The sequence below is a fragment of the Staurois parvus genome, unplaced genomic scaffold (genome assembly GCF_062004578.1).
Source record: "Staurois parvus isolate SC_StPar_1 unplaced genomic scaffold, SC_StPar_1.0 ptg000417l, whole genome shotgun sequence".
Lineage (NCBI taxonomy): Eukaryota > Metazoa > Chordata > Amphibia > Anura > Ranidae > Staurois > Staurois parvus.
In genome coordinates, this window is record NW_028318213.1 from 1,897,207 (window position 1) to 1,969,295 (window position 72,089).

General features: G+C 44.1%; 3 protein-coding genes across 3 annotated transcripts; all 3 read left to right on the top strand.

The window, feature by feature from the left end:
* Positions 1-135: 135 nt before the first annotated feature.
* Positions 136-2,052, top strand: LOC149454777 (serine/threonine-protein kinase SBK1-like). Its single transcript, XM_089687099.1, has 3 exons — positions 136-310; positions 880-1,082; positions 1,471-2,052. Exons 1-3 carry the CDS (start codon positions 136-138, stop codon positions 2,050-2,052), a joined length of 960 nt encoding a protein of 319 aa, XP_089543225.1.
* A 34,400-nt stretch (positions 2,053-36,452) lies between these two features.
* Positions 36,453-45,024, top strand: LOC149454778 (serine/threonine-protein kinase SBK1-like). The gene is made up of 4 exons (XM_089687100.1): positions 36,453-36,521; positions 43,891-44,059; positions 44,182-44,384; positions 44,473-45,024. Exons 1-4 carry the CDS (start codon positions 36,453-36,455, stop codon positions 45,022-45,024), a joined length of 993 nt encoding a protein of 330 aa, XP_089543226.1.
* A 15,504-nt stretch (positions 45,025-60,528) lies between these two features.
* Positions 60,529-61,659, top strand: LOC149454779 (serine/threonine-protein kinase SBK1-like). The gene is made up of 3 exons (XM_089687101.1): positions 60,529-60,691; positions 60,814-61,016; positions 61,105-61,659. The coding sequence occupies exons 1-3, from the start codon at positions 60,529-60,531 to the stop codon at positions 61,657-61,659; spliced, it is 921 nt and encodes a 306-aa protein (XP_089543227.1).
* Positions 61,660-72,089: the final 10,430 nt, after the last annotated feature.

The following is a 72,089-nucleotide window of genomic DNA, read 5'->3' on the forward strand; positions in this document are numbered from 1 at the left end:
CCCTCCCCCCACCTCTAATGAAGGTGACAATTAATAACAGTAACTGGGTGATATCCAGAGAGATGATTAATGCCGCTTACTAATGATTAGTGCCAAATGAAACTAATTTGTATGTTTTGATGTTGTGATTCCAGAATGGCTTCTAGCATTGTAGAAGTAACCAAGAACACTGCAAGGAAACTTCTTGAGCTCATCGCCGAAACCTCAGAAAACCTGACGATGATGGAAGTCACAGACCACTTCCACCCCATCAAAGAGCTCGGGACAGGATCGTACGGAAAGGTTCTCTTGGCCAAACATCGGGGTTCAGGTAAATTTGTAGCCTAATTCATGTACAGAGAATGATTTATAGAATCAGTTGTGCTTCTGAATGAGTGGAAATAAACTAAGGAAAAGAGTAACTAGCAGGTAAAGGTTCTTCGGTTGCATGGTGCAACAAGGGGGATCATACTGTAGATATTGCATCACCAGAGGAGGGGAGACTATAATGAGCAAGTCTGCCATAATATACAAGTCTGATATTTACATATTCTAGTTAATGCTCTGGGTTCCCTCTGCAGATTTAGTTCTATTTAAAGCTCAGATGTCTAAAGGATCTTTAATTCTAAACTGAGATATGAGTGTGACATCCAAGATCTAAGAATCAACAGAATGCTTCGGCTGCAGAACATTTCCAAAGCTTTGAACAGCATTTAAGTTTCTAAGTTTTCCAAGCCCCCCTTCCAGTTTTTGAGTGATGGTTATGGATCTTAATAAGTCAGAGCTTTTAGATTTACATAAACTTTTAACTAACTTTAGTAGGTTTTTAGCAAGCTTCATCATTTCTCTAATGTTAGGTTTATGATACTCATTGTCTTTTTTTGTCTCTCTTTTCAACAGATGAGTTGGTGGCTATGAAACTGATGAGTAAAGAGACAACTCCAATGGACAACTTCCTAGTGGAATACGGAATGTCTCTTAGTCTCAGTGGCCATCCAAATATCATCGCAACCCATGAAATCGCTTTCCAAACCAGCAACGACTATGTCTTCGTCCAGAAGGTGGCACCAGCTGGAAATCTTCAGTCAATAGTAAAGTCAAATGTAAGTTTGTATCAAAACTTTATTGATCTTTTTAAATCACGATTTCTAGTTTTAGTTACTTTAAAGCATTTCTGAGTTTTAAAGGTTCCTTTCCCAGGGCAGTGAGTTGGTAGGATGTATAGTTGGCATACGCTTGTTGTTTAAGGTATGTGTATCACTCAAGTTATGAAGCAAGGTTTAAAATGGAGTAAGATGGGTTAAGATGGATCTTGCACCATTAATGGCACCATTTTGTATGCTGACAGGTTTCCTTTAATCATACTCCTTGTGTATTCAGCTAATGTATGTTTGTTTCCCTGTACAAGAGGTAAGGTGGGTTCAGTATGTTGGGTAACATTGTGCTATATTTGTGTCTGGTGAATAATTTTCTCTTTTTTTTTTTCTACAGGTTGGTTTAAATGGAGATGTTGTAAAGGGTTTTGTTCCACAGGTAGCGAGTGCCTTAGACTTTATGCACAGCAGAGGAATGGTCCATCGGGACATTAAACTGGACAACATTTTGCTCATGGACATTGAATGTAAGGAAGTCAAATTAGCAGATTTTGGACTGACGAGGCTCCGGGGCACTCAAGCACCATGTATGGCCTGGTCCATCCCATATACTGCTCCGGAATTGTGCAGCTTAAAAGAAGGGGATCGATTGCTGCTGCACCCGAGCATTGACGTGTGGGCGTTTGGAGTCCTGTTGTACACAGCTATGACCGGCTCATTTCCTTGGTTAGAAACAGGGGGTCATGACCCCATGTATCGGGAGTTTGCTTGGTGGCAAACAAATAAAGATCTAACCTTGGCACCAGGAAAGTGGCAACAATTCTCCATTGAAGCCAGGCAGATGTTCTGGGACTTGTTGTCCCTCAATGCTTCTGAGAGGTGTTCTGCTATGGACATTTTAAAATATGTCCACCTGCCATGGAAAGTAAAAATGCCTCCAGAGAATCTAACCAGGAAAACAGTCATACATGTGATATAACAGAGTGCTGCTGTCCATTGTGGAGCTTCATCAAGTTCTGCCTCATACAAGACTCATGTCCTAGGGGAAGGTAAGTCTAAATTTTAGGACTGCTGGCTTTTTCTGTAGCTGGTCACATGTTTGCTTATCTACTGTAATTGCCGATTTCATAAATACTAGCTCTTAGCGTAGGAAAACCGTATATAATGAGCCACAGCAGCACAGATCTAATTGGACCACATGTCCACTTCTTTCCACCACAGTTCTCAAAAACAATTTCACTATTCAAACATATACCATTCTAAAGCTATAACACCGATGTATGCTTACATGGTACCTACACTAATTACACATTCATTCTGTTTGGCTTTAGTCTCCCAATGCTTCCCCTGCCTAAGAAAATATTATATGGTCAAATTACGGGACCCTCTGCTCCAGGGCCACAGAGCAGCTAATGGCATGGTTATACTACATAGAAATTACATTGCACTTCTTCTCACCATTGATTTTATTGTTCTCCTTAAATAGCCTTAAAACTCATTTCCAGTTTTATTCTTTCATGTGGTAGGAGGGGGGCCTGTTTACAAAAACAAGCAATGTTCACCCTCCCCAAGCTCTAGTGCTGCCCCATATTGTCTTTGCTCCAGATTCGGTCTTTTCCAGGATTTGACACCCAATGTTATGCAACATCTTCTGTGAGCTGACAGGAAAATGATTCAAGGAGCCAAGCTCACCGCATCACATGAGCCCAGTTCTCTGCAGCAGCATTCAGGACCTGTTCCCTGCTGGAGGATAGATGAGGATGGGAAACACATGTGAATCATATGTCCAGCCTGGCCAGCAAGAAAAAGACAGATTTAAATAAAGCTCCTAAACATGTGTACTATATTAGAACAAATTGATGGTTTTTAAATTTTGTTGGTTTTCTTTTCCCTTTTTTTGTTCATTGTCAAGTGTATTGGAATGTGTGTTCTGCAATCCTTCTGTACAAGGCATATATGGGAAGTATAATATTGTCATAATAAATGAAGACTTTAAAGACTCTATTGCAGTATGGACTGCGGAATTAGACCAATTTGAGTCTAAAATTAAAATTTCCAAAGCATATAAAGTGATATTTGAAGTAGAAAATCAGGAAGACTGCTATGATTATAGCTTTTGTAAAGAAATGTAAGTACCTTGACCCAACATTAGCCATAGCACAGGAATGACAAAATCTGAACCAGATAGCAAGTTTCATTGATAAAATTAGGAGACAGTTGAAACAATCTCATTTATGAGGTAACCATGATTCAATGTGACAAAACAAAAAAAAGGCAGCAGTTATGTCAGGAACTACAGGTCCCAGTAAGAATGACAACAGGTGCTGGTGAGTCAAAGCGTCTACCACATGTTTTTACCATCATGGACCAAGCCATGTAAGAAGACAGTGCTGGAAATTAAAAAAAAAAAAAAAACACTATGGAAATCGGAAATGAAAAAGCAGCTTTTGTACAACCTGCTCTGTCATGATAAAAAAAAAGTTTGACTGAATTGCTGTACGCCTCAGATTAGTAATTTGATTAGCAACTAGTCAGACAATATGGTGAAAAGGAAAGAACAAAGGGGAAACAGGTGTAGCACATTACCATAAAAAAAGTGTGAAATAAAATAGGTGTTGTACTCACAAAGGAGAATAAAGTCAAGGCACATCATAAAATAACAGCTGGGTCAACACCGCACTGAGTAAGTCTGCAATGGGGAGTGTAGACATCCAATAGGGTGACACGTTTCAAGGACTTGCCTCTTCCTCAGAGCCTGGCTCTTTGTTCTTTCCTCATTCAGTATATTTGGATTCCCCCGGTCCATTTGAGGGCAGCAAGGTGTGCATGTTCCAGGACATTCTTAATGTGGTTGTAGCCTGCATAGAGTCCATCCCCAAGCGCAGGAGCATTTGTGTTTGCTGGTTCAAGGTGGTGAAAAGGGCTGTCACTAACCGATAGTTTATTACCATTGCCAAAATTAGAAACGCACTGAGATTCATCCCCAATACCATTGGACTATGTTGCTCCAATTGTATTGGATGACATTGGAAGACCATATGTACAAGGTTTACTAAATGGTAAAAAGATGACATTTTTGGTTGATAGTGGATCTGAGATCAGTCTAACCAGAGAAATCATACCTGTGAAACCTAACTCACCCATGTGTAATATAAAGGGTTTATTACAGGTCATTCCACTGCTAGACGGGTGTCTAATGTAACATTAGAAGTACCTGGGCTAGTGACAACACTGACATCTGGTTTTGTCACGGTGCAGAGAATATTCTTGGCATTGATGTAATCAATAATAGTGTTAATTGATCCCTCTGTATACAGTAATGTTTCCATGACTAATAAGTCTACAACGCAAAAATGACCTGATACTGATGGTAATTGTGCTTTAAAAAGGAAGTGGTACAAAGTTTTCCAAGTTTGTGCTCAAAGTTTACAAATGACATAGGAACTTTCAAAATACAGAATTGAATATTGGAGGGAAAAGCACCAATACCTCTTAGTCAGTATGAGTTACCACTAGAATCAACTGGACCGCTTTCTGCCATTATTCAAGAGTTCGTACAACTTGGCATTTTAAAGAAAGCACAGTGAGCAGCAAATAACTGTATTTGGCCTATCAAAAAAGCTGACAATTCATATTGTCCATTGACTTCAGGACACTGAATATATATTACAAATAAAAAGCAGTTGTTCCCGATCATTCTAATATGAAGTTACATTTGGATGCCGAGGCCAAAGTGTTCTCAGTACTGGAAGTTGCTAACAGCCATTCTTCCATCCCCTTAGCTAACAGTTGTCAGTACAAGCTAGCTTTCAAGTTCCAGAAAGACCTATACATTCACTCGATTAATAGCTGGCCTAGATATCAGAGATGGTGTAGTCCATGAGTCTATAGCGAAAATACTATCAAAGTCAATGTATTTTTCAGCATGTAGATAGGATTATGCTGAGTATGCAGAACATTGATGAACATATTGCTCTTTTGTCTGCGTTGTTTAAGGCCCAAAAGTAAACACAGAAAGTTCAACTGTTGAAAAACCTTCACATGCAGATTAGTCAAGGAAAGAGACAATTGTAATAAACAGTCAGCTCCATCACTTCCATTCCAACAACTCAAAGCATTGCAGCAATTTTTGAATAAAAAAAGAGTGCAAAGAGTTAATACATGAGTTTTGCTAAGAAAGTTAAACCATTTAATCTTTTGAGGAGTAAAGATAATATAGTTGACCAAAATTGTCCAAATAAGGTTTTAGAACTCTTGAGGGGAAAAAAAAAAAAAAGATTTGCAGTAGGCTCCAGCATTAGATACAATAGGTTTGTTCTGAAGCCTCTTTTTTTGAAAACTCATGCATCTGAATGCAATTTCAGTAACTGTCTCAGTTAAAAAGGTAATGAAAAAATAATTTGCTACTTCTCCAGAGTGATCATTGGAAAAACCTTGTGTCAAATGTACAACAACTGCTAAGTGTTTATTATGCAATCAAAGCATCAGAGCTTAGTGAAGTCAAACAGGATTATATTGCAGACTGACTGCTCATCAAGGAGGAATTTGTGAGAAATACAATTTCAGAAAATGTCATGAAAGGTACTCTATGTCAGCCAAACACATTGAGAGATAACAGGAAGACATTTTCAGGAAAAACAAAAAACCACAACCCACATGTTTGTGTGGCTGTATCAGAAAAGTCTTTACCTCATTTTTAGCACAAGAACTGAAGGTGGTGTGGAACCAGTCAGTATTACTGCAGAACAGTCCAACACCAGAATGACATCAGCACAGAAAACAGTTACGCATATTTCTAATTTTTATAGAGAAGACATAGTCCATTGTCATCTCTGGGGTGATACAAAACCTGTTTGCAAAAACAGTTTTGAGTCATGTCCAAAAAGATGTTGCGTCCCGTCATACCTAGATTTCACACTTTTGTAGTTTAGGTCATCTTAGACAGGACAAGGACAGTACTTTGATATATAGAAGTTTTCTGTGAAAAGAAATGTTGCTTCACATAGTGTTCCAAATTCATAAAACTATTGTCCCATAATTAACATTTGTTAAAAAAAAAAATAATAATATACCAGGATAATGTAAACTGTTTTGTTTTAGATGCCATTTCTGGCAAAGAAATGCAGTATCATTACTTTGGCACAAACATGGAGAAACATCAAACGCAAAGAAGAAATATTGATAACATCAGAACAGAAAGAAAGTATAAACAATTAAAAAAAAAGGGAGAACATTTGTGATCACAGGACGCTCTCATTGACATTATTTATAAAAATGTATGACTTTTTCCAGCCCAGCAGAGAAGTCTAAGACCCTACAAAAGACTTGCTTTTATCCAGAAATTTTCCAAGATAGTGACACTGACAGCAGTAGACTTGTATAGGTTATGGAGCTACTTGTATGCAACTATTTTTTTCATAGTAACTATTGGAATACAAGCTCGTATAGAATCCAAAACATTTACAAAAATGTCAAGAATATTTAATATGGAATTGGGTATGGATAAATGGTTTGGAACCAATATTAAAAAACAGGAATAAGTGAGGTATCGTAGAAGGAATTCTAGGAGGAGTTAGTACTATTGGAAGTATTACCAATAGTATGGATTTTAATACATTGATAGACGACATTGATCAGGAAACAGCAGGCTTAGTAGGAAGTAAAAATAAAGTTCAAAGAAATTTAAATCAAATATTAGAAAATTTTAAGAAAGCTACGGTTGTAGGACCATCTGTGTTCCATTTACAAGATGTTACTTTAAATTTAATGGACAGAACATTCCCACATAGCCAGGACATGTCTAGAGAGTATTCTACCAATTTTAAAATAATTGCACAAGCATTCCAAAGTGGAACGCCCAAGTGTTTTGCAACGTTTACCCAATTAATATGTATTTGCAAAAAAAAAACCCCATACAGATTTATGGGTAATAACCTGGGAATCAACAAATATTAGTTCCAATTACAGTCTTAGGACTGCCAGTTAGTAATACTCAGTTATAGGATCAGCTACAGTTTGCAGACTTTGCTTTGGATACCAATAGATCTGATCTAGAACTAGATGTGTTTACATTTCCTATCCAAAAGTAATTTGTTTGCCTAAACAGGACAAAAAGGTATTTTTCATTCTTGGTTCCATCATTCATTATGTACAGCAAGAATAGAAAAAGTGACTTCATTTGACTTAGTCACTCTTGTAGGTAAAAGGAAGGTCTGTTTTCAAGTCATGAGACACTGAAAGCTTTCTTCCTATCCTGCACACAGATATCCTGAGTGAGGCCTTGTATTGTATAGAAGGAGATCTTACAGGAATCAGGAGAAATGGGATTAGAGTAAATGTAACTAATATGTTTATGAAAAATGTAAGTGTTCCACCGATACAATATAATATCTCAAGTAGAGGAGTTTCCATGGAAAGAATGGGCAGACATACAAAACGATAAGGGATAAATGTTTTGCCTGAATAACTTCAGAAAGCAGAAATGATATTCAAGCATGAACAGGGAAATCTACTAGAGATAAAACATTGGTCTGAATTTTCAGGTCATCATGGTGGTCAAAGTTTAAAAATACTGTATCAATGTGGGGAAAAACCTCAGTAACAGCAGCTCCTGGAAATATATTACTACATCAATTAATTATATTTATTATGATTTTATTTCAAATCTGTATTGTGATTAGAATGAAGCTATTTTACAAATGGATCAAGAAAACTAATGAACGGTGAAGAAATCAGGTCAGGTATTTGTAGGCAGAGAATTCTCTGGCTTAATGGACCTGGTTATGGAAAGTGGTGCATCTGGAACAACTGATTCAGAGCGTGTGTAGTTGGGCCATGAATGTATAGAATACATTATATTTAGGGGAATATTGTAGAATATAATTAAAAATTTTCGCTCATAACAGACATCTGTATTCTTTAATATTTCCGACTCCCCAAAGCCACATTGAAACTCAGCGTTAGCTAGCTTAAAATGAACCGTGCGTGTGAATGGCTCTGTAAGCCGGTGTTCAAGTGTACCATAGTATTTCATGGCTAAGAGATCAGCAGGTCATTAACTTCACATCCTAAAATAGATCATCCTTGGAGACTTCAACATCCAAACTCATCCACTTAACCTCTTCTTCTGCACTCGCACAGTGTATACAGTCCACCACCCACTCCGACAGGAACACCCTGGACCTTGTCCTCTCACATCTGCACTCCCCACAACCTCACAAACACCCCCTTTGCTCTCTCTGATCACAACCTCATTACCGTCTCCGTCTCCTCGTCCTCAAACACCTATCCCTCCAAACATCAAACTATCACCAGCAGAATCCTCCGCAACTTGAACCCTGCCCCTTCCACTCTGCAGCTGACCAACTTTACGACAGTACCCTTCCCCTGTCCTGCCCTGGCCACTACTGTTTATAACAACTCGCTATCAGCCGCCCTAGACTCGCTAACACCCCCAACAAGAAGCATCAGACCCCCACCGCTACAACCCTGGCAAACTGACCATACCAAAAATCTCAAACGATGCAGTCGTGCGCTGGAGCAACTATGGCGCAAAACCAGATCCCAACAAGCTGTCAGGGATCGCCACGGCGCTGGTCCCGGCCCATGCGCATTAGGCCATCTCAGGAGGGGATGCGGGCACTAGGACCCGGCCCGCTACGGCAAAGTTTGCGCGTGCGCTAGTGCACGCTTGGCACCAATGACAGCACAGGGTGCGGTATTTAAATCGCCCTGTGCTGTCACTTGTTGCCAAATGGTCTTCTATGATTCCTGTTACCCGTGTTTGAGTACTACTACCCGGAGTGTTTTGACCTCTGCTGCCTTCTCCCTGTCCTGACCTCTGGCTTGTCTAACTTCGCTCCTAGATGTTCCCCTTTAGATCTGATTTCCTGTTATTGACCTGGCATGTGACCCGACCATTCTTTGCCTGCTGCTTTGTACCGCACCGACCTCCCTGTTACCCACTCGGCTTGTTTGACTTAGCTTTAGCTCATCCATCCATCCAATTGGGATCTTCTGGTCCCCTCACATCAGACTCTCACCCAGCGGGAGCCTCTGGCAGACTCCTCTACCACTGGTGGGTATACCCGGTAGTCGCGACCTGGTCTCAGAGCACTCCAAGTCCATCCCCACCATCAGGGGCTCTAGTGAACAAGTGCTCCGGGACTTAGACTCCACGCTCCGGGGAGGCCTGACCAGTGGGTTGCTAGAGGTTCTGCCAGGTGGTCCATTACAGTACCATTTGGCCATGACTGAGTCTGGAGGACCCTCCCCACTGGAGGACATATGCAGGCACTTATTGGCCCTAACACAAGCCGTCACAGCATTACAAGATAAATACACCCATCTAGAGAACCGTTTTGAGACCCTGACCATGTCTGGCACCACCTCCCAGGCCGCGGTCACTACCACCACGTCCGGGGAGACCCCTGGGCCCGCTATGGGAGCTGCCATCGCACTCCCTCTGACTGAACCCAGTGATCCTCTACCAGAACAATTTCGGTGAGACCGTGCACGTTTCTGGGCTTTACAGAATTCATGCCTCCTTTACTTTAATTTACAGCCCTGCACATTCACTACTGAGTTGGTTAAAGTGGGATTTATAATCTCACTGCTTCAGGACGAACCCCAGGACTGGGCCCATCGATTGATGGAAAACCATGATTCCCATCTGAAATCTGTAAACAGCTTTTTTGAAGAAATGGCCATACTTTGACGACCCGCAGCGGGCAGCTTCTGCTGAATCAGCCCTATATTCTCTGAGACAGGGTCATCAGGCGGCAGAAGAATATGCTTCCAAATTAAGGCGGTGATGGGGGACACACTGGAATGACGCTGCTCTGCGTTACCAATTATGGGTCGGACTCTCAGAGGCTCTGAAAGACGAATTGGCCCGAGTGGGCCTACCAGAGTCCCTGGAAGATCTGATCGGCCTGGCGATCCAGATCGATCACAGGTTGCAGGAACGCAGGTTCGGGAGGTCTGGCCAGGGTCAGGGAATGACATGGGCCCCGGTCAGAGGGGCAGGTCAGCCTGTTTCAAGATAACCGATCTCCTGTTCCTGTGGACACCCAGGAGCCCATGCAGTTGGGTCTGGCTCGGCATGCCGTGTCTCCCGAGGAACGCCAACGAAGACTATAAAAAAAAAAAAATCTTACTGTGGAGAAGCCGGTCACATGGTACGGTCCTGTCCTCTGAAGGTGCGCAAGTCGACCTCTTTAATTCTTGTTCTATTGGGAATACTAGTCAGTCCAGTTACTTAGCTGTACCCCTCTTCCAGCTCCCAGGAAGAACAGTGGAAACGACGGCTATAATTGACTCAGGGGCATGCAGTTTTTTGGATCTTGACTTCGCACGACAGCAGGAAATTCCTCTACAGCTCAGAAAGTGGGGTCGTAATTTCTCGCTGATGGTTCCCAGATTAGATCAGGGGTAGTTGATCAGGAAACCCCTCCTATCCTTACCACCATAGCAGGTAAACACCGGGAACTTTTACGTTTTGACGCCATCGCGTCACCCCTTTTCCCAGTTATCTTGGGGCTTCCATGGCTACAGGCCCACATCCCCAAAGTCGACTGGGAGACCGGGTCAATAAGGTTCCTTTCAACATATTGTTAGGAACACTGTCACGCTCCGGGCCCCGGAATCCCCTAGATCCTCCTGTGCTCAGAAGACCCCAGTCTAAGACAAGTCATTCCGGTGGCCTACCATGGCTACCTGGATGTCTTTAGCAAGCGTGGTGCGGACATTTTGCCTCCCCACCACCCATACAACTGTCCCATTGATCTGTTACCCGGTTCCGAAATTCCTTTCGGCTAAATCTTCCCCCTGTCTGAATTGGAGTTGGGGGTTCTCAAAAAGTATATTGATGAGAATCTTCAAAAGGGGTTCATCCGCCCTTCCACCTCACCAGCAGGGGCAGGAATTTTTCTTCATGGAAAAGAAAGATAAATCCCTAAGACCTTGTGTTGACTACCACAAATTGAATAGAATCACGATTAAGAATCGCTATCCCTTGCCTCTGGTCCCAGAGCTTTTTCAAAGTTTAAAGTCCGCAGCCTGCTTTCCCAAGTTAGACCTGAGGGGGGCATATAATCTGGTTCGCATAAGGGAGAGGGGAGTGGAAGACGGCATTTCGCACTCGTTTTGGCCACTACGAATACTTGGTCATGCCTTTCGGACTCTGCAATGCCCCGGCCACTTTCCAACATTTTGTCAATGACATATTCAGAGACTACCTTGACATTATAGTCATTGTGTACCTGGACAACATTGATTTTCTCACCCTCACTGGAGGGTCATAGGGATCATGTGACAAGGGTCCTGGAACGCTTACGCCTGCACAGCCTGTACGTCAAGGCTGACAAATGCAGCTTCGAACAACGCAGTATCTCCTTTCTGGGTTTGATCATCTCCACCGTGGGGGTGCGATGGATCCCCAAAAAGTCTCAGCAATTCACGATTGGCCAATTCCTACCGATAAGGGCGTCCAGCGGTTCATTGGATTTGCCAAGTTCTATAGGAAATTTATCAGGAACTTTTCAGGTCTGGTCTCCCCCATTACCAAACAAGGAATCTGCTTTAATGGACGCTGGAGGCCTAGGCGGCCTTCGAGTCCCTAAAGAGCTTGTTCACCACGGCACCCATTTTGGGCCATCCAGACAATGCACTACCTTATGTCCTAGAAGTAGACTCATCTGAGATTGCAGTAGGGTCGATCCTGTCCCAGAGGAAGGGCGCAAAGGAACTTCTGCACCCAGTGGCACTCTTTTCAAGGAAGCTTACTCCAGCCGAAAGAAATTATGACATTGGTGACCGAGAATTATTGGCCATCAAGACAGCTTTGGAGGAATGGAGATATTTGTTAGAAGGGGCCATGCACCCAATCTTGATTTTCACAGACCATAAAAACTTGGAGTACTTGAGAACGGCAAAGCACCTACGACCACGCCAGGCGAGATGGGCACTCTTCTCATTCCACATCACCTACAGACCAGGCTCCAAGAACACGAAGCCTGATGCCCTCTCGCGCATGTTTGAGGACCCTAAGGAAGAACCAAGGCCCAATACCATCCTTTCATCAGGAAACTTTCTGTCTCTCCAGACAGAACTATGCTCTAAGCTGCAGGATGCATTAGTAACTATGCCCACCCCACCTGGGGTACCACTCTTGAACAAAGGGGGACTGATATGGAAAGAGGGGTTGATCGTGGTGCCAGAGGAAGTCCCGACGCTGGTCCTGGGACATTGTCATGATCATCCGATGGCAGGACACTTCAGACTAGCAAAGACCCTTGAGCTGCTCAGACGCACCTTTTGGTGGCCCAACATGGCCAGAGACTGAGAACGGTACGTCAAGTCATGTACTACTTGCCAAAGCAACAAGCCACCTAGAAGCAAAGCCTGGGGGCTACTACACCCACTACCTATACCCGTTTGACCGTGGCAAATGATTGCTATGGACTTCATAGTTGAACTTTCTCCCTCCCTGGACCACACATGGCGATATTCGTGATAATTGACAGCCTGTCAAAAATGGCCCATTTCATACCCCTGAAGAGTACCCAATCGGCGCCTGAAACCGCTCAGATTTTCATTCGAAAAGTGGTTAGGTTACACGGAGTCCCGGAAGATATCGTTTCAGATCGGGGAGTTCAATTTACCTCCAAATTCTGGAAGGCATTATGTAAGGCACTTGGTCTGTGGATGAAATGCAGAGGAGAGAGACAATTTGATACCAACGGGCAGACAAAGGACCAACCAGACTTTAGAATATTTAAGAGGTTACACGTCCTTCCTACAGGATGATTGGCTGATGCTTCTGCCTTTGGCAGAATTCTCCTATAATAATGTGAACCATTCAACCACAGGATAATCCCTGTTTTTTGCAGATTATGGGTTTCACCCCACCTTCTTGCCCTATCTGGTTGCTGAGAGTGCAGTCTCAGCTACCCAAAGCACTATCAGTTTTTTTCCAGACAATAAATTGCTTCAGGAAGCCATGGCTAAGGCCCAGGAAGACAACAAGAAGGCCTTTGACAAGACGCGAAGGGGGGAGGGGGGGGGAACTGGTGCTGCAACCGGGGGGATAAGGTCTGGTTGGCAACAACATATCTGAAGATGTTGTGTCCTTCAAAGAAACTAGGACCCAAATTTTTGGGCCCTTTCCATGTGAAACGCATGATTAACAAGGTGGCATACAAACTCATCCTTCCGGAAACCTTTAAGATTCACCCGGTATTTCATGTTTCTCTGCTTAAACCAGTTGTACCAGACCCATTCCCGGACCGAGAATCCAGACCTCCTGAAGCCAATCACTATTGAGGAACAAGAGGAATTCAAAGTGGAAGCAATCTTAAATTGCCGAAAGAGGGGGGGGCCAGACCCAGTTCTTGATCAAATGGAAAGGCTATGGTCCAGAGGAGAACTCTTGGCTATGAAAAAACTCCCGGACAAGTCTCGGGGCATGGACATTTTGGGCTGGTTCCCATCTGCAGTGGAGAGATCAGTTGGGCATCCGGAGGTTGCCCGTGGGGGGGGGAATGTCAAGGATCACCGCGGTGCTGGTCCTGGCGCATGCACATTAGGCAGTCTCAGGCGGGGATGCGGGCGCTAGGGCCCGGCCCGCCGCAGCGAAGTTTGCACATGCACACTAGCGTACGCTAGTGCACGCCTGGCACCAATGACAGCGCAGGGTGCGGTATTTAAATCGCCCTGTGCTGTCACTGATGCTGACTCCATTCTATCACAGCACTCCTTCAGTGTTACCTATAATGCTGCCACCTCCTCGCTCCCCCTCTGTTGGGGTCCCTCAAGGTTCTGTCCTTGGGCCCCTTTTCTCCATCAACACCTCCACCCTTAGCCAATTGATACATTCTCGCGGCTTCAACCACCATCTCTATGCCGACGGCAAATCTCTACCCCTCACCCCTTCAGTCTCTTCCCGTATCACAAGCCTACTGAGACATATTGGATTGGATGTCACGCCTACTGAGACAATTTGGATTGGATGTCACTCCACTTCCGCAAACTAAATCTTTCCAAAACTGAGCTAGTTCTCCCCCCAGCCTGCACCCCCCCCCCAGCTTCTCTATCAAGACCAACACCATCAGACCCACCCCTCAAGGCAGAGTACTAGGTGTCATCCTAGACTCCAATCTGTCCTTCCAGTCCCAATTGCTGACAAACTCATGTAGACTTCACCTCCGCAACATCTCCAAAATACATCCGTTCCTAACCCTGGAAACCGCTAAGCAACTCATTCACTCCATTATATATATATCACGACTTGACTACTGTAACTCCCTCATCGGCTTACCTCACTGCAGGCTATCCCCGCTTCAGTCCATCTTGAATTCTGCGGCCAGACTCATCCACCTTACTAACCACTCCGTATCTGCCACCCCCCTCTGCCAATCCCTACACTGGCTCCCGATTGCCCAACGGATAAAATTCAAAATGATAACATTGACGTATAAAGCTGTTCATAATACTGCCCCAAACGAAATCACCGATCTGGTATCCAAATACCACCCAAAACGTACTCTGCTCCTCACAAGACCTACTCTCTAGTTCCCTGGTCTCCTCCCATGCTCGTCTCCAGGACTTCACCCCCCCATCCTCTGGAACTCCCTACCCCAATCCATCAGTCTATCACCTACTCTGCTCACCTTTAGGCGCACTCTGAAAACCTACCCCACCCTCAGCCAATTACTGAACTCCTCCACTCTACCTACCACTCCATCCCCCACAGCTATTTCCTCCTGTACCACTATCCCCTCCCCCCTAGATTGTAAGCTCCAAGGAGCAGGGCCCTCGAACCCTCGTGTATTGAATTGATACTGTACTGTCTCCCATTATAATGTACAGTGCTGAGCAAACTGTTGGCGCTATGTAAATACTTTATAAAAGACATATTGCTTGGCTCTTTACTGCATTCCAAGTGATCTTATTTTATTATAAAGAAAATAACCAACCATATTATATCTTCGAAATTTCATATAGTTAGTTAGGAATAGCGTGATAGTATATTCTCAATTATGTTTATGCATGCTGTCCTTAAATTGAAGGTTGAATCGGTTTTAAAAAGAATGAAGTTATGTGATGGAAGATCACAGATCAGTCTAACATAACAGTATTGTGTATTTGTCAACCAAACTATTTTGCAAATGACAGCCAAGAACCATACATATGTTTACAACACTTACAAACACGGCTATTACATATTTAGCCCACACTAAATTAGGAATTGGCTGTATAGTGGGCTGACTTTGGCACAAACAATTTAAGGCCTACAAAAGCAGTTTTATAGTGTGCCAGGAAGTGCCTCATCCACCAGTGGGAGGGGGATGTCCATTGAGGACTGATCCTCAGTGTACCTTGGACTTTAGGGGGAAGGGGAGACCCTCAAACTCTCTCCTTACTCTCCCTTGCGTGTCTTTGTGCTTTAAACAAAGCTTCGGGCCTGTGATCAAACAAAGTCCCAGAAAAGACAATGGGGGATCTGATGTTGGTTAGTCTAAGACCTGGCAGATATAGGTTTCCTAAACAAATGCCATGGTCTATGGAAAGCTAGGAGATACTTCAATGGCAGGAAACCCTATTATAGGTAGTCAGACACTACTATTTGGACTTCTGCAGGTGAACATATACGAGGTATGGAAGTGACAATAGGGTAACCAAACCTGATTGAGAGCTCACACAACCTTGGAAGTGTGGATTCCCAGAGGAGACTTCTTGAAATGTGACAATACACTATTATCCACTGAGGTAAAAATATAACTGGCTGTTTACACTAGCTCCCACACAATCAACAGGTAAACAGAGGGTCTTTCCTATTCATGGGAACATCATTCCTTAAGCAAAAAGGTGAAGCTTAGGTATTCTAAAGCTAAGAACTTGATATCTACCCACAGAGACATTATCAAAGGCATATTACTAACAATTTTTATCTAGGTAAAGATTTGAGAAGGTTAGGTATTGCATACCACTCAATTAAGTGTGAAATGATGAAGAAGATGATTTGTGAATTGGTGTCAATTATACATTTCCAAAAGAAATCAAATGTTTCAAAACAGTTAAATATCAGGGAAATGAGGAACCAAATGTACGTACATCTTTGTGGTTCTCATTCAAGAGTAACAACAACTATACTTGAATAGGATACATATATATTTGATACCTAAACACATGTTATTTCAATCAAAGGATGAGTCATTACAACAAATGGTTTTGTGATCCCTAGCTGCACCCAGTGGACAGGTGAGAGATCCTATGTACACACCTCGACCGGCCCAACAAGCCTGTTGGGAGGGTCTTTTAAAACAAAGGGTTGGAGGATATAAAAAGCCATGCACCTCACAAAAAAAAAAAAAAAAATCAAGCTGAAATAGAGAAAAATCTTGAAAGAGTGAGATCTTGGGGAAAAAAAAAAAATCTGAAGCTGAAATCTGAACCATCTGAGAAACTTAAAGATCTAAATCTTTTGAAACTTCTGCTAAAATTCTGAACCTCTGAACTTCTACACTTCTATGATACTTCTGATCTATTTTGCTCATAATAACTACACTCTAAACACTACAATCCAGACTGCACTCTCACTTGCTACCTGCGGCCATTTTGCTGAAGGAGTCCAGCTGACATTTTGTCTTGAGGACCATTTGAAGGCCCAACTGCATTCCACTGGGGGAGGCCTCAAAATCAAGGTTCTAGGAGTGGTGAGATTGCTAGGATATTGTATTTGATTTTTCCAAAGACTGATAGCATTTGTATTGTGTGTTTAGAAATATTAGGATCTATATATAAATTATCGCTAAAAACTGTTTGATATTGATATTGCTTTTGATATGGAAATTAGATATCACATAGTAACTGATTGTAGTTTTGTTATAGTGCAATTTAACAGAGAATACTTTAACATTTCTATGGCCACGGAATGTGAGAAATAATTTCTGAAGCACTAGAAGGTTACAACTTACACATAAATTTGATTTTTTTCTTCTCTTTACTATTATCTATATCTATTGTTGGATCATAGAAATTAGCCTGTTGTATTACTTGTACATAAAATCAAAATATATTTATCACCAGTATTTTGAGTTTGTATTAATTTTGATAAATTTATGTACAAAATGTATAAATAAGACAATTTGTGTATATGGTACGAAATCATACTGGCTAAAAAGGACTCAAGGTATAATAAGTGGTGATCAAATTATTAAGGTGTCCAAATTATTGGTTCATTAAATATTTGCCGTATTTTAACGGCTGGAGGCACTGCGATATTTTGTTTAAGGGAGAGGACACCGCCCTACGTATTTAGAATAAATTACATAAACCACTACATGGTCCAGGGAATTTGCTGCGCACATCACACTGCTGAGTGAATGTATTTATTGTACGATTGGAACTGTGTTGTCATGTGGTACATTAAGCTCTGCATCCAGTACAGGTGAGATACTCCAACTAATGTATCTTTTATATACTTATGTAAAAAATAAAGTATTAAACAAAAATAAAAATCTGCTGATATTCACGCTGTTAGTGGGCCAATGCCATTGGCAGTTTTTCATACATCTTCTCGTTTTTCTTATCGATCATGCTGGAAAATCCATGAATAAAACATCCGTTTTTCATAAGCATTGGTGGCAACAACTGACTGTTTATCGGCCGACAATTCAGCCTATAAATGGCCCGTCTATGGCCAGCTTTAGTGCTTATCTGAACAATGGATTCCTTTAAGCAGATATCTGGAGTTGGTTCCTATTGTTTGGATAAACTATCCTGGCACCAGATTGCCCTCAGCCTATTGTCATGCCATTCAACAGTATTACCCGTAATGAATAGATTACCCTGCTTGGCACCTTTACAGCCAAACCATGTTCTGGGGATAGTTGGAAATGGATTGAACAGATAAGGCAAGACATTACACAGCCACATTCAAACAAAAAATATTTCTAATTACAAGAAATACATCTGTTAATGGAGATTTCAGATCACCTTATGGTCTGAGACTAGGACACAATGGTTTATACGTCGTCTCCTTTAACATTTGGAGCTTTTGGTAGTGTATTCTGAAAAGACCCTTTAAGCACCTAATGATCTGTACAGACCAGATCTCTGTATCTCAGTATCTGACGTCCATTACTGGCTCTAAATTTAACAAGTTATAAAAAGGATCCTCAACAGTCCAATAATAATGAATTCCAAAATGCTGATCTGATCATGCTGCACCAGCTTCTGGATCAACCTTCCATTTCAAGTTTTAATTTGGTACAGCCAATTCAATAATAACCTTTGGATCAGCTTTCCTGAATTATAGGTTTGGTCACTGTATGGGAAAAAGGGGAGTTGGTAGGATTAAATGGATGTCCCCGATGACGAGAAACACTGAAGAACATATCTTCCTTCTGATTTCTTGGTTTTCTATAATGGAGCATGGTGGTCACTCCAACAGTGTTTCTGGGCTCCTATAGACAACAAGTATTGAAAATAGAATGTTTGATGGAAAAGTGAGATATAATGGGATGGTAATTGTATATACATTCTAGGATATTGTGACAGGACAGCTATGCTGCAGAGATCCAGGTCTTCCCCTTTCATCCCCTCCATGTCAGACCTTTGGCAATCACCAAGCTTTGGATATACATATTTGACATTTGTAAAGTAAAAAAAAAAAAAAGTAGGATATGAGGAGTTTTACTGTAGGTATGGATTATAATATTTGGGGGTTTACTAAAAGCTGGAGTACACAATATGGAGCAGCTCTGCATAGAGACCAATCAGCTTCCAGGTTTTATCAAAGCTTCAGTGAACAAGTTGAAGAAAGAAGCTGATTGGTTATGCACAGCTGCACCAGAAATGGTATGCACCAGTTTTAGTAAATCTCCCCCATTTTTTTTTTTATAATTTTAGATCTTACCCTCATATATGAATATACACTGATTGCTCAAAAAAAGTGGAAGTTTTTTTTTTTTTTTTTTTTTTTTTTTTTTAGAGTCTAGCATCAAGTCAATTAAACTCATGATATATTGATCTGGTCAGGTACTCGAACGTTGTGCTTAAAAGTTTACATACCATGGGAGAAATTGTGAGACATGAAAGGGTCTGGAGAAGCCATGGAGAAGGTTATGCTGCCTGTAACATCCATTATGACCGTTTTGGTGGTGGGTCATTGATGGTCTGGGGAGCCATATCCATGGGATGCAGACCTCTACAGGTGAGACCGTGGCACCGACTGCCATTCGGTATTGGGATGATATCCTTGGACCAATGGTCAGACCCTAAACTGGTGCAGTGGGTCCCTCCTGGTGCATGACAATGCCTGGCCTCATGTGGTGGGAGTATGCAGGCAGTTCCTGGAGGATGAAGGAATTGATACCATTGAATGGCCCACACACTCACCTGTCCTAAATCCAATAGAACATTTCTGGGATATGTTTAGGTCCAACTAAAGCTGCCAGGTTGCACCTCAGACTGGCCAAGAGCTCAGTGATGCCCTGGTCCAGATCTGGGAGGAACACCCCAAGACACCATCTCAGAAGCATACCCAGATATGGTCAGGCATGCATACAAGCATGTGGGTGGATTAACTGTCATATTGCAATTATTTCAAGAACTGACCAGTTGGGAAGTTTACAAAGATTAGTGAAGACTGACTGAAGCCATCTGTACATGCTGTCAAACATCTGTGGTAGTGAGCTCTTGTCAATGGCCAACTCAAGGTTCCCCAGGATGCAGAGCCTAAGCCCCAGCCTGCTTCTTCACCAGGGCCCCTGATGGTGGGGATGGACTTGCAGCAAGCTGGAACCAGGTCGCAGCCCCCAGGTACACCCAGCCGAGGATGCAGAGACCACTCACGTGAGCAGAGTACAACAGCAGGACACAGGAAATCCAATAGACAAGCTGAGGTCAGGACAGGCAGAAAAGCACAGACCATGGACAAAGCCTGGATCCTTGCATGGGAAGTCAGCCACCCAGGCAATCAGAACTGATCAGAACTGCAGTGCAACACACTGCACTGAACAAACGAATGGGAGTGATCCAGGAATTAATAGAAGACAAAAGGGCATAAATCCACAGTAGAGCAGGTGACACCCATAGATAAACAGAGAAGCCAGCAGCACATGTGAATTAAATCAGATTTAGCAGAACCACTGCAGCAAGGAGGTAAGAAATACAAACCAAACTCTGCAGGATAGACCAGGACACCTTCATTTTCTGAGGGTACCTAAACACATTTAAAGAACAGTTTTCCTTTAAATCTAGTAGTCTACTCTTTTTGGAAGAGATAAGCTAGTTAAATGGACAAAACCATTTAATGTTCCTTATATTTAGGGTGTTTGATTTCTTGCCATTTGTTTACCATCCACATTATCTTCCTACACTTCCATTTTTAGAAGAAAAAAAAAAAAAAAAACACAACTTTATACATGGAGATTAGAGATGAGCGAATTTCTCAAAAATTTGATTCGGCAAATTCCAGTATGAAATTCGATTCAATGCGAATTAATGCGCTACGAATTTAACTTATTAAAAGGGTTTCTAGGCTTCAGAGAGCCTTTAAATTAGTGCAGAACAATGTACCTTTAATTTAAATGCCCTTGGAGATGAAAACAAATGGAAACAAATAGATACAATGTTTCAACCGCTGTATGGAGTGAGTGTCCCAGAACTGTCATAAATAGTCTATTTCTGACAGTTATGGGACATTCACTCCATACAGCGGTTGAAACATTGTATCTATTTTTTTCCATAAATGACATTCTGCAGATACACTTTTTGCCGGCTTGGAATTATTCTTATTTTCATCCTACTTCTTCTTCTTCTTCATCCTCATCCTCTTCTTCTTCTGAGGATGAGGATGAAGAAGAAGAAGAAGAAGTAGGATGAAAATAAGATTAATTCCAAGCCAGCAAAAAGTGTATGTGCAGAGTTCCTCTATTTCTGACAGTTCTCTGACAGCTTCTTCACATGTACAGCGGTTGAAACATCTGTATCCTAAATGGAAACTAATAGATACAATGTTTCAACCGCTAAACATGTGTTCCTTCTGTCAGAGAACTGTCAGAAATAGCGGAGCTCACTGCAGGGACACTTGCCGGCTGATCGGGAAATATTCGATTCGCGCACCCGAAGTAGGCAAAATTTCGGATTCGACGCGAATCGAATATTTCCTGAAATTCGACTCGAATTCCGGTTCGCCTGGTTCGATTCACTCATCTCTAATGGAGATATTCTGTCTTCACATATCTATAGAAGTAAAATCAAACTGTGCCATCTCCATGATCCAACACTTGGATGTGACAGTACAATCCAATCATTTAACAGTAGCTTGGGTTCCAAATTCCACCATTCCTTTCTATTTTTAATTTATATGAAAGCATTATTTAATCTCCTGCCATATATTTTTTCACAATGACCATAACACATTAGCACCTCTATTTCTGGCTAGAATGTTGATCATTTTGACCAGAAACTCTACAAGTGCTGTAGTATACAGACCGGCTCCAACTAAGCCCATTTCTGGTTTGTGACCTTTGTCAGATGTTAATAACTTGGATAAGTATACTTCTAAAAACCTGCCCCTAGATGCTGAGAGATATTCAAAGGGATGTTTAATGTGTACCATAATTACAATGTCAAGAGAAACTAATATTCTTTGCCATGATTTCAGAATGGCTTCTAACATCCAGAAAGTGACCAAATACAGCACAAGGCAAGTAAACCCCTCTCCCAGACCTCAAAACCTGAAGATGGAGATGGTTATACTTTGACCCCATCCAAGAACTTGGGACAGGTTCATATGGAAAGGTTCTCCTATCCAAACATTGGGGGTCAGGTAAATGTAGCTTAATCCAAGTAAACATCACATTTGTAGCATTACCCTCTTGAGGGCTGCTGGATTTGTTTGGATTGCCCTAAGCTCTGCATGGCCAGGCAACATGCATTTTCCACATATCCACACCAAGTCTGTAAAACAGTACTAGAGCTGGGGTTTAGCTTTTCTTAAGAGTTAACAACTTTGATGGGGTCTAGGGGGTATATGGGATGCCCAAGGAGCTGAAAACTTGGACACTTTGCAATCTGTACAGTGTACAAAGATGGGGGTCCAGAGAAATGGCATAGCACTGTCTTAGGAGCACTATAGTCCCCTTGCTGTACCTCCTCAGACCCCAGATGAATCCTTCCTTTTCACCCAGCTGCACTGAGGGTATACCTGGGCAAGGAATTTAAAGACCAATGAAGTAGTCCTGGATGAGAACTAGCTGGGTATTGCACCTGACCACCCTCTCCCTCCATCTGTTGCAGGGGGTGCAGAGGTGCTCACTGTCTAGTCAGCATGGTGGGTTAGTAGCCACTTTTAGGCCTCACTAGGCTGGCTCATTTGCTGCTGCACAGGATGTCCTTCCCAAGAGACCTTTGGCAGTGGAGATACTCATTTCCAGCATACTGTATGTAGGCTCCCCTCCCTGGGGCCTCCTCCAAGGCTCCACACTCCAGCCTTCTGTCCATCTTCCACCTGACTTCCCTGCTGCATAGTGTCACATTTAAAGACTGTCCTTGGCCAATCCCCAGATGGGCTTAGCATGGTGACAAAGTTCCCTCAAACATGCAGATTTGGTCTTTCTCCCCTCCACCCCTCTTTCAGAAAGTTCTCTGGGTTTCTGGAGGGGTGGGAGGGCCCCAGAAGCCCTGAACTGTAAAGCCTCCCAGCCTCTCCTGAGGTAAACTCACTACCTCACTCCCAAGCTGAGAGTGCCACATATACATACACCTGCCATGGAAAGCACAAATGCTTTCTAAAACCTTACAAGTATTGTTATACATATAGCATACAGAGCAAATGTTGCCCATTCCAAAGCTACAGCAAGTGCTGCCGCATGTCTTCTACCTGACCTCATGTAAATCTTAGAACAGATTTTTTTGCTCACATTATTTCTTATGTACAGTATTTTCTTGAACTACAGATGAAACCATCATGAACATTTAAGACAATTATGTTTCAGAAACAAAAAAGATAAATCAGTATAGGCAAAAATCAGTGTAGGCAAAAAGTGTCAGCCTCAATCTTTTCAATACAGAGGAACCCTTGAAATATCTCTGATCTCAGGGAACCTCTGCTAAAAAATGACCATCTACAATTCATGATGATATGTTAGGTAGGGTAGACCCCAACTTCCAGACCAAGAATAACTAAACATTGTTTTGGTGGTTTACAGAAACTCTGAACTGAGGATATTTGGCTGGAATGTCCCCACCAAATGTCCTCCAATGTATTGCTTGAGCTGTCATTAGCCAAGGTCACACTTGACCTCTAGTCAGGTGCAAGATATTGGCCAATGTTGGGTCACAGTAAAGTATCAGCCCACACACCATAAAAGGCCGACTTCACAGCAGTGTGTTGGTGAATTTAGCGTGAGTGAAGGACAGCTGACATTTGTAAAAAGGAAAGACAGTTTAGGGTAGTGTGCTGTCAGTGCGGTGCTATAAGTTGTATTCAGTGCTATATTGTGTGCTGTGTATTTTTGTATCAATGTTTTTGCAGCATCTGTGGCTAGGAAGAATGGAGTATAAGCCCTTGTATTCACTGATTTAATGAGACCCAACAATTTTTAGGACTCTAATTGGGGGGGGGTTCCTTTTCTTAATAGTAGGTGGTTTGGTTTAGGGTTTTAGGATGGGATCAGAGAATGCATATCAGATGTTTGGCTCACAGAAATGTGCATGGGTGCAGAAATCACTACAGAATGGTGACCTGGAGAGAACAGGACTACCCACAGGGGCACAATCAGTGCATGTTGGCACCAGGCAGGCTATTTAAGGATGCTTCTGCTCATGCTTAAGTGCTGACTGGTCTTCCAGCTATTCCCAGCTTGTTCCCTTGATGATCCGGCTTGCCTGTCCTGAACTTGGATTCTGCCTTGTCACCAGTTTGACCCTGGATCCATTCCTGACCACATCTCTGCCTTATGATTCTGTACCTCACTGCCAACTTGCAGCTGACGTTGGCTATCCCGGTGACCATTCTTCTGTTCCTTGCTCTGTTCTGGCATCTGGTTAGAGTGCCTACCTGGCTGTTATCTGTATCAGCTCTGATCACCAGTGCGTTCTTGTCTCAAATCTGCTGTAAACTGACAAGGCTCACACCTGGAACCAGCACCTATGTGGAGTGCCCCTTTAACTTCAGTTGGATCTTCAAACCACAAATTTGTCCAGGAGGTGGCACCAACTGAAACACTTTACTCCCTAATAAAGCCAAATGTAAGTTTGTATGAAAAAAAAAAAAAAAAAAACCACCACACACAATGTGTGAAGCAATGTTATGGACAATAGTTCTAGATCTTGCACCATCAATGGTGACTAATATGTCTACTCTATATGATGGATAAGACAGGCGTATTTGATTACATGTTCCCATGTTGGTGTCTAGTGACTAATTGTTGTGATTTTTTTAGTTTGTTTGAAAGACTGTACTGTAAAGCGATGCGTTCCTCACATAGTGAGTGCGTTGGAATATATGCACAGCAACGGGATGGTCCACCGTGACACCAAGCTGGACAATATTCTGCTAATGGACTTTGAATGTAATATGATCCTGTCAGGAGGAGCTCGTCATCTCATGTGTGCCATCATGCAAGATTTCCCAGAAACAGTTACTGCCAAGTGTAACTAGTATTTTATCTGTTCACTTTAGACATTTTATAAAGTTCCACTTTTTAAAAAGGATGTTAAAAATGTATTAAAAGCTGTAAGTAGCAGGGAGGTTTTCTATTTCATACAAATAGAAAACGCATTTAAAAAAAAAAAAAAAAAAAAAAACACACAAACACCCCACACATAATTAAAATCTGGCAACTCGCAATTTTTTTTTTAGCTTATCAGAAAATAAATAAAAGCAAAAAACATTTCCACATTCATATTAAATTGACCAGCTTTGATTGGTTCTTCCAATATGCTTTTCTGAAAATGGTAATCTGGCAATCTAGCGATATACAAGGGAATTATCAAACATGTTATGCTGTCCAACCTAATGCAGAGTAGCTGGTTATTTCCTGCATTTCCTCCACATTTGCTCTATGATTCCCTATGCCTTGCTCAATAAGGTACATGAAGTATGGGGCACACTGGTGAGGCCACCTCCTTACCTTTACTATGGCACCCCAAAAACACTTTCCATTAGAGTAGGGGGAAGGATTTTGGGGGGTTGATTAATCTTTTCAGTTAAACAGTAATTTGGCCCCCCAATGTGGTCTGGGTCATTAGAGGCACAAAGTTTTGTGACATCGAAGTGAACATTTAAAGTAAATTAGATTGTGGAAATAAAAAAAAATAAATAAATATGACAAGATAGACATTTCTCCATTTCAAGGAAAGTTCCTTTCCATCTCTCCAATGAATATATATGTATGAGTGCAGTGCTGAGTGAGCAGTTCAATATTAATAAAAAAAAAAAATTGTATTTAGCATCTCCTATGCCTTATATGTAAATGCAAATTCTTGTTGTGTATAATCTTTTACAAGCTGAGTAAAGGATCAACAACTGATAGCAGGACTGTGTGATGGGCACTTACACTTGGGAGAACTAATTGTTATTGACATCCCCAGTGGCATCAATACAGTGATCAGGGATTTAAAAAAAAAAAAAAAAAAAAAAAAAAAAAAAAATGCACCGACGGTACTATGGCACTGGGCAGGAAGGGGTTTACATCTAAGGTGATCATAGGGTTAACTGTGTGCAGCACATTATCTGCTGTGTGTGCACTTCACCTTCATACAGTTCTCCCCCCCCCCCCCCAGTCGATATTACTCGGCGATCACCGAGTGCTGGAGAGTAATTACTGGCTGGGACCTGGTGATTGACAGCTGAGGCTACAAATGGCAGTGCAGGTAGGGCAACTGACAATCTTGTGTACCCGTGCCGCCCTGTAGCTGTATATCTGCTGTAGGGTGGTTGGGAAACTTAAAGCTCAGCTCCAGCCAAAACTCATTTATTGGTTTGTCATCTATGTCCGCTCTTAATTTGTTATATAGGTCTCCCAGTTAAGGAGATATAACACCTACAACATGTTAGCTCCCCAACTGGGACAAATATTCCTACATAAACCTGACCCTAGATGGTGGGCAATATCCAGAGGGATGTTTAATGCGGTTTGTAACAATGTCAAGAGGAACTGTATTTCCCTTTTGTTGCGATTCCAGAACAGCTTCTCACATCCAGGTGGTGACTAAAACTAGAGATGAGCGAATCGAACATGACGAAGTGGAATTCGTTTCGAAGATTAGGAAAAATTCGATTCGCGCCGAATCTGAAAATTAGCAAACTTCGGATGCACGAATCGAATTTTTCCAAAAATGGCGGCGACATGTGTGGCGACGGAGCGGGGATCTCTGGGAAGGCGCGCAGACAAGGCGCGCTGACCCATAATGCATTCATTCATGACATGTGATCGCATTAGCCAATCAGCAGCCAGCACTGTGTAATGGTGGAGCTATAAATCGCGGCCATCTTACAATTCTCCATTAGCCTCCGGTCATTAAAGAGAGACAGACCTGTCTGTATTAGGAACAGAGTTAGGGACACAGAATCGTTACTTTCTGCTTCACAACCACTATTGAATTAAAGAGTATGTCAGACAACACGCAGAGGCAATGTTTCAGGAGCGAGCAGACGTGGCAGCAGAGGAAGGGGTTGAGGCAGCACTAGTCGCAGCCAGAGGCCAGTGCTCCCGGTGTCATCCAGCGGTCGTGTCTCCACCGACAACCCTGCCGTCATCGATTGGTTGGCTCGGTCGTCTTCCTCTTCCCAGGTCACCTCTGACACCTACAGCCAACGGTCGGTGGGTACGTCAGACACAACCGTTAGTTGGCATGGCCCGGGAGCAAGCCCACTGAAATCACGTGTCCTCTACCTGCCCCTGTCCTTTGCTGTTCCCTCACCAAGTGAAGTATCGCATGCTGTGGGCTCAGCCCCACTGTACAGTGAGGAAGAGCTAACAGAGGGCGGTCAGGAACGGGGGGAGACATCCGCCTCTTCAGCAGCCAGGCGAAGAAGTACTGGCGAGGAGAGTGGCTCGGTAGCCGGTCTAGAGACAGGTCTGTCTCCTGACCCACAAGCAGCCGAGGGGGCTAGTAGTGACGCGGAGACCCCAATTGATGATGATGAGGCTGATCGCACTTGGCAGCCTCGTCGTCATCAGGCTATTGCTTCTGCATCATCAGGAGAAGAGGGTGCCAGCTTGCCAGCGAGCAAAACAGTCGGTGGGTTGCCCAGGAGGCAGCAGTGTCAGTGGAGGCAAACGGCCACGGAGTAGAGCACCAGCTCCACTGCAGCCTACCACCACGGCCAGTAGTGGTGCCGGTGTGCACGGAGGAAGTAGCAGTCAGCCAGTGAGGAGTAGCGGGGGCAAAGTTTCCTACTCGGCGGTGTGGCAATTTTTCGTCAAGCCGCCCGAGGAAGTAAACGTAGCCGTATGTCGACTATGTGGCCAGAAAGTCAAGCGTGGCCAGGGGGCCCATGTTGGGACTACAGCGTTGCGTCAGCATATGCAGCGGCGCCATTCGGTGGCCTGGGAAAACCGTGATAAAGATACGGCGGTTCTGCCTGCCCCAGCCCCCGCTCCATCACCCGCTCCATTACTTGCTCCGTCACCCGACGTCAATCGCTCTCTATCAGCCAGTCAAGGCTCCAACACCTCTGCTGAGGGGAGTTGTCGCTCGTTGGCATCTTCCGCTCATTCAGATGCTCCTTCTCCTGCTACTCCTCTTCACGGATTCCGTCAGCAGTTTTTCTTGGAATCCGTTTCCAAGAGACAACAGTTTGCGAGCACGCACCCGACGGTTCAGAAGCTGAACGTCCTCCTGTCCAAGTTGCTGGTGCTGCAGTCCCTCCCTTTCCAAGTGGTGGACTCAGCACCTTTCCGAGAAATGGCTTGTGCCGAGCCGCGGTGGAGAGTGCCAAGCCGGCATTTCTTCGCCAAAAAAGGCAGTGCCAGCCCTGCATTCACATGTAGAAGAGATGGTGGGCCAGTCTTTGAGCATGTCGGTATCTGCCAAAGTGCTCGGCAGCGCCGACGTGTGGAGCTGTAACTACGGTCAGGGACAGTACATGTCATTTACGGCCCACTGGGTGAACGTGGTGCCGGCACAGCCGCACCAGCAACTTGGACAGGTCACGCCGCTTTTGCCTCCACGTTTGCACGTCCTTGGTCCAGCAAAGATGTCCGCCTCTACCACCTCTTCTTCCGCCGTGTCCTCTGCCGCCACCCCCGTGCCAAGTCCCATTACCCGACCGGCATATCACATGTGCAGGGCGCAACGGTGTCACGCTGTGCTGCACCTGGTATGCCTTGGCGAACGTAGTCACACAGGGGAGGAACTTCTCAGTGTAATGAACAGAGAAATCGACAGATAGCTGTCTCCGCGCAAACTGAAAATCGGAACCATGTTGACCGACAACGGAAAGAACATGGTGTCTGCTCTGCGTCAAGGAAGGTTGTGCCATGCATGGCTCGCGTGTTCAATCTGGTTGTCAAGCGGTTCCTAAAATCCACCATCCCACTGCAAGACATCCTTAAAATGTCACGTAAACTTTGCATGCATTTCAGCCATTCCTACACCGCAAAGCACACCCTCCTTGAGCTGCAGCGGCAGAACGGAATTCCACAGCATCGCCTGATCTGCGACGTTGCAACAAGGTGGAATTCAACCCTACACATGGTAGACCGCCTTTACGAACAGCGAAAGGCCATCACCGATTTCCTGATGTTACAAGCGGATAAAGGTACTCCCCTGTGTAACTTCGATGTCAGCCATTGGCAGCTCATGCGTGACACCTGCCGCTTGCTCAGGCCCTTTGAGGAGGCAACGCTATTCGTGAGTCGGCAGGACTATGGGATGAACAACGTCATTCCTCTGTTGCACGTCCTGGAACAAATTCTGTTAACAATGGCTGGTCAGGGTGCGGTAGACGTGGCGCACAGATCTCAACGCCACATGACCCCTGTGGGGGCAGGACAGGAAGAAGAGGAGGAGGTAGAGGAGGACATTGGTGCTCAGGAATTATTGAGTGAAATGGGTGGTTTTTCCACTCAGCGGACAGGAGTGGAGGAGCAGGAGCATCTGGTAGAGGAGGAGGAGGAGACAGAGGACCCAGACGCACCGTGGCAGTATGCTGTGGAGATGAAGGCAGGGAGTCCCTCGCATTCCTTGGCACAAATGGCCCATAGCATGCTCGCTTGCTTGCGTAGCGACAGCCGAATAATAACCATCAGACAGAGGGATGACTTTTGGCTGTCCACCTTGTTGGACCCTCGCTACCGTTCAAAAATGGTGGCCTTGTTCACACCTGCTGAGAGGGAGGCCAAAATAACGTACTATAAAAACCACCTATGTAGTCAGTTGGTCTCTGCCTTTCTGCGCCAACGTCCATCCTCAGACACTGTGGGCCCTGTGCGCTCGCGTTCCGCTGCCATGGCAGCAGGGGAGGGGTGGGGTGGTAGGAGCAGTGGCAGCTCCACCAGCAGCGGCTGCCTCAGTCTGCAGTCGATGAGTAGCTTTCTTCACCAGCGCAGTGAGGAAACTACTAACCAGCCGCAGCAGCAGCATCAGGTGGACCTGGAGCAGGACCTCAAACAGGCTCGGGCCTACTTGGACAGCACCCTGCCAACCGAGGTAGACAATCCCCTTGACTACTGGGCAACTAGCTGAATTTGCCCTTGAAAGGCTGTCATGCCCGGCCAGTAGCGTGGCATCGGAGCGCGTGTTTAGTGCGGCAGGAGGTATTGTAACTCCGGAGGACACGACTGTCCACCCAAAGTGTGGAGAGACTCACGTTTGTGAAAATGAATCAGGCGTGGATTAGTCTGGATTTCAAACCACCAGTTCCTGACACAACTGACTAAATCCGCCATGAATCATGCCCCAAACATGTTATTATTTTTAACATAGGCCTCTGTATGGCCTTCAATTTAAGCTGCTTACGCTTCGCCACTCTGCCATGGGCCCCTGTACCGCCTCCTCTTGCTGCTGCCAGGTCCAGAGTGTGTCATGGGTCCCTGTACGGCCTCCCATTGCTGCTGTCTCCATCGCCACACTCTGCCATGTTCCACTTTCAGGTCTCCTCACACTGCTGGTGGGTTCCATTTTGTGATAGGGTGCTGTATGGCCTTCCATTGCTGCTGCCTCCACCGCCACCCTGTGCCATGTGCCTCTGTCGTCTGCTCACGCTGCTGACGGCTTCCGCTTTTTAACCTAGGCCTGTGTATGGCTTCAGAATAATGCTGCCTACACCGCCACCCTGCGCCTCTGTCGTCTGCTCACGCTGCTGCCAGGTCCATACTGATTCATGGCCCCCTGTACCGGCTCCTCATGAACGTGGTTCAGCGGGTTTGCATCACTTAACGGCAAATCGTTGACAAACGCTGGGACGTTCAGTGTTGTGCGCATTAAGCCAGACACCAAAGGGCAGCACAGACCTGTTATTACTCGCTCAAGCATGGCTGAACAAAACCAGTCTCTACCACAAATTGGACCCAGACCTGCCCAGGGTCTCGTAAGTAGATTGCACGGAGGAGTAGAGTTCGTTATTGGAATTAACTGTGAGGGACTTTTAAACCTAGGCCTGTGTATGGCCTTCAATTGAAGCTGCTTCTGCTCCGCCACTCTGCCATGGGCCCCTGTACCGCCTCCTCATGCTGCTGCCAGGCCCGTAATCTGTCATGGGCCCCTGTACCGCCTCCTCATGCTGCTGCCAGGTCCAGAGTGTGTCATGGGTCCCTGTACGGCCTCCCATTGCTGCTGTCTCCATCGCCACACTCTGCCATGTGCCACTTTCAGGTCTCCTCACACTGCTGGTGGGTTCCATTTTGTCATAGGGTGCTGTATGGCCTCCCATTGCTGCTGCCTCCACCGCCACACTGTGGCTCCACACTCTGGTTTTGGCCCCGTGACTGCCCAAATGAGTGAAGTGTGCGGTGATTCTAAGATCGACGGCACTCATCTGCATGTCATACTGACTGACAGTATTATTTCTCTTCCCCAGCAGACTCCAAGGGCATTTAAATTAAAAGGTACAGTGTTCTACACTAATATAAATGCTCTCTGAAGCCTAGAAACACCCTTTTTATAAGTTAAATTCACAGCGAATATATTCGCATCGAATCAAATTTATTCCGCGAATTCGGCGAATTAGCCGAATCGAATTTTTGAATAATTCGCTCATCTCTAACTAAAACCACCGCAAAGCATGTCCTTCAACTCATCTCTCAAACCTCTGACAAGCTGATGGAGGTTTCAGAACACTGACCCCATCCAAGAACTTGGGATGGGTTTATATGGAAAGGTTCTCCTGGCCAAACACCAGGGTTCAGGTAAAACTTTGCAGATTAATTGGTGTAAAGACAACACTTAGTATTAGTTGTGCTTCTAAATCATATCAGAGCCATCACAACCAATCCATGGAACGAGCAGAACAAAGCTTTAAAAAAAAAAAAATTCTAAATTGCCAGCAGGTAGTTCTCTGGTAGAAGAGGCATGTTTGTTCATATTATGCAGAATCTGACATCCAAGATTCAATAGAATTTCTTACCTGTAGACAAACAGGATGACTTTGAAGCCATGTGTACACAAATTGTTTACCCTTAGTTTTTAAATATAAAGCTGGCAGTTTTCTCCCTGTAACAATCATTTGATTTCCTTCCCGTGGAGCCATTGAGCTCTCCCAGTGGAGGTCAGGGGGTGCTGTCCCCAGAAGAACAGTTATTACTTCTAGAAGCTATAACCACCAGCAATAATCAAATGTAAAATTTGACAGGTTGGTTGTACCCAAGTTGAATGATTGATCAACTTGGGTACATTCAGCCTGAGCATACATGGTTTAAATCTTGGCCGTTCCCTGCTGAACTGGCCAAGATTCAAACCATCTGTTCATTAGCCTCAGCATTGTGTACAGGAAGCATTTGCCTTCCTTTAAGCAGCATTCTTGTAAGTTCTTATAGCACCCCCCCCCCCCCCCCCCCGCTTCCAGTTTTGGGGTGATGATTATGGATCTTATTGGGTCACTGCTGTTGATTTAATCAAGCGTTAAACACACTTCAATGGGCTTTTAGTAAGATTCTGCATCAGGTTTATGTTGCTAATTATCCTCTGACAGGTCAGTTAGTGGCTGTGAAGGAAAAGGTTCCAATGCACAACTTCCAGGTTGAATATGGGATGTCCATCAGCCTCAGCAACCACCCAACATAATCAGGACTCATGAAGTTGCCTTTCATATAAGCAGATGTTTGTCCAGGAGGTGGCAACAGCTGGAACTCTGCACTCTAATAAAGAGAAATGTAAATTGTATGAAAAGAATCAAGAATTAATCTGTTCTTAGTGTCCTTAAAGTATTTGAGGATCTTGCACCATCAATGGCGGCTCACAATTGTATACAAACAGGTTTCCTTTAATCCTTTTGAGTGCATTGATCAAATATTCTATGTCTCAGGATGGTACGATGGATTTATTGGATTACATTTTCCTGTTCCTAGCCATACTTTGCCATGTTGGCATATTGACCAATTGTCCTTTATAGGCTCTTTAACCACCTCCCACCCACCATATAGTCCAATGATGGGCACAAGGTGGTTCTCTCGTTCTGAAAGGACGTCATATGATGTCCTCCCATTCTCGCCGTGTATGCGCAGCGATGTGCTGTGATCACCAATCACGGAAAGAGCCGAAGATGTTGGTTTGGTCGTGTGATCAGCTGTGTCCAATCACAGCTGATCACATGTAAACATGGAAATGCCGGTTATTGGCATTTCTCTCCTCTTGAGCTGCCACCTTGAGAGGAGAGGAAAGCCGGTAATCGGCTTTCCGGGGAGGGAACATATACACTGATCATCAGGGCACTGATGATCAGTGTAGCCCCAGCAGTGCCACGTGCCAGTGCCCATTAGTGCCACAAATCAGTGCATATTAATGCCCATCTGAGCTGCCTTTCAGTGTCATCCAATGCCACCTATCAGTGCTGCCAAACAGTGCCTCCTTATCAGTGCCAATCACTGCAGCCTCATTAGCACACATCAGTGAAGGCGAAAAATCACTTTATAAATTTTAAAACAAAAACTAAGAAATGTTTCTTCAAAACTCAGTGGTTTTTGGTTTAAGAAAATAAACCCAGGAGGTGATTAAATACCAACAAAAGAAAGCTGTCACAAAAATGATAAAAATTTCATATGGTACAGTGTTGCATGACTGCACAATTGTCAAAGTGCGACAGTGCTGAAAGCTGGAAATTGTCCTGGGCAGGAAGGGGGTACAAGTGCCCGGTAGGCTAGTGGTTAAATGAAGATACTGTGAAGCGATGCATTCCTCCGATAGCGAGTACATTGGAATACATGCACAGCAAAGGGATGATCCGTGTCGAGCTGGACATTATTCTGCTAATGGACTTTGAATGTAATATGATCAAAGACGCAGATTTTGGACTGGCGAGGCTCCAAGGAACGGAAGCACCATCTATGTCCTGGTTCATACCGTACACAGCTCTAGAATAATGTAGCAACTGTTCTTGTTTCAGGCATCTACACCCAAGCACTGATGTATGGGCCTTTGGTGTCATTTACACAGCTATGACTAGGTCATTCCCTTGGAAAGGAGCAGAGGGCTGTGACCCAATGTATAGGGACTTTGCTTGGTGGCAAGTCAAAGGACTTGACATTAGCACCAGAAAAGTGGAGGAAGTTCTCTTGAAGCCAGGAAAATGTGCTGGGACCTTTTGGCCCTCTGCCTGTGAAAGGTGCTGAGCCATGGACATTCTAATATATCTTCATCTGCCATGGAAAGCAGAATTGGTTTCAGAAAACCTTACAAGTACTGTTATACAGTACATATGGTGTCTAGTGACTAATCGTCCCATTTTCTTTATAGGTTGGTTTAAATAAAGATCCAGTAAAGTGATGTGTTCCTCAAATATTCTATGTCTCATGATGGTATGATTGATTTTACTACATTTTTCCATGTTCCTGTCCATATTTTGCCATGTTGGCATCTTGTGACTGATTGTGTCCTGTTTTTTTATATGCTGCTTTAAATGAAGTTGCTGTGAAGTGATGTGTTCCTCAGATAGCGAGTGCGTTGGAATACATGCACAGCAATGGGATGATCCGTGTCATCAAGCTGGACAATATTCTGCTAATGGACTAGTTGAATATGGGATGTCTGTCAGCCTCAGCGGCCATCCGAACATCAGGACCTCTGAAGTTGCCTTTCATAGAAGCAGATAAAATGCACTTTTCCAGGAGGTGACAACAGTTGGAACTCTGTACTCCAATAAAGCCAAATGCAAGTTTGAAAAGAATAATTATCGTTAAGTTAAGAAAAGACTTTAGTTTATTTAACCTCCCTGGCGGTTTTACACTCAGGCTTACCTTGCGGCGCTGCATAGGGGGTCCCTGCAGCACTTACCTTGTCCTTCGTTCCCACGATGTGTCCCCTGCAGGGTCCCCGGCCATCTCCTCCGGCCGATGCCGGCATCCGGCTTCTGTGTTCCGGTCCCCGTGACGTACGGGCGCCGGGAAATTAAAAAAAGTCATTTTTTTTCCCAATTTTAAATAGTAAAACATTGCTGTTTCATCCCATTTCACATACATATTGTCCCTAGTGCTTTGTCCTGTGCCCTGCCTGCATTTTGTCCGTTCTGCCTGGAAACTTAGAAAAGTCCATGGCGTCCAAAAAGCGTCCCTTTACGTCAAAAGCGGTTTTAGACCGGCTAAAGAACAGCGATAGCAAAATCAGAACCACTTACAGAATTGAGTGATAATGATTTGTGGGGAAATTTTCCTAAAAATTACAGCCTACAATAAAAAACTATTTCCATGCAAAAAAATGGTACCGCTTTCAGCACAAAAAAAAATTGGAAGGAATCATACCGCTAGGGAGGTTAAAGTATTTAAGGATCTTGCACTAACAGTGGCTCTCATTTGTATATGAACAGGTTTCCTTTAATCATCCTTTGAGTGTAGTGAGCTAATATTCTATTAGCCTGTATGATGGACAAGATTGGCTTTTATTTGATTACATTTTTCCATGTCGGTGTCTAGTGACTAATTTTGTCCAGTTTTTTTTATAGGTTGGTTTAAATGAAGATGTTGTAAAGTGATGCGTTCCTCAGATAGCGAGTGCGTTGGAATACATGCACAGCAGAGGGATGGTCCACCGTGACATCAAGCCGGAAGTTTCATGTACAAAAAGACAAACAACAATTCACCATCAAAAGTTTTCACCATTCCTGTCTAACACTCAACTACTAATCTACAATCTCTCAGACAACCTCGGATGGAACGGTTTCATTTTATTTCAAGGGAAGATGAAGAAAGAACATGTGAATGTAATGCATGAGGTTGGGTAGATTGTAAAAATAACATATTGCAAAACAATGTGGATATTCCATCAATCTATGGATCGCTCAACAAAAGGCAATCATTTAATCCTTCTTGTAGGGTAATAACAGGAAAGGGAAATAAAGATAAAATCATCTAAATTCAGGGAACATTAAAACATTCTTTTTATTTAATCTTTTTGCTACAACATTTGTATTGCTGGGTTGTCATTGTAAAATATGATGAATGAGAAATATAGGAAAACAATGGTGTGTACAAAAAGACAGACAGGAATGGCAACATATGAAACTTAGGGAAATAAAAAATCTTTTGGTACTGAATTGTTTAGCATGCAATTGCTAATCTACAACCTACCAGACAACCTCGGATGGAACGGTTTCATTTTATTTCAAGGATACATGAAGAAAGAACATCTGAATGTAATGCATGAGGTTGGGTAGATTGTAGAAATTACATATTGCAGGATAATGTGGATATTCCATCGATCTATGGATCTCTAACCAAAGAGAATCATTGAATCCCTTTTGTAGGGAAATTTAACCTTCTGCTAAGAAATCTGTATTGTTAGGTTGTCATTATAAAATATGATGAAAAAGAAAATTAGGAAAACACTTCCATGTATGAAAAAGTCAGACAAGAATAGCAAAATATCAGGAATGGCAAAATTTTGAACTCAGTAAAAAAACTTGATTTTGAATTGCGTTTAACAAGCAACTGCTAATCTACCATCTAACAGACAACCTGAGGCGTCATTGTTTTTTTTAACTATTTCAAGTGTACATGAAGAATGAATATCTGATTGTAAAGCTTAATGATGAATATATTTTAAAAAGTAAATTAGCAGAATATCATGTGGATATTTAATCAATATATAAATCTCTAAAATAAAAGGCCTATTTGTCTGACAATAAATAACAGGTAAGTGAAAAAATAGAGAACATTCTACATTTATACTATTTAAATTTCTGCTAAGTACATCTCTTAATAGTAGAGAAAAATGCTAGCTAAGGATAAAACTGAGGATTATAAAACTATGAAGTTCTATGACTTACTTTGGAAAATGAAGGTATAGATGGTCTCCAAGTCGGTCTTCACGGAGGAAATCTATGCGGTCTTCTGAAAAGCAATTCTGGCGGGAAGCAATGTAGAATATAAATCACTTTTTGCTACAAGCAAAATGAGAGTCACTGAAAGTAAGGAGTGGAGGTCTGGTATATATGTGAGGAGAAAATGGAATTTGTTAATTGATGGGAGATTCTGATTGGCCAACACACAGGAGCTGCTCATTAACATATGATTGGTGACTTTGGAATGGGCTCCTGAAGGGTGGAGCAGGTAGGTCCATATGAATGGGGATTGTTTATGCTGTGCCAGTGTGATGAGGGCGGGGAAATTACCCTGAAACTAATTTTAAATGATTTAATTAACCAAGGAAACAGTTTCTAGATGCTAAGATTTATAGAGATAATGTATAAAATGTCTTAATATTCTTTTTTCTTTATAATATCTTTTTATTAAATTGTTCAGCATAAATTTACAAAAATGCTAAATATCACATATATACAAATTAAAGATAGAAAAGACAGAAAGAAAAGAAAAAGGGTATAATAAATACTACAACACATTCACAATATATGAAATACATTAGATAATATTCAGCGTAGGAGTGCTTTCTGTTAGATATCATAGAATCTGTTAGAGTAAATAAGGGAGGAGCTCTGCTGACTTCCATCATCCAATTATATGCAAGCACAACTTATTTGTTTTCTTAATTTTCCTGGCATGTGATGTGACAGGTTGATGAGATTTTTTGGCTAGAATGTTCTAGGGTATATAGCTGTGTATATGTGGTCAGAGAATCAGAGATTAATTGGCTTGTATTTTTTATTCTTTTATCATCAGTTGAGTTTGTCTCATTTATAGGGAATATACAGGGGTTAGACAAAAGATGGAAATACTCCACCATTTGCAGGTGTGAAAGTGACTCCATGTTTGGTGGTGAATGCAGAGGTGATGTAACACATTTTTGCTTCCACTGTGTGATGAGACACCTAGCTAACAGGTGGGAAGCCTCACTTTCCTCATTCTCTGCATGCACTGCTAGTAATACAGAGCAATGTCAGAGCTTAATGAAAGAAAAAAATATTTCCAGCTAGCAATAAATGAAATCATGTTTTGGTACTGAATTGTTTAGCATGCAACTGCTAATCTACAACCTACCAGACAACCTCGGATGGAATTGTTTCATTTTATTTCAAGGGAACATGAAGAAAGAACATCTGAATGTAATGCATGAGGTTGGGTAGATTGTAAAAACAACATATTGCAAGTTAATGTGGATATTCCATCAATCTATGGATCTCTAAACAAAAGACAATGATTTAATCCCTTTTGTAAGGCAATAACAGGCAAGTGAGAAAGAAAAAAATAATTTATATTTTGGGAGAATTAAAAACAGTTTTTTTTAATTTAACTTTCTGCTATGAAATCTGTATTGTTAGGTTGTCATTGTAAAATATGATGAAAGAGAGAATTAGGAAAACACTTCCATGTATGAGAAAGACAGACTGGAATGGCAAAATGACAGGAATGCAAAATGTGATACTTTTGATTTTGAATTGTATTTAACATGCAACTGCTAATCTGCCATCTATCACACAACCGAGGATGGAATTGTTTCATTTTATTTCAAGGGTACAAGAAGAATGAACATCTGAATGTAAAGCTTAAGGCTGAATATATTTTAAAAATAAATGACTGCAAGATAATGTGGAGATTTAATCAATATATAAATCTGTAAAATAAAAGGCCTATTTGTGTGACAATAAATAACAGGTAAGTGTGAAAAATAGAGAACATTAAACAGTTTTACTATCTAACTTTCTGCTAAGTACATCTTCTAATAGTAGAAAAAACCCTAGAAAAGGATAAAACTGAGGATTATAAAACTATGAAGTTCTCTATGACTTACTTTGGAAAATGAAGGTATAGATGGTCTCCAAGTCGGTCTTCACGGAAGAAATCTATGTGGTCTTCTGAAAAGTAATTCTGGCGGGAAGCAGTCAATGGAGGAAATGAATCACTTTTGCTACAAGCAAAATGAGAGTCACTGAAAGTAAGAACTGGAGGTCTGGTATATATGTGAGGAGAAAAGGGAATTTGTTAAATGAGATTCTGATTGGCCAACACAGAGGAGCTGCTCATTAACATATGATTGGGGACTTTGGAATGGGCTCCTGAAGGGTGGAGCAGGTAGGTCCATATGAATGGGGATTGTTTATGCTGTGCCAGTGTGATGAGGGCGGGAAAATTGCTAATTTTGATTGATTTATTTACCAAGGAAACAGTTTCTAGATGCTAAGATTTATAGAGATAATGTATAAAATGTCTTAATTTTCTTTTAATATATTTTTATTAAATCGCTCAACATAAATTTACAAAAATGCAAAATATCACATTCACCCAATTTAGCCATGGAAAATGTATGTATAAAATATCTGTCTAAATAAATGAAATATAAACATGCATCCATATATAAATCATAAATATACAATCTAAAATCAACATAGAACTCCACCCACCTGAGACTATAAAGTGGGCAATATATATGACCTGACAAAGGCTGGAATGCTGAGCTGTGATTGGACCCTGAAAGTAAAGGTATTCTTTAAAGGTTTTAACAAAGATGCTCCATCACTAAAAGCTTCAAAAATCTTCTGCAGATTCTTACGATATATACTAATCTTTTACAAGCAGAGGATTTACATATAAAGTTTGAGGGCCAAAATACATTTTCTGCTATGGGGCTTCATCACTAGTCATTTTTAGTAATGTGGAACTGCTCAGACTCAGCACTGCGCTCATACACATATATGTTCATTGGGGAGATGAAGGAACTTTCCCTGAGATGGTGAAATGTATGTCTTTATTGTCATGTTTGGTTTGTATTTGTTGTATTTTGTCTCCACAATCTACTTTACTTTAAATGTTCACTTTGAGGTCACAAAACCGAAAATAGAGAGTACTCCATTGTGACAAGTCCAGATCACATTGGGGGCCAAATTATTTTAACTGAAAAGGTTAATAAACCCCCTGATGTTGGTAAAATCCAGATTTTCTTCTCTAAGGGTAATGAAGTGTTTTTGGGGTGTCATAGTAAAGGTAAGGAGGTGGCCTCACCAGTGTGTCCCATACTTCCAGTACTTTATTGAGCAAGGCATAGGGAATCATAGACCAAATGTGGAGGAAATGCAGGAAATAAGCAGCTACTCTGCATTAGGTTGGATAGTAGAACATGCTTGATAATTACCTTCTATATTACTAGATTGCCGGATTGCCATATTCAGGAAAAGGATATTGGAAGAACCAACTGAAGCCGGTCAATTTAATAGGGATAATAGTATACGGAAGAGGAAATATTATTTTGCTTGTTTGATTTTATTTTTTTTTTGTTTATTTTATTATTAATGCAAAAAAATCATGAATTGACATATTTTTATTTTTTAAAAACTTGTTTTAGTTTGATTTAGTTGTGATTTGTTTTATTGAAATGGATTGTATTTGTATGAAATTAAAGCTAAATGTAGCAGGGAGGATGTTTGGTAATGTTCACATTTTAGCATCCTCATTTTTGGAAAAGTGGAACTTTTCTGGACCAGAGTATGGAGTATTTTTAGGTTATTTTAGTATACACTACAAAACATTGTTGGGGAAAATGGTAGCCATTGTCATTGTCAATTGTTTCTGCTGAGTGTCTGGGTGTTCACCTCTACTATTGTTTGTTTACTGTAATTACCAAATCCCATCACCATTGCCTTCAGTTCCTCCTCTGTGTATTGTCTGTTGGGTGTAGGCTGAAACCATTCAGGGTAGATCTTATTGTTATGGTAAATTTCTGTGCTCCAACACCTTGGGTGTACTGAGTATTGTAGTCTCAGACTAAAGGCTTGAAAAAAAAAAATATTTTTTTTTTGTGTCATTTATTTTTCTATCACTTATTTTCTTCCATTTTCTCAACTTGTTAGTGGAGCTTTGAAAAGTTTTAAGGTAATTACTTGGAAACTGTGGGCACCATCTGCTGGAAACAGCTGCCATATCTAGCATGGAAAGCTTTGTAACTAAAGCCGGCCATAGAAGGTTCGAATCTCGGATGGTTCAAGGCCAAGATTTAACCTATGTATAGGCAGGCTGAATGTATCTAAGTTGATTGATTGGTCAAATTTAGTACAACCAACCTGTTGGGTTTTCCATGTGATCATTGCTAGAGGCTAATATAGCCACTAGCAGAAATCACTGTGTTCTCCCAGTGGGGATGACTTCCCCACCCCCTATCCCCACTGAGAGAACACAATAGCTTCATGGAAGGGATTCTCCCATCAACACTGATTGTGTGGATATGGGAATCAAGCAATTTTCTTTCCTGAAACCCGTGGTTGCAGGAAAATCTATTAACCAAATATTAGGGCATCGGAGAATGAAAAAGAGTAAATGTAAAGGGTTTTTACTTGGTATTGTTAAAGTATTATTATTGTTAAGGCCTCCCAGGAGGAAAGTCTTAAAAATTAAGAATTACAAATCTGAAGGTGAAACAAAACAAGGAATTGATAGCAAAAGTGAAGACTGAGCAAACATCATAGGTTCATACAAAGTGGTCCCAGTCCAACCTCGGGCGAAAACGGAAACATTACAGATTATACACAATGCAAACTATTTCAATTTTCAATGGTCAGGCTGCCATAGCATATGGGACATATTATCACATTATTATTATACAGTATTTATAAAGCCCCAACAGTTCGCTCAGCGCTGTACATTACAATGGGAGACAGTACATGCAAAAGAACAATAACAATACAATGTGATACATGAAGGATTCGAGGGCCCTGCTCTTTCAAGCTAACAATCTAGGAGGGAGGGAATGGTGGTACAGGAGGAAATGGCTGTGGGTGAAGGAGTGGTAAGAAGAGTGGAGGAGGTTGGCAATTAGCAGGGGGTGGGGTAGGCTTCCCTGAAGAGAAGAGTTTTCAGGGTGCACCTAAAGGAGAGGAGAGTAGGTGATAATCTGATGGATTGGGGTAGGGAGTTCCAGAGGATGGGTGACGCCCTGGAGAAGTCCTGGAGGTGGGCATGAGAGGAGAAGACCAGGGAACTAGAAAGAAGCAGGTCTTGTGAGGAGCGGAGAGTGCGTGTTGGGTGGTATTTGGATATTAGGTCGGAGATGTAGTTTGGGGCAGTATGGTGGACAGCTTTGTACGTCAGTGTTAGGATTTTGAATTTGATCCGTTGGGCAATCGGAAGCCAGTGGAGGGATTGGCAGAGGGGGGTGGTGGAAACAGAGAGGTTCGTAAGGTGCTTCTATCTGTGCCTATGATGTAGGGAGGGGTGAGGGATGTGAAGAGTATTGGGAAGAGAAAGATACAGATCTAAATGATCCTTTTCCAGTGGTTATGGGAGAAATTGCTGATCTAAAGGAATATTAGTGTAGATGTGGAGGCGTATACAGCAGTCATGACTCTAGGTGTCCTCATTTGGTTTGGTCAGCTTGTAGTGACCGGGTATCTATGGATCAGTATGTGTCTGTGGTTGGCTGACCTTGTCCCCGAGTTAGTGTATGGTGGTTGGGGACCAAACAGAAGGAACCTGTTCCATAGACACAGGGATTGTGTTTTGTTCCTGTGGTGTCTTCAAGGATGGGAAGTGGTTTCTGGGAACTACATTGGTGGTGTTTTTGGCCTGATCATGAATGCATTCCTAATAAATGGTCTGTATCTAACAAATTCTGTCAGGGGTATGTAAACTTATGAGCACGACCCGAATCATTCCTATGGATGAAGCCGAAATGAGTAAAGGAAATAAGGGCATGGACTGCAATTTGCCGTAAATACAGGCTCTAGCAAGAGCTGTTTATTGCAAATTCTGAGCAGGGCCACATAATAAAAATCATTGGATGGGTCTCATGTTATGTATTTTACAGAGGGAAGAAATTAAACACCCAGTTTAACCGCTTCCTGTCCGCCTTATAGAAGAATTACTGCTACAGGGCGGCACGGGTGCACATAATCACATACATACATATATATATATATATATATATATATATATATATATATATACACATACACACAAACACATGATTTTGCATTTCCAGGTAGGGGCCATGGCTGTCAATCACCAGGTCCTGGCCGGTGATTACTCGCCGGCACCCCATGATTACCGAGGATCTCCGCCAGGAAGGAGAACTGTTTTGTTTACTAACAGTTCTCCTCCCTGTCATCGCGTGTGATTACAGTGACGCACACACACAGCCCCATAGTAAAACACTCTCAGCGTCCTTTTTTTCCCATGAATTGAGCTTTCTTTCGGTGGTATTTGATTTTATGCACGTGCCGCCCTGTAGCGCTATTTCTACTATAGGGCGGTCGGGAAGCGGTTAAACTTACTAAGATCCTTTGCTTTGATAAATGTTACCATTCACTTTGTAGTTATCCTAAACTACCAATATATCTAAAAATCCGATACCAGAAGATTCCTGCTTATGTCTTTTCCACCTTCTAGGATTTTGCTGTGGCCGGAAAGTCACAGAACCTGAGTACACCTTCACACACCGAACCTTCTCACCAGGAGCTCCACAGCAAAATGAAAAATGTCATTTCATATTCCAGTAGAATGGAATACTGTATATAAAGTGATCATCTATAGCCCAGCAAACGCTGATACTCCTGAACCTCAAGTCTTCCTTGTTTCTTTGTATTCATTCTCACATTCTAATTACAGTCTACAAGTGATCAGTTCAAATGCAAATTGGCAAACACAATGTTTGCTTACTTGTACAACGTATGTAAATTCCCAGGCAGCCAATCAGAATGCTTCAACTTTACAACCACCCCCCCATTTAAACTCCCATTTAAAGGTGACCTTCTCTTCCCTCTTTCGTTCCTCTCCAACACCAGATCTAGGGTGACATTGGAGAATAGCTGAAGATCTCACCTTGAAATCAGAGGAGCCTGATAACAGAGGAACACTTTGCAGGATACATTGAAGAGTGATATCAACATTTCCTAAGGTAAGTCATTATATTCATACTATTATAAGGAATGTTTTGTTACTTCCTTACTATTAGAGAATGACACTTGTCAATCAATACACAAATATAACTGAGCTGTATATAGTAATGTTGTAGTTTTATATCGGCCCTCAGTTGTGTTTATGAAAATCAGAATTTAATTGGAGCTTTTACTATCAACCACATTTTCCATCTCATTCCCTACCAGCCTGTACATATAGTTGGTACAAATGAAGACTTTAAGTCAATATTATAGTATATGTTTTATTATGTTGTGTGTTTGGTTGTATTACGAGAAGGATATTTTACATATTATTTGGGGGGGTTGAGATGTTATTTGAATAAGGGCTAAAAACTGTTCTGTCTTCTCCAGATCAAAATGGCTTCTGCTGCTCACGATGTGAAGATCCTTCTGAAAGGACTTGTCTCCTCATCATCACAAGGTCTACAGGAGATAGACTTACAGGAGAGATTCCACCTCATAAAGGAACTTGGAAGTGGAGGACACGGTTCAGTGCTGCTGGTGGAGGACAAAGAAACAAGTAAGTGCCAGTTATACAGGATGTTTTAATTTTATACATCTCTCCATACCCATAACATGATTTAAATATAAATGTACACAAATGCTGTGCTTAATATCAATCTAATCATGTCCTATTTACAGATCAGAAGATGACTTTGAAGATCATGGAAAAGAAAAGAACAAGTAAAAGGCAATTTCTGATAGAGTTCAGTGTGTCCTCCTACCTTTCTTCTCATCCCAACATCATCAGGAGTTTTGGCATGGCCTTCAAGACCCAAGACCACTTCGTATTTGGCCTAGAGGCGGCACCAGTTGGTGACCTGTCCTCTATAATTGTACGCAATGTAAGTCTGATTCCAGCTGATTCCGAATTTTAGCAATTTTCTGGATCATTCTATTTCAGGGTAATAACTTTTTTTTTCTATATTCCAGGTTGGACTTCCAGAAGTCAGTGTTAAGAGATGTGCCATGCAGATTTCCAGTGCTCTGGAATTTATTGCCGAGAAAGGACTGGTGCACATGGACATAAAATGTAAAAACATTTTGGTATTTGACCAGGAGTGCCGTTGTGTGAAAATCACTGACTTTGGCCTTACTCGTATGAAAGGAACAGTGATTAGATCTAAGTCTGGCAGCACCTCCTACAGGGCCCCTGAGATGTGTGAACTCACTGGACAGGAAGAACTGGCTGTAGATCCCACTCTGGATGTATGGAGTTTTGGAGTGCTCCTCTACTGCCTGATCACAGGAAAATTTCCCTGGAAGGTGGCCACAGATAAAGACAAAAGATTCAGCAGATTTGTTGCCTGGCAAAACAATCATTGTGATGACCCCCCAGCATCATGGAACAAACTGCCCACATGTCTGCAGAGAATGTTTGGATGTCTCTTAGCTGTGGACTACAGTCAGAGGAGCAAACCGACTGAAGTCTTGTGTTATATGGAGGAGAGCTGGAAATCAGATTCAACCTATTCAACAGATTGAACCTAAGTGGCATCCCTTCCAGCTAATCTACAGGATCTAATGATTCCTTCAGCCACTTCCAGTTCACTCACCAGATCTAAGGACTCTTTCAGCCATTACACAACTTGTTTAATCAACCACCTTGACAGAAGTGTTGGTTCTCACCTCCATATCTTCCCATTTCTGGATCTCCGTTCAGGCGGTTACCAAGTCAAAGGCAGGATAATACCTTATATCCAGTAATATCGATGGATGATGAAATGTCCATCAAATGGGCACACTGCTATCTGGGTCATTGTGGATTTCTTAGGTGAAATGATGTAAGAAATGCCCATCACCAATATGTAATATGTTTATATATGATAAGTTATATGGGAATAATAGGATATTTGTGACTACATAGTGATATGACTATGCAAGTAGCTGGTTTAAAGTAAGTTTGTAAACCATATGGGACAAAATGTCTTCCTGATTCTCAAAAGAACTAACCGTCCATGCCTTTATTAGTATGTCAAAGCCAAATGCTAGACATTGTAAATAAGATGGCCATTTTTGTCTTTAGGGCCTGCTGAAAGGTGGTGGTCAGACACTGTGGCCCTGATTCACTAAGATGTGAATGTAATAGCAGAGACTGACCATTCAGGCAGACTCCGGTCAATCAATCAGTCGTCTGACCAGCGTCTAGCAAGCTCATTGACGAGCGTCTATTGACTACTTTGCTATCACTGGCACATTTTTAGGTGCAATACCGGATATGTTCGCTAGATGGCGCACAAGCGCGGGCTTTATTAACATTGGCGTTTTCATGATGGCAAAATAATTCGTAGAATGTAATAAATACACCTGTATTAGAATTTTCTATTTTCTTCTATTTATTTTCTTGCTGTGTCTCCAAAATGATCAGGAAACTAATGCATTTACTAATGAATGTCATACATTCTGTACTCAAATATTAAACATTTACACACTTATATCTCAAATAATTTATATACTTCTAATTTCCTAATATAATTATATATCTTCATTCTCTTTAATCACGTAACTATTCTATGGTAAAGACAAGTGCAGCGCTATAAATGCATGTGATCAATAATGAACGCATGTAAAAACCAAAAAGTGCAAAGAATTGCAACAATGATGTAATATTGTAAATGGTGCTAAAATAAGTTCATAGAATCATTCCTGAATAATGAAATGTCCTTCGTGTGAGAGTACCAACTCAGAGAGTGCCTATGAATGGCACGTGTGGTCTCTCCGTGACGGACAGTAGTGCATGAACTTGTGAAAGGTAAACCACCCTTGGGACTGGTCTACACTCACCAGAACAAAAGTATTAATGTGCATGGGTTATACACATCGCACATCTGGGGGTGCAGCGGTATGCTGGCAGTTATGGGTTAGTCATCCAGCTCCATCCATCCATCCATCCATCAGGGTGGGTGCCCAAATGGTCCTGGGGAGGAATTAGCTCAGCCACAGGAGCCAGAAAGGTGCTCAATAGTGTAGTACACTGTCACAGGGGTGGATGACCTTTCACGAGTTCATGCACTACTGTTTGTGGTTATATTTATCTTGTGTAATACCATTTTACTAGTCTATATCATTTGACCAGCGCTCGCTTTATCATTTTCAAACAATGGAACTATTCTACATTATAACTCAAACTGTGTCTCCCACAGTGGTTTAGTGGTTAGAGCTCAGAACTTACAGCACTTGGGTCATGGGTTCTAATCCCAGTCATGGCTACATCCTAAAAAATGGAGATCAATTTTCTGGGTTGTGTCAGTGCCAGGAATATTGATCAAACAATTATGATTTTGCCTAATGACTAGAAAGTGGATGAATGTACTCTTCTGCCAATTAGGAAATGTGCAAGTTTCATGCCGTGTATATTTCATTGTAACATTTTTCTCTTTTAAATCTGTCTCCTTATACAACTTGACCCCCTCCCCCACCCCGTCATCACCTGTCCCATATGCAAATCTATGGATCACCGCCCCACTCTTTAACTATCTATTTACTGATCAAGTGAATGTGTCTCATTTTCTATCAGCTACAGCTCAGATCTCACATTATTATACGATTGCTGATTGTATCTCACCACTAGTCTGATTGAATTCACAATTCCTGGTCAGTCCCGTTCCCTGACCTCTAATAAACTTTAGGGCCAGTTCACACTACATGTGTTTCAGTTGCTTTTTTCGGCATCACAAACGCACAGAAAGAAGGTTATATGGTTGTCAATGTCATAGTTCACATCAGCGCTTGCATTTTCAGTGCATTGCAGGTGCTGTAAACAAAGTTGACCACGCTGCATTGTTTCTGCACAGAACTGTACTGGAACACATTGAAACGTCCTTGAATGTACTAAAACGCACATGTCCCTAACTACATTGAATACAAAGAAAATAGAAAAAAATAAGTGGAAGGGATATAAAAATGCAATGTAAACATGTCCAAAACGCATTCAAAATGTACTGGAACACACTAAACATGCATGCCAAAAGGGCATGAAAAAAACCCATCAGGAACACATCTAGACTGTTTCTATAGTGTGAACCAGCCCTTAGGACTTGTTCACACCATTGGTGGTGCAGAAACGCATGCAAGAACACACATTTTCCAGCACAGCAAAGAAATGCAATGCCCTATGTAGATGTGCGCAGGTACCATGATGAAAACGTTGTTGCACCTACACACGTCTATTAAAAACAGCCCCATTCACAGCCACAAATACGCATGGCACCACAATACTGTGCGGTTAGGTGCGACACACTTGGAAAATAACATAAAAATAAGCCAACATGGCTAAAACATATCTTGAAAATATGGGGACTCTGATATCCGGCGACAGTCCGTTCACGAACGAGAAGCAATTCTGCACCCCTAAAACCAACATAGAGGAAAGGGATGGTCAAATTGCTGTGCTGCTTCCAAACCACCTCTGGCATGCCAGGGTCATTATGCAGGTCCTCGATGCCAGTTCTTGCCTGCAGCCACAAAATATCCACTGGCCACAAGTGAAGGTGAGTGGAGGACGTGAAGGTGGATTTCTACCAGCTTCAACCGCAAGCAGTACCACTCCTGAAAAATGAGAGCAAATAATCATTGACACGTCATCATGACAGTCAATTCTCAGTGCAGGCTATCTAGAGTGTCTTTCCTTTTTAACCATTTCAAGAGTTCAAGGAAACATTCTTGGAGCATCTACTGTGTTTGGAAAGGCCAAAGGTCCCCCCCCTCCCCCAGGCACACTAATGCTTATGCAGACCATAGACGGGGAGAAAAACGGCCGATTTTTCTTTTAAAAAATGAAAAATTGGTTGTTCAAGCGGCCGACGTTGCCAGCAATGGTAAAAAAAAAATCGGCCGATTTTCATCCCGTCTACAGCCGGCAAAAAGTGTCTCTGCAGAGAGCTCCGCTATTTCTTTGACAGTTCCTTGACATTTACAGCGGTTGCAACAATGTATCTATTTGTATCCATTTAGGATACAGATGTTTTTATTCGGAAACAAATAGATACAATGTTGCAACCGCTGTAAATGTCAAGGAACTGTCAAAGAAATAGCGGAGCTCTCTGCAGGGACACTTTTTGCCATACTGGAATTCCTCTCATTTTTCATCCTCTTCTTCTTCTTCTTCTTCATCATCATCCTCTTCTTCTTTTTCATCATCATCCTCTTCTTCTTCATCCTCTTCTTCTTCATCATCTTCATCCTCTTCTTCTTCATCCTCTTCTTCTTCATCATCTTGATCATCATCATCCTCTTCTTCTTCTTCTTCATCATCATTCTCTTATTCTTCTTCATCATCATCCTCCTCTTCATCATCATCTTCTTCTTCTTCTTCATCATTATCCTCTTCTTCTTCATCATCATCATCCTCTTCATCATCATCATCATCCTCTTCTTCTTCTTCTTCATCATCCTCTTCTTCTTCATCATCATCATCCTCTTCTTCATCATCATCATCATCCTCTTCTTCTTCATCATCTTCTTCATCATCATCATCCTCTTCATCATCATCCTCTTCTTCATCTTCTTCTTCTTCATCATCATCATCATCCTCTTCTTCTTCATCATCATCATCATCATCATCATCCTCTTCTTCTTCATCATCATCATCATCCTCTTCTTCTTCTTCATCATCATCATCCTCTTCTTCTTCTTCTTCATCATCCTCTTCTTCTTCTTCTTCATCCTCTTCTTCTTCATCATCATCATCCTCTTCTTCTTCTTCATCATCATCCTCTTCTTCATCCTCTTCTTCTTTTTCTTCTTTTTGTCTTCCTCTTGCAGGTCACTGCTCATGTGCAGATTTTTTATCAGTAAAAAATCGGCCAATTTGCCCATCATTGCCGCGAAAATCGGCCGATCGGCAAATTCGGCCGTTTTTTTTTCCAACTTTACCGAAAAAAAAAAATCTGCCAAAATACCGAAAAACAGCCGAACAAATAGCCCACTAACGATCCGAAAATCGGCCGATTTTATTTTCGGACGAAAAATCGGCCAATTTTCGACCCATCTATGGCCTGCATAAGATATGGTGTGGCCCTAGGGTCAATGTGTGTTTAGAATACTTCCAAAATGCACATACAAAAACACTCCATCCAAATGCATGTTGCATTTCTATAGCATGTTAAACAGAAAAAAAATGCACTTACATAATGTTAACATGCGCAAGTAAAAGTAGACAAAATCCACATCCTTTTATTCTGGCTTCACATACATGCATTGTGGTCTAACACCGCACTCCTGGGCAAATCACATGCAATTTGTGTGCGTTGCAATTAGAGACAAACATTTTGCACACCTCAAATTGCACCGCATCCGGGCCAAAAATGTGCAGGACCCTTTTTCAGGGTATGCACATGTATTGTACTGTCCAAGGCATTGCACACTAACGCATTGCACACTAAAAATGTCAAATACGTTAGTGTGTACAGTGCATGAGTGTAAAATGCTTTAGTGCACACTGCAGTGTACAACGCATTGCACACTGTAATACACTGTGATACCGTGTACACCCACACATTGTAGACTGTAATGCACTGTACACTGTCATGCAGGATGGAGCTACGCATTGCACACTGTGATACGCTGTCCACTGTCATGCAGAATCCAGCAACGCATTGCACACTGTAATACCATGTACACCAACACATTGTAGAATGTAATGCATTATACGCAGTATACATGTCCAGATATTCAAAGATTAGCCATGAAGGCCTAGCTGGTTACCTATTGGGCGACCGCAGATAGCCGAATAACGCTACACTGCATCCAGGCAGCTCTGGGAGGGTGTCATATGACATCCTGGCAGAACGCGCTCTCCGTGATTGCTGTGTCCTAAGGACACAGCTGATCACGTGATGTGGTAAAGGCCAATCACAGCGGCTTTTTACCATGTGATCAGCCATGTCCAATGACACGCTGATCACCGGGAAATGCATTTGCCGGGTCTTGGCTGCACTTTCATCACACTATCAGAATGTGTGGAAAGTACTGCCGAGAACCAGCAGTTATCAAAGCAGGGGTCGGCCCCGATGATCAGTGCCCACCAGTGCCACCCAACAGTTACGCCCACCTGTGGCCAGCAGTGCCACCCACCAGTGCTGCCTCATCAACGCACATCAGTGTTGCTAAATTACCAGTTTACCAAATGTTATAATATAAACAGACTTTTATTCATTATGAGCTATTTTGTGGTTTATCGAGCAAAAAGTAAAACACACAGCAGCAAGTCAATACCACCCAAAGAAAGCTCTATTTGTCTGAAAAAACTGATATAAATTTAAGATGGGTACAATGTGGCATGACCGCACAATTGTCATTCAAAGGGTAACAGTGCAGAAAGATGAAAATTGGCCAGGACAGGAAGGGGGTAGGAGTACCCAGTAGGCAAGTGGTTAATATCATTGACCCATCAATACCCAGGAGCTAATGTACAGATAAGTAGCATGTGCACCAAGTGAGATTCTGCTAGGCCCCACCCACAAAATTGCAATTACCTGTCCCTCACATGTAATAAACATGTTTGCAATGGCCACACTTACTGTACATATAAGGATCATCTCCTCAGTTGAGAGCTGTGCTCTCGCCATGTCCAAATGCCAATAAGGTTATCAAAATTTTCAACCAACACAAAACCTCCAACCACTTCTCATCCACTTACACTCCCCACAACCACTTCCGGGTGCGTGCGCACGTGATGACGGACTTCCAGGATAGCCGTTCATGCGCCATGCGGACACCTGTTTGGTGCTTATTTGTTTGCAATCGCGCATTTTTATGTGCGGCTATGATAGCTTTCGCAAATGTGTGTTTCTTATTGATTTGTTTTTTTTAACCTTGGCTAATATTTGTTGCCAAAGGCCAAAAATAAACAAAGTGTGGACTATTTTATTACTGTAAATCGAATTGTAGAAAACCTGTAGCTGGCTGCACAGTGAATGTGACATTCATTAGTACATAACAATATTGTGGTGCAAGTGGGTTTTTTTTTTTTGGTTTTGAAAAAGCCAGTTTGCACACACTTGCATATTCACGCTCTTACAAGCTACATTTGAGCAGATTATATAAGTATACAAAGTAACTATTAAGGTTGTTCATATATTGAACATAAAATAAACACAAAAACATCGGTCAAATATTTATTGATCAAATATATCGTCATTTATTTGGTCAGCAGGAACAAGTAGGTACAGTCAATATCTTGGTGAGTCACAAAAATAGGATTGATGTGGCAAAAATAAAACACTCCTGCTCATAAGAGCTTACAATCTAAAGATACTTCTAGTGAACTGTGTGTGCTCAGGTTATAGCAGGAAACAAAGGGGAAGATGAATCAAGTAACATTTTCATGCACATAGGATTTACTTACACAATCACGTAGTATGAAGATCCATTCAAAAAAAAAAAGTCTTCAGATCAAAATATCAAGAAAACAAAGCATGTGAAAAAAATCCCCTCCCACCTCTACAAATCCCCTCCCACCTCTACAAATCCCCTACACATACATTTGTCAGCAGGTTTGTCAGAAAAATGCATTGGAGTCTAAATAAGCAAACAAAATTAAAACAAGAGCAGATTTTAAATAAAACGATTGACATGTGTGAGGCTTTCAATGCAAAGAGAAAAAACACAATCATTGTGCAATAACACACAAACACTTTACAAGGCCAAAAATATGCAAACATTTCCAGCCCACTTCCAAACACAGCCTGAGTGGTGTCTGGGGCAATTCAGCACAAAATCTCTTCTTCCCCCAAACCACACCATGCAAGGACTTAGTCACAAACCACCCGGCCTAGTAACAGGCCAAATCACTCCCTACTGCACATCTTTATATAAGCTAGGTTGTATTTGGAGCACGCCAAACAAGGCCCCACACCCAATGAAGCCACACCCACCACTGACCTTAGTTTGGTCAGTGAAAGTGTTTTCACCTGATGAATCCGCTTCCTACCTGCATTAACCCTTGGTATACAGGCCCCACAAATCAGAAAGATATATACAGTGAAATGTATGTGTGCAGCATACAACAGAACATTGAGCAGGGATGTGAAAGGGAACCCCAATTGGAACCGTTATTGCTACTATGGTCACAATTCCCTCCAGATTCTCGCATGAGTTAAGACAGTCACATGACCACATCTTGTATGCAATACTGAAAATGACAAATCGATTTGACTAGTATGGTGAATTTCCCATCAATTGGCAAAACACTCCAGAAATCAAACATCACCAAACATTACACTCTGGGCAAAGCTGATTTACAAATCCTGCGACTTACAGTAAAGTTGACCATTTTAATGCAATTTTCAAGACATCTGACACAGATCTCTATGCAAATTGCCACTAAAGTAGTACATGTACTACTATAGAAATCAGTGTTTGAAACGCACCCATGTGGTCGCTCTAATAGCAGACAATAGGGTGCGACTTTGCAGACAATAGGGTGCCACTTTGCAGACGATTTACAACTTGCATGTTGTGCAAATCACATGCCAAGTCCCACTCAATGTGCACGCTATTGGAGCGTTCATATTGTTGTGGTTCAAACTTGGTTGGAGCCGCAAGTAATAATAGAGTAATGAATACACTACTTTTCATGCAATTTGCTGAGAGATCGATGTCGATTGTCTTGCAAATTGCACTTGAAATCACCATGTACCCTAACTTTGAAATCATGCAACTTCTATGCAAGTCACATGATGTGACTGTGGTGTCAATAACACCACTTAGAAATCTGCTTTAATGTGACCGGGTAGCCCCCAGTAACATTGTTTGCGATTGCCATGCAATTGGCATTACAGGCGACTTGCAAATCGTAGACCAAGTCGCACCCTATTGGCCACTGTAGGCTCTGTTCACATCCAATTGGATTGTGAACTCGTGCAACTTCACTGTAAGTTGGGCAATTGCCGCATCGGATTAGATGTGACAGTGGTGTTAGCCCCCAGTAACATTGTGTGCAATTTGCCATGCAAAGGGCAAGTTGCTGGCCATGCCAATCGCATGACAAGTCGCATCCAGGGTGTGCAATTTCAGGTGCGATTTGTGAATTGACATGGTACCTGATATTGGATATAATGAATGTGAGTGTATTAACGTACGCCATTTGTTGCAGTGAGAGTTCAAAGGTATTTGAAGATTTTGGCCATTTATTAGCAATTTAACATCTAGACTCAAATAGAAATCGCAATGCTACACACAATTGAAAACACAACTAGTTAGTAATTCTCTAGAAAACACAGTAAAATTGGCAACTTAAACAGTAATTTTCATTTGCATATAGTGTGAACGAAGCAGGAGAATTAACAAAGGAAATAAATCTTTGAAGGCGTGCGGTCTGCTTTGCATTTGGTGGAAAAATCCATACCAGTATTTGTGACAAGTTTGATGTGTGGATTCACCAACCAAGTCTTTTCTCTCTCGCTCACTCTTCTTTGTCTCACTGGCTCGCTCTTCTCTCTCGCTCACTCTTCTGTATGTCTCTCTTTATCACTCTTCAGTATGTTTTTCTCGCTCACTCTTCTTCATCTCACTGGCTCGCTCTTCTCTCTCTCTGTCAGCTCTTTGCTTGCCAAATCCTTCACAAAAGTGGGTTGAGTGTAAACCATCATTATCAAATCTATTAGTGCTCCAGGCTCTTATCTTACCCCATTGTATGACATTCACATAAGGTACAGCTTTGAAGGTGTTTCAACAGACAAGGCCTCATTCTAATTCACATTTTAGGGATCACTTAGACAGAAAGCAAAGATGTTGCCAGAACATCTATTTGAAGACAGCCACACACGGAGATCATACTACTTCCTTGCCGTGGTTGGGATTCAAACCGACAACCCTAGACTTATGAGGCAGTAGTGCTAACCACTAATCCACGGAGCTACATTGCTAACCCAGCCTGTATTTCTGTGCTGTGAATCAATCTTAGGTCCCTGGGCAAGTTCAGTGTAACTACCAGATATCTCCAATGTGACACAAATGTTGTGCTATGTTGCCAATTCACATGTATGATGGTTCTATGTATCCCAATACAAAGGATTGCAATACTAATACAGGCGTACCTCGGTTTACCAATGCCTCAGGGAACGTCATATTTAGGGTACAAATGCCAAACCATTTCAGTTAATTGGTCTGTTTACAAATGTTTGAATAATTTGGTATGGGCATGTGGCCTGGTATGGTTCAGGAGGGGGGGAGGCACTCGCTTGTCCCCCCCCCCCTTTCCTGACCTGCTGGGCTGCATGCTCAGATAAGTATCTGTTATGGATTTTGGGGGGTACCCCATGCTGTTTTTTATTTAATTTCAGCGTGGAGTTACCCCTTAACATCCATACGAGACCCGAAGGGCTTAGTATGGATGAGAGGGGGGACCCCACGCCGGGTTTTTTACAAATTGTTTATAATTCCCTGCAATACTTTTACATCAACTGTCAGTGGGGAACTCCGCCGACAGCTGAAACATGAGCGCTGCATTGGTTTTCGCTACTAAAATGCTGCATGAGTTGATAACATAACTCATGCGGGATTGTAGGAGCGACAGCCATGTGTTAATGTTTCAACTGTCAGCGGGGTTCCCCACTGACAGCTGAATGTAAAAAAAAAAAAAAAAAGCGTGGGGTCCCCCCTCCCATCCATACCAAGCCCTTCGGATCTGGTATGGATATTAAGGGGGAACTCCACGCTGAAATAAAAAAAAACAACTTGGGGATCCCCCCAAAATCCATACCAGACCCTTATCCGAGCATGCAGCCCGGCAGGTCAGGAAAGGGGGGGGGCGAGCGAGCGCCCCCCCTCCTGAACTATACCAGGCCACCTGCCCTCAACATGGGGGGGTGCTTTGGGGAAGGGGGGCTCCCCCCCAAAGCACCTTGTCCCCATGTTAATGGGGACAAGGGCCTCTTCCGTTATTGGGATAATTGGTCAGCCATTTTTTGGGATTTTAGCATATTTTGTTTACCAGTAAAGTTGAAAATTTTTTGTTCCAAATTTACTGATAAAAAAAATGTGCCAAAATCCCGAAAAACAGCTGACCAATTAACCCACTAACGGCCCGAAAATCGTTCGATTTTCTTTTCGGCAGAAAAATCGGCCGATTTTAGACCCATCTATGGCCTGCTTTACATGGGTCTAAAATCGTCCGCAAAAAAAATCGGCTGATTTTCAGCCCGTTAGTGGGTTAATTGGTCAGCCATTTTTGGGGATTTTGCAACTTTTTTTAATTGGTAAATTTGGATAAAAATTGGCCGATTTTGCAGATCGGCCGATTTTAGCTGCAATGATCGGCAAATTGGCTGATCTTTTAACAGATAAATAATCTGCACATGAGCCATGACCTGCAAGAAAAAGAATAAAAAAAAAGAATAAGAAAAAGAAAAATGCAGGCCTTAGATGGGGCGAAAACTGACCGTTTTAAAAAAAAAAAATCGGTTGTTCAATGGGCCGACGTTACCACCAATGGCAAAAAAATTGTTCGATTTTCGCCCCATCTACGGCCTGCAAATATAATAGCGAAGTAATTACTTCTGTCCCTGCAGAGAGCTGCGCTATTATATTTGACATTAAAAAGTATAAAGGTTGCAACATTGTATCTATTTGTATCCGAATAAAAACATCTATATCCGGAATGGATACAAATGGATACAATGTTGCAGTCTCTATACTTTTTAATGTCAAATATAATAGCGGAGCTCTCTGCAGGGACAGAAGGAATGTTTCAGCTGTCATCGGGGTTTCCCACTGACAGCTGAATTTTAAATTATTTCCGTGAATTAAATAAATAATAAAAAAAACAGCGTGGGTCCCCCCTCTCATCCATACCAAGCCCTTCAGGTCTGGTATGGGTATTAAGGGGGAACTCCACGCTGAAATTTAAAAAAAAAACAGCGTGGGTCCCCCTCAATATCCATACCAGATCCTTATCCGAGCATGCAGCCCGGCAGGTCAGGAAAGGGGGGGGACGAGCGAGCGCCCCCCCCCCCTCCTGAACCATACCAGGCCACATGCCCTCAACATGGGGGGGTGCTTTGAGGCAGGGGGGGCTCCCCCCCCAAAGCACCTTGTCCCCATGTTGATGAGGACAAGGGCCTCTTCCCCACAACCCTGGCCGGTGGTTGTGGGGGTCTGCGGGCGGGGGGCTTATCAGAATCTGGAAGCCCCCTTTAACAAGGGGGCCCCCAGATCCCGCCCCCCCCCCCTACGTGAACGAGTCTGCGGTACATGGTCCCGCAGACTCCTTCACAAAAAAACTAAGTGTGGTGTAAAAAAAACACAGTACAGGGTCTTTGACAAGTCCTTTATTAAAACAATGTCCCCCGAAGTAGATCCAACGTCAATCACGGCGGCGGCGGCGGCAGGGACCCGAAAAAAGAAAAAAAAAAAAGGTTCCGCTCCCGTCGGAGGCTCCCAGCCTTGTGAAGAAGAGGCTAGCTGACAGTTCTTATATAGGTATGGGGCGGGGCCAGCCGGGCACATCATCCCCGCCCCTTACCTATTTGAGAAATGTCACCCTGTCTCTCCGCTGAGGCTAACTAGCTGAATGCAGGAGACAGTCTGACATTTCTTATATAGCTATGGGGCGGGGCCAGCCGGGAACAGCAAGCATGTGACATGGGGCGGGTCACTCGGATGATGTCCCCGGCTGGCCCCGCCCCATAGCTATATAAGAAATGTCAGACTGTCTCCTGCATTCAGCTAGTTAGCCTCAGCGGAGAGACAGGGTGACATTTCTCAAATAGGTAAGGGGCGGGGATGATGTGCCCGGCTGGCCCCGCCCCATACCTATATAAGAACTGTCAGCTAGCCTCTTCTTCACATGGCTGGAAGCCTCCGACGGGAGCGGAACCTTTTTTTTTTTTTCTTTTTTCGGGTCCCTGCCGCCGCCGCCGTGATTGACGTTGGATCTACTTCGGGGGACATTGTTTTAATAAAGGACTTGTCAAAGACCCTGTACTGTGTTTTTTTTACACCACACTTTTTTTTTTTGTGAAGGAGTCTGCGGGAGCATCTACCGCAGACTCGTTCACGTAGGGGGGGGCCGGGATCTGGGGGCCCCCTTGTTAAAGGGGGCTTCCAGATTCTGATAAGCCCCCCGCCCGCAGACCCCCACAACCACCGGCCAGGGTTGTGGGGAAGAGGCCCTTGTCCTCATCAACATGGGGACAAGGTGCTTTGGGGGGGGAGCCCCCCTGCCTCAAAGCACCCCCCCATGTTGAGGGCATGTGGCCTGGTATGGTTCAGGAGGGGGGGGGCGCTCGCTCGTCCCCCCCCTTTCCTGACCTGCCGGGCTGCATGCTCGGATAAGGGTCTGGTATGGATATTGAGGGGGACCCACGCTGTTTTTTTTTTAAAATTTCAGCGTGGAGTTCCCCCTTAATATCCATACCAGACCTGAAGGGCTTGGTATGGATGAGAGGGGGGACCCACGCTGTTTTTTTTTTTTTTTTTTTTATTGTGGACCTTTATTTTTACATTCAGCTGTCAAAATAAATATTATCTAGACCTTTGAAATAAGTAAAATCATTACAGAAATAATTATAAAGGATAAGAAACAAAAATAGAATCACTAGAACTAAGGAAATCTAGTTAGATTACATGAAGATATGCCGAGTGCTGTTTATTAAACACAATAGTCGCGACCGAGTGCCGGCTCTCAGAGGAATCCACAATCAGATTCACTATTAGTCAGTGGCTAAAAAGCAAACGCCCATGGCAGAAGTCTAAAATGTGTTCTGCACATGCTCAGTTGTATCTGCCAAAGACACTGCACGGGCTTCTAGATTTTTACTGTGTCGATTTCCTTGAAAAAAACGATTTTTAACACATTTTTAATTTTTTTGGAAATAGCAGATATTGTTTAAAGTGAAGTCCTGATATTTGGCAAAGCAAATTTCTAAGTGAACATGTCTCTGCAGTGATTTTTCATGGTTTTAGACTTGCTTCTTAGCAAGTCTGTTTTGTGAGTCTGATTTCGGGCGTGTGTCTTTTTGTGAATTAGATTGGGCATCTGCTTATGGGCTCTGCTCAATAGTGAATTAGGTTGCAGGGTAAAAAATGACGGACGCCCATGAAAATTGGGCTTAAGCCCATAAATATGCGCCCACGCCCAATAGTGAATCAGGGCCTAGGTGTCCTCATTTGGTTTGGTCAGCTTGTAGTGACCGGGTATCTATGGATCAGTATGTATCTGACCTTGTCCCCGAGTTAGTGTATGGTGGTTGGGGGCCGAACAGAAGGAACTTGTTCCATAGACACAGGGATTGTGTTTTGTTCCTGGGGTGTCTTCCCGGATGGGAAGTGGTTTCTGTGAACTACATTGGTTGTGTTTTTGGCCTGATCATGAATGCATTCCTTATTAATGGTCTGTATCTAACAAATTCTGTCAGGGGTATGTACACTTATGAGCACGACCCGAATCAATCCTATGGATGAAGCCGAAATGAGTAAAGGAAATAAAATGCATGGACTGCAATTTGCCGTAAATGCGGGTCCTAGCAAGAGCCGTTTATTGCAAATTCTGAGCAGGGCCACATAATAAAAATCATTGGATGAGTCTCATGTTATGTATTTTACAGAGGGAAGAAATTAAACACCCAGTTTAACCACTTCCTGACCGCCCTATAGAAGAATTACTGCTACAGGCCTGCACGAGTGCACATAATCACACTATATATATATATACACATACACACACACACACATGATTTTTCATTTCCAGGTAGGGGCCACGGCTGTCAATCACCAGGTCCTGGCCGGTGATTACTCGCCGGCACCCGATGATTACCGAGGATCTCCGCCGGGAAGCAGAACTGTTTTGTTTACTAACAGTTCTCCTCCCTATCATCTCGTGTGATTACAGTGACGCACACACAGCCCCATAGTAAAACACTCTCAGCGTCCTTTTTTTCCCATGAATTGAGCTTTCTTTTGGTGGTATTTGATTTTACGCACGTGCCGCCCTGTAGCGCTATTTCTACTATAGGGCGGTCGGGAAGCGGTTAAACTTACTAAGATCCTTTGCTTTGATAAATGTTACCATTTGCTTTGTAGTTATCCTAAACTAACAATATATCTAAAAATCCGATACCAGAAGATTCCTGCTTATGTCTTTTCCACCTTCTAGGATTTTGCTGAGGCCGGAAAGTCACAGAACCTGAGTACACCTTCACACACCGAACCTTCTCACCAGGAGCTCCACAGCAAAATGAAAAATGTCATTTCATATTCCAGTAGAATGGAATACTGTATATAAAGTGATCATCTATAGCCCAGCAAACGCTGATACTCCTGAACCTCAAGTCTTCCTTGTTTCTTTGTATTCATTCTCACATTCTAATTACAGTCTACAAGTGATCAGTTCAAATGCAAATTGGCAAACACAATGTTTGCTTACTTGTACAACATATGTAAATTCCCAGGCAGCCAATCAGAATGCTTCAACTTTACAACCACCCCCCCCCCCCCATTTAAACTCCCATTTAAAGGTGACCTTCTCTTCCCTCTTTCACTCCTCTTCAACACCAGATCTAGGGTGACATTGGAGAATAGCTGAAGATCTCACCTGGAAATCAGTGGAGCCTGATAACAGAGGAACACTTTGCAGGATACATTGAAGAGTCATCTCAACATTTCCTAAGGTAAGTCATTATATTCGTACTATTATAAGGAATATTTTATTACTTCCTTACTATTATAGAATGACACTTGTCAATCAATACACAAATATAACTGAGCTGTATATAGTAATGTTGTAGTTTTATATCGGCCCTCAGTTGTGTTTATGAAAATCAGAATTGAATTTGAGCTTTTTCTATCAACCACATTTTCCATGTTATTCCCTACCAGCCTGTACATATAGTTGGTACAAATGAAGACTTTAAGTCAATATTTTAGTATATGTTTTATTATGTGGTGTGTTTGGTTGTATTACGAGAAGGATATTTTACATGTTATTTGGGGGGTTTTAGGTGTTATTTGAATAAGGGCTAAAAACTGTTCTGTCTTCTCCAGATCAAAATGGCTTCTGCTGCCCACAATGTGAAGATCCTTCTGAAAGGACTTGTCTCCTCATCGTCACAAGGTCTACAGGAGATAGACTTACAGGAGAGATTCCACCTCATAAAGGAACTTGGAAGTGGAGGACATGGTTCAGTGCTGCTGGTGGAGGACAAAGAAACAAGTAAGTGCCAGTTATACAGGATGTTTTAATTTTATACATCTCTCCATACCCATAACATGATTTAAATATAAATGTACACAAATGCTGTGCTTCATATCAATCTAATCATGTCCTATTTACAGATCAGAAGATGGCGTTGAAGATCATGGAAAAAAAAAGAACAAGTAAAAGGCAATTTCTGATAGAGTTCAGTGTGTCCTCCTACCTTTCTTCTCATCCCAACATCATCAGGAGTTTTGACATGGCCTTCAAGACCCAAGACCACTTCGTATTTGGCCTAGAGGCGGCACCAGTTGGTGACCTGTCCTCTATAATTGTACGCAATGTAAGTCTGATTCCAGCTGATTCCGAATTTTAGCAATTTTCTGGATCATTCTATTTCAGGGTAATAACTTTTTTTTTCTATATTCCAGGTTGGACTTCCAGAAGTCAGTGTTAAGAGATGTGCCATGCAGATTTCCAGTGCTCTGGAATTTATTGCCGAGAAAGGACTGGTGCACATGGACATAAAATGTAAAAACATTTTGGTATTTGACCAGGAGTGTCATTGTGTAAAAATCACTGACTTTGGCCTTACTCGTATGAAAGGAACAGTGATTAGATCTAAGTCTGGCAGCACCTCCTACAGGGCCCCTGAGATGTGTGAACTCACTGGACAGGAAGAACTGGCTGTAGACTCCACTCTGGATGTATGGAGTTTTGGAGTGCTCCTCTACTGCCTGATCACAGGAAAATTTCCCTGGAAGGTGGCCACAGATAAAGACAAAAGATTCAGCAGATTTGTTGCCTGGCAAAATAATAATCATTGTGATGACCCCCCAGCATCATGGAACAAACTGCCCACATGTCTGCAAAGAATGTTCGGATGTCTCTTAGCTGTGGACTACAGTCAGAGGAGCAAACCGACTGAAGTCTTGTGTTATATGGAGGAGAGATGGAAAACAGATTCAACCTATTCAACAGATTGAACCTAAGTGGCATCCCTTCCAACTAATCTACAAGATCTAATGACTCCTTCAGACACATTTCCAGTTCACTCACCAGATCTAAGGACTCTTTCAGCCATTACACAACTTGTTTAATCAACCACCTTGACAGAAGTGTTGGTTCTCACCTCCATATCTTCCCATTTCTGGATCTCAGTTAAGGCGGTTACCAAGTCAAAGGCAGGATAATACCTTATATCTAGAGATGAGCGAATCGAAGTAGGCGAAGTGGAATTAGTTTCGAATATTAGGAAAATTTCGATTCGCGACGAATCCGAAAATTAGCAGACTTCGGATGCGCGAATCAAAATTTTTCCAAAAATGGCGGCGACATGTGCGGCGACGGAGCGGGGATCTTTGGGAAGGCGCGCAGACAAGGCGCGCTGACCCATAATGCATTCATTCATGACATGTGATCGCATTAGCCAATCAGCAGCCAGCCAGCCAGCATTGTGTAATGGTCGAGCTATAAATTGCGGCCATTTTAGAATTCTCCATTTGCCTCCAGTCATTCAAGAGAGGCAGACCTGGCTGTATTGAGGGAGAGAGTTAGGGACACAGAAACGTTACTTAGGGCCACAGAAACGTTACTTAGGGCCACAGAACCGTTACTTAGGGCCACAGAATCGTCACTTAGGGACACAGAATCGTTACTTAGGGACACAGAACCGTTACTTAGGGCCACAGAAACGTTACTTAGGGCCACAGAACCGTTACTTAGGGCCACAGAACCGTTACTTAGGGACACAGAAACGTTACTTAGGGCCACAGAACCGTTACTTAGGGCCACAGAACCGTTACTTAGGGCCACAGAACCGTTACTTAGGGACACAGAATTGTTACTCAGGGACAGACACAGAATTGTTACTGAGGGACACAGAATTGTTACTGAGGGACACAGAATTGTTACACAGGGACAGACACAGAATTTTTACTCAGGGACAGACACAGAATTGTTACTCAGGGACAGACACAGAATTGTTACTCAGGGACAGACACAGAATTGTTACTCAGGGACAGACACAGAATTGTTACTGAGGGACACAGAATTGTTACTGAGGGACACAGAATTGTTACTGAGGGACACAGAATTGTTACTCAGGGACAGACACAGAATTGTTACTCAGGGACAGACACAGAATTGTTACTCAGGGACAGACACAGAATTGTTACTCAGGGACAGACACAGAATTGTTACTCAGGGACAGACACAGAATTGTTACTGAGGGACACAGAATTGTTACTGAGGGACACAGAATTGTTACTGAGGGACACAGAATTGTTACTCAGGGACAGACACAGAATTGTTACTGAGTGACACAGAATTGTTACTGAGGGACACATAATTGTTACTCAGGGACACAGAATTGTTACTCAGGGACAGACACAGAATTGTTACTCAGGGACAGACACAGAATTGTTGCTCAGGGACAGACACAGAATTGTTACTCAGGGACAGACACAGAATTGTTACTCAAGGGCAGACACAGAATTGTTACTGAGGGACACAGAATTGTTACTGAGGGACACAGAATTGTTACTGAGGGACACAGAATTGTTACTCAGGGACAGACACAGAATTGTTACTGAGGGACACAGAATTGTTACTGAGGGACACAGAATTGTTACTGAGGGACACAGAATTTTTACTCAGGGACAGACACAAAATTGTTACTCAGGGACAGACACAGAATTGTTACTCAGGGACAGACACAGAATTGTTACTCAGGGACAGACACAGAATTGTTACCCAGGGACAGACACAGAATTGTTACTCAGGGACAGACACAGAATTGTTACTGAGGGACACAGAATTGTTACTGAGGGACACAGAATTGTTACTGAGGGACACAGAATTGTTACTGAGGGACAGACACAGAATTGTTACTCAGGGACAGACACAGAATTGTTACTCAGGGACAGACACAGAATTGTTACTGAGGGACACAGAATTGTTACTGAGGGACACAGAATTGTTACTCAGGGACAGACACAGAATTGTTACCCAGGGACAGACACAGAATTGTTACTCAGGGACAGACACAGAATTGTTACTGAGAGACACAGAATTGTTACTGAGGGACACAGAATTGTTACTGAGGGACACAGAATTGTTACTGAGGGACACAGAATTGTTACTCAGGGACAGACACAGAATTGTTACTCAGGGACAGACACAGAATTGTTACTCAGGGACAGACACAGAATTGTTACTCAGGGACAGACACAGAATTGTTACTCAGGGACACAGAATTGTTACTGAGGGACACAGAATTGTTACTGAGGGACACAGAATTGTTACTCAGGGACAGACACAGAATTGTTACTCAGGGACAGACACAGAATTGTTACTGAGGGACACAGAATTGTTACTGAGGGACACAGAATTGTTACTCAGGGACAGACACAGAATTGTTACTCAGGGACAGACACAGAATTGTTACTCAGGGACAGACACAGAATTGTTACTGAGGGACACAGAATTGTTACTGAGGGACACAGAATTGTTTCTGAGGGACACAGAATTGTTACTCAGGGACAGACACAGAATTGTTACTCAGGGACACAGAATTGTTACTCAGGGACACAGAATCGTTGAATTAAAGAGTATGTCAGACAACATGCAGAGGAGTGGCAGAGGAGGCAATGTTTTAGGAGCGAGCAGATGTGGCAGCAGAGGAAGGGGTCGAGGCAGCACTAGTCGCAGCCAGAGGCCAGTGCTCCCGGTGTCATCCAGCGGTCGTGTCTCCACCGCAACCCTGCCGTCATCGATTGGTTGGCTCGGTCGTCTTCCTCTTCCCAGGTCACCTCTGACACCTACAGCCAACGGTTGGTGGGTACGTCAGACACAACCGTTAGTTGGCATGGCCCGGGAGCAAGCCCACTGAAATCACGTGTCCTCTACCTGCCCCTGTCCTTTGGTGTTCCCTCACCAAGCAAAGTATCGCATGCTGTGGGCTCAGCCCCACTGTACAGTGAGGAAGAGCTAACAGAGGGCGGTCAGGAACGGGGGGAGACATCCGCCTCTTCAGCAGCCAGGCGAAGAAGTACTGGCGAGGAGAGTGGCTCGGTAGCCGGTCTAGAGACAGGTCTGTCACCTGACCCACACGCAGCCGAGGAGGCTAGTAGTGAGGCGGAGACCCTAATTGATGATGATGAGGTTGATCGCACTTGGCAGCCTCGTCGTCATCAGGCAATTTCTTCCGCATCATCAGGAGAAGAGGGTGCCAGCTTGGCAGCGAGCAAAACAGTCGGTGGGTTGCCCAGGAGGCAGCAGGGTCGCAGCAGTGTCAGTGGAGGCAAACAGCCACGGAGTAGAGCACCAGCTCCACTGCAGCCTACCACCACGGCCAGTAGTGGTGCCGGTGTGCACGGAGGAAGTAGCAGTCAGCCAGTGAGGAGTATCGGGGGCAAAGTTTCCTACTCGGCGGTGTGGCAATTTTTCGTCAAGCCGCCCGAGGAAGTAAACGTAGCCGTATGTCGACTATGTGGCCAGAAAGTCAAGCGTGGCCAGGGGGCCCATGTTGGGACTACAGCGTTGTGTCAGCATATGCAGCGTCGCCATTTGGTGGCCTGGGAAAACCGTGATAAAGATACGGCGGTTCTGCCTGCCCCAGCCCCCGCTCCATCACCCGCTCCGTTACTTGCTCCGTCACCCGACGTCAATCGCCCTCTATCAGCCAGTCAAGGCTCCAACACCTCTGCTGAGGGGAGTTGTCGCTCGTTGGCATCTTCCGCTCGTTCAGATGCTCCTTCTCCTGCTACTCCTCTTCACGGATTCTGTCAGCAGTCTTTCTTGGAATCCGTTTCCAAGAGACAACAGTTTGCGAGCACGCACCCGACGGTGCAAAAGCTGAACGTCCTCCTGTCCAAGTTGCTGGTGCTGCAGTCCCTCCCTTTCCAAGTGGTGGACTCAGCACCTTTCCGAGAAATGATGGCTTGTGCCACGCCGCGGTGGAGAGTGCCAAGCCGTCATTTCTTCGCCAAAAAGGCAGTGCCAGCCCTGCATTCACATGTAGAAGAGATGGTGGGCCAGTCTGTGAGCATGTCGGTGTCTGCCAAAGTGCACGGCAGCGCCGACGTGTGGAGCTGTAACTACGGTCAGGGACAGTACATGTCATTTACGGCCCACTGGGTGAACGTGGTGCCGGCACAGCCGCACCAGCAACTTGGACAGGTCACGCCGCTTTTGCCTCCACGTTTGCACGTCCTTGGTCCACAAAAGATGAACGCCTCTACCACCTCTTCTTCCTTCGTGTCCTCAGCCGCCACCCCCGTGCCAAGTCCCATTACCCGACCGGCATATCACATGTGCAGGGCGCAACGGTGTCACGCTGTGCTGCACCTGGTATGCCTTGGCGAACGTAGTCACACAGGGGAGGAACTGCTGAGTGTAATGAACAGAGAAATCGACAGATGGCTGACTCCGCGCAAACTGAAAATCGGAACCATGTTGACCGACAACGAAAAGAACATGGTGTCTGCTCTGCATCAAGGAAGGTTGTGCCATGCGCCATGCATGGCTCACGTGTTCAATCTGGTTGTCAAGCGGTTCCTAAAATCCGCCATCCCACTGCAAGACATCCTTAAAATGTCACGTAAACTTTGCATGCATTTCAGCCATTCCTACACCGCAAAGCACACCCTCCTTGAGCTGCAGCGGCAGAACGGAATTCCACAGCATCGCCTGATCTGCGACGTTGCAACAAGGTGGAATTCAACCCTACACATGTTAGACCGCCTTTACGAACAGCGAAAGGCCATCACTGATTTCCTGATGTTACAAGCGGATAAAGGTACTCCCCTGTGTAACTTCGATGTCAGCCATTGGCAGCTCATGCGTGACACCTGCCGCTTGCTCAGGCCCTTTGAGGAGGCCACGCTATTCGTGAGTCGGCAAGACTATGGGATGAACGACGTCATTCCTCTGTTGCACGTCCTGGAACAAATGCTGTTAACAATGGCTGGTCAGGGTGCGGTAGACGTGGCGCACAGATCTCAACGCCACATGACCCCTGTGGGGGCAGGACAGGAAGAAGAGGAGGAGGTAGAGGAGGACATTTGTGCTCAGGAATTATTGAGTGAAATGGGTGGTTTATCCACTCAGCGGACAGGAGTGGAGGAGCAGGAGCATCTGGTAGAGGAGGAGGAGGAGGAGACAGAGGACCCATACGCACCGTGGCAGTATGCTGTGGAGATGGAGGCAGGGAGTCCCTCACATTCCTTGGCACAAATGGCCCATAGCATGCTCGGTTGCTTACGTAGCGACAGCCGAATAATAACCATCAGACAGAGGGATGACTTTTGGCTGTCCACCTTGTTGGACCCTCGCTACCGTTCAAAAATGGTGGCCTTTTTCACACCTGCTGAGAGGGAGGCCAAAATAAAGTACTATAAAAACCACCTATGTAGTCAGTTGGTCTCTGCCTTTGTGCGCCAACGTCCATCCTCAGACACTGTGGGCCCTGTGCGCTCGCGTTCCGCTGCCATGGCAGCAGGGGAGGGGTGGGGTGGTAGGAGCAGTGGCAGCTCCACCAGCAGCAGCTGCCTCAGTCTGCAGTCGATGATGAGTAGCTTTCTTCACCAGCGCAGTGAGGAAACTACTAACCAGCCGCAGCAGCAGCAGCATCAGGTGGACCTGGAGCAGGACCTCAAACAACAGGCTTGGGCCTACTTGGACAGCACCCTGCCAACCGAGGTAGACAATCCCCTTGACTACTGGGCAACGAAACTTGACCTTTGGCCCCAACTAGTTGAATTTGCCCTTGAAAGGCTGTCATGCCCGGCCAGTAGCGTTGCATCGGAGCGCGTGTTTAGTGCGGCAGGAGGTATTGTAACTCCAGGGAGGACACGACTGTCTACCCAAAGTGTGGAGAGACTCACGTTTGTGAAAATGAATCAGGCGTGGATTAGTCTGGATTTCAAACCACCAGTTCCTGACACAACTGACTAAATCCGCCATGAATCATGCCCCTGCCATGTGCCACTTTCAGGTCTCCTCACACTGCTGGTGTGTTCCATTTTTTGTCATAGGGTGCTGGCAGATTACGGGCTTCCCATTGCTGCTGCCAGGCCCCTAATCTGCCATGGGCCCCCGTACCGCCTCCTCATGCTGCTGCCAGGTCCAGAGTGTCTCATGGGTCCCTGTACAGCCTCCCATTGCTGCTGTCTCCATCGCCACACTCTGCCATGTGCCACTTTCAGGTCTCCTCACACTGCTGGTGTGTTCCATTTTTTGTCATAGGGTGCTGGCAGATTACGGGCCTCCCATTGCTGCTGCCAGGCCCGTAATCTGCCATGGGCCCCCGTACCGCATCCTCATGCTGCTGCCAGGTCCAGAGTGTTTCATGGGTCCCTGTACGGCCTCCCATTGCTGCTGTCTCCATCGCCACACTCTGCCATGTGCCACTTTCAGGTCTCCTCACACTGCTGGTGTGTTCCATTTTTTGTCATAGGGTGCTGGCAGATTACGGGCCTCCCATTGCTGCTGCCAGGCCCGTAATCTGCCATGGGCCCCCGTACCGCCTCCTCATGCTGCTGCCAGGTCCAGAGTCTCTCATGGGTCCCTGTACGGCCTCCCATTGCTGCTGTCTCCATCGCCACACTCTGCCATGTGCCACTTTCAGGTCTCCTCACACTGCTGGTGTGTTCCATTTTTTGTCATAGGGTGCTGGCAGATTACGGGCCTCCCATTGCTGCTGCCAGGCCCGTAATCTGCCATGGGCCCCAGTACCACCTCCTCATGCTGCTGCCAGGTCCAGAGTCTCTCATGGGTCCCTGTACGGCCTCCCATTGCTGCTGTCTCCATCGCCACACTCTGCCATGTGCCACTTTCAGGTCTCCTCACACTTCTGGTGTGTTCCATTTTTTGTCATAGGGTGCTGGCAGATTACGGGCCTCCCATTGCTGCTGCCAGGCCTGTAATCTGCCATGGGCCCCTGTACCGCCTCTTCATGCTGCTGCCAGGTCCAGAGTGTCTCATGGGTCCCTGTACGGCCTCCCATTGCTGCTGTCTCCATCGCCACACTCTGCCATGTGCCACTTTCAGGTCTCCTCACACTGCTGGTGTGTTCCATTTTGTCATAGGGTGCTGGCAGATTACGGGCCTCCCATTGCTGCTGCCAGGCCCGTAATCTGCCATGGGCCCCTGTACCGCCTCTTCATGCTGCTGCCAGGTCCAGAGTGTCTCATGGGTCCCTGTACGGCCTCCCATTGCTGCTGTCTCCATCGCCACACTCTGCCATGTGCCACTTTCAGGTCTCCTCACACTGCTGGTGTGTTCCATTTTGTCATAGGGTGCTGGCAGATTACGGGCCTCCCATTGCTGCTGCCAGGCCCGTAATCTGCCATGGGCCCCAGTACCGCCTCCTCATGCTGCTGCCAGGTCCAGAGTCTCTCATGGGTCCCTGTACGGCCTCCCATTGCTGCTTTCTCCATCGCCACACTCTGCCATGTGCCACTTTCAGGTCTCCTCACACTGCTGGTGTGTTCCATTTTGTCATAGGGTGCTGGCAGATTACGGGCCTCCCATTGCTGCTGCCAGGCCCGTAATCTGCCATGGGCCCCAGTACCACCTCCTCATGCTGCTGCCAGGTCCAGAGTCTCTCATGGGTCCCTGTACGGCCTCCCATCGCTGCTGTCTCCATCGCCACACTCTGCCATGTGCCACTTTCAGGTCTCCTCACACTGCTGGTGTGTTCCATTTTGTCATAGGGTGCTGGCAGATTACGGGCCTCCCATTGCTGCTGCCAGGCCCGTAATCTGCCATGGGCCCCTGTACCGCCTCCTCATGCTGCTGCCAGGTCCACAGTGTCTCATGGGTCCCTGTACGGCCTCCCATTGCTGCTGTCTCCATCGCCACACTCTGCCATGTGCCACTTTCAGGTCTCCTCACACTGCTGGTGTGTTCCATTTTGTCATAGGGTGCTGGCAGATTACGGGCCTCCCATTGATGCTGCTAGGCCCGTAATCTGCCATGGGCCCCCGTACCGCCTCCTCATGCTGCTGCCAGGTCCACAGTGTCTCATGGGTCCCTGTACGGCCTCCCATTGCTGCTGTCTCCATCGCCACACTCTGCCATGTGCCACTTTCAGGTCTCCTCACACTTCTGGTGTGTTCCATTTTTTGTCATAGGGTGCTGGCAGATTACGGGCCTCCCATTGCTGCTGCCAGGCCTGTAATCTGCCATGGGCCCCTGTACCGCCTCTTCATGCTGCTGCCAGGTCCAGAGTGTCTCATGGGTCCCTGTACGGCCTCCCATTGCTGCTGTCTCCATCGCCACACTCTGCCATGTGCCACTTTCAGGTCTCCTCACACTGCTGGTGTGTTCCATTTTGTCATAGGGTGCTGGCAGATTACGGGCCTCCCATTGCTGCTGCCAGGCCCGTAATCTGCAATGGGCCCCTGTACCGCCTCTTCATGCTGCTGCCAGGTCCAGAGTGTGTCATGGGTCCCTGTACGGCCTCCCATTGCTGCTGTCTCCATCGCCACACTCTGCCATGTGCCACTTTCAGGTCTCCTCACACTGCTGGTGTGTTCCATTTTGTCATAGGGTGCTGGCAGATTACGGGCCTCCCATTGCTGCTGCCAGGCCCGTAATCTGCCATGGGCCCCAGTACCGCCTCCTCATGCTGCTGCCAGGTCCAGAGTCTCTCATGGGTCCCTGTACGGCCTCCCATTGCTGCTGTCTCCATCGCCACACTCTGCCATGTGCCACTTTCAGGTCTCCTCACACTGCTGGTGTGTTCCATTTTGTCATAGGGTGCTGGCAGATTACGGGCCTCCCATTGCTGCTGCCAGGCCCGTAATCTGCCATGGGCCCCTGTACCGCCTCCTCATGCTGCTGCCAGGTCCACAGTGTCTCATGGGTCCCTGTACGGCCTCCCATTGCTGCTGTCTCCATCGCCACACTCTGCCATGTGCCACTTTCAGGTCTCCTCACACTGCTGGTGTGTTCCATTTTGTCATAGGGTGCTGGCAGATTACGGGCCTCCCATTGATGCTGCTAGGCCCGTAATCTGCCATGGGCCCCCGTACCGCCTCCTCATGCTGCTGCCAGGTCCACAGTGTCTCATGGGTCCCTGTACGGCCTCCCATTGCTGCTGTCTCCATCGCCACACTCTGCCATGTGCCACTTTCAGGTCTCCTCACACTGCTGGTGTGTTCCATTTTGTCATAGGGTGCTGGCAGATTACGGGCCTCCCATTGCTGCTGCCAGGCCCGTAAACTGCCATGGGCCCCTGTACCGCCTCCTCATGCTGCTGCCAGGTCCACAGTGTCTCATGGGTCCCTGTACGGCCTCCCATTGCTGCTGTCTCCATCGCCACACTCTGCCATGTGCCACTTTCAGGTCTCCTCACACTGCTGGTGTATTCCATTTTTTCATAGGGTGCTGGCAGATTACGGGCCTCCCATTGCTGCTGCCAGGCCCGTAATCTGCCATGGGCCCCCGTACCGACTCCTCATGCTGTGACGTTGCAACAAGGTGGAATTCAACCCTACATATGTTAGACCGCCTTTACGAACAGCGAAAGGCCATCACCGATTTCCTGATGTTACAAGCGGATAAAGGTACTCCCCTGTGTAACTTAGATGTCAGCCATTGACAGCTCATGCGTGACACCTGCCGCTTGCTCAGGCCCTTTGAGGAGGCCACGCTATTCGTGAGTCGGCAGGACTATGGGATGAACGACGTCATTCCTCTGTTGCACGTCCTGGAACAAATGCTGTTAACAATGGCTGGTCAGGGTGCGGTAGACGTGGCGCACAGATCTCAACGCCACATGACCCCTGTGGGGGCAGGACAGGAAGAAGAGGAGGAGGTAGAGGAGGACATTGGTGCTCAGGAATTATTGAGTGAAATGGGTGGTTTTTCCACTCAGCGGACAGGAGTGGAGGAGCAGGAGCATCTGGTAGAGGAGGAGGAGGAGGAGACAGAGGACCCATACGCACCGTGGCAGTATGCTGTGGAGATGGAGGCAGGGAGTCCCTCACATTCCTTGGCACAAATGGCCCATAGCATGCTCGGTTGCTTACGTAGCGACAGCCGAATAATAACCATCAGACAGAGGGATGACTTTTGGCTGTCCACCTTGTTTGACCCTCGCTACCGTTCAAAAATGGTGGCCTTTTTCACACCTGCTGAGAGGGAGGCCAAAATAAAGTACTATAAAAACCACCTATGTAGTCAGTTGGTCTCTGCCTTTGTGCACCAACGTCCATCCTCAGACACTGTGGGCCCTGTGTGCTCGCGTTCCGCTGCCATGGCAGCAGGGGAGGGGTGGGGTGGTAGGAGCAGTGGCAGCTCCACCAGCAGCGGCTGCCTCAGTCTGCAGTTGATGATGAGTAGCTTTCTTCACCAGCGCAGTGAGGAAACTACTAACCAGCCGCAGCAGCAGCAGCATCAGGTGGAC

Excerpts from the sequence above, each read along its gene's own strand:
- LOC149454777 (XM_089687099.1), top strand. The coding sequence starts at position 136 with ATGGCTTCTAGCATTGTAGAAGTAACCAAGAACACTGCAAGGAAACTT. Across the intron at positions 311-879 it reads GGCCAAACATCGGGGTTCAG|ATGAGTTGGTGGCTATGAAA; the intron begins GTAAATTTGTAG and ends TCTTTTCAACAG. Across the intron at positions 1,083-1,470 it reads AGTCAATAGTAAAGTCAAAT|GTTGGTTTAAATGGAGATGT; the intron begins GTAAGTTTGTAT and ends TTTTTTCTACAG.
- LOC149454778 (XM_089687100.1), top strand. The coding sequence starts at position 36,453 with ATGCTAGCTAAGGATAAAACTGAGGATTATAAAACTATGAAGTTCTAT. Across the intron at positions 36,522-43,890 it reads ACTTACTTTGGAAAATGAAG|ATCAAAATGGCTTCTGCTGC; the intron begins GTATAGATGGTC and ends TGTCTTCTCCAG. Across the intron at positions 44,060-44,181 it reads GGTGGAGGACAAAGAAACAA|ATCAGAAGATGACTTTGAAG; the intron begins GTAAGTGCCAGT and ends TCCTATTTACAG.
- LOC149454779 (XM_089687101.1), top strand. The coding sequence starts at position 60,529 with ATGGCTTCTGCTGCCCACAATGTGAAGATCCTTCTGAAAGGACTTGTC. Across the intron at positions 60,692-60,813 it reads GGTGGAGGACAAAGAAACAA|ATCAGAAGATGGCGTTGAAG; the intron begins GTAAGTGCCAGT and ends TCCTATTTACAG. Across the intron at positions 61,017-61,104 it reads CCTCTATAATTGTACGCAAT|GTTGGACTTCCAGAAGTCAG; the intron begins GTAAGTCTGATT and ends TCTATATTCCAG.